At 45.0% G+C, this 72,089-nt stretch overlaps 2 long non-coding RNA genes across 2 annotated transcripts; both read left to right on the top strand.

The window, feature by feature from the left end:
- Positions 1–23,110: 23,110 nt before the first annotated feature.
- Positions 23,111–24,702, top strand: LOC142072066 (uncharacterized). Its single transcript, XR_012668332.1, has 3 exons — positions 23,111–23,260; positions 23,700–23,762; positions 24,193–24,702. It is a non-coding gene; the product is annotated as an uncharacterized LOC142072066 (long non-coding RNA).
- A 1,336-nt stretch (positions 24,703–26,038) lies between these two features.
- LOC142072067 (uncharacterized) lies at positions 26,039–48,121 on the top strand. Its single transcript, XR_012668333.1, has 3 exons — positions 26,039–26,664; positions 47,643–47,739; positions 47,994–48,121. It is a non-coding gene; the product is annotated as an uncharacterized LOC142072067 (long non-coding RNA).
- The last annotated feature ends 23,968 nt before the right edge of the window (positions 48,122–72,089 follow it).

Raw genomic sequence — 72,089 nt, forward strand, 5'->3', positions numbered from 1 at the left:
ACAGCTAGGAAATGTAATATTCTAAGTAATATCTCCATAAATTTTGCATCCACCACCCTGATCAGAAAACAACCACCACCACCATCCGGGGATAATTTTTCTTAATAAAGTTAGGAATTTCTGATGGCTAAAGAGCAAAACTTGTACCCAGTGGCCAGATTTTTCCTTTGCTTACCACAGTGCAATCCCATTGATAAGATTGGGTGTCCACGGGTGTACATGTAGTTCCTCAGACTGACAGCTGTTTAAGGAAGGAACAGGCTTTTTGTTGTGTGTTTGTATAGTGCCTAGCACAATGGGGTCCTGGTCCGTGACTGGGCTCTTAAGCACTATGCAATGATGCTGCTAATAACAAAGATGATGAGGGCAGAATCTGCCCTACTATACACTAATATGGCATGTTCGCTCTGCTGCCTAGTCTTTATGACTTCTATCGTACAAAAATAGCCGCCACCTCGCCACCAATCCCAGCTTTGTAAAGCTGATCCACCAAAGCACCTTTTTGGATATGAAATAAAGCATTTCATTGCTGGAAAATTGTGTTTTCATTTCAGTATCACTGGAGAAATAATGATTCCCCTCCCTTCTTTTTCCTTTGTTTCCCTCATCACCATAGTTTCTGAATTTCTTGCAGTGGTGTTTTCAGCAATGCCACTAACATCAGTTTTGTGTGTGCTTCAATTCATTCTCTCGTCCTTTCCGTGGGGGTTGGGGGACGACTTGTGTATGACATTTTGTAGTAAGTTTATTTTATTTAGATAAACATTTTAATGTCCACACTGACTAGAGAAGCCCAGTCAGAGGTGCACTTTGTGCTTGGAACAGAAGTTGGAGGGGTTTGTGATGGTCTTTAATTGCTGGGGGAGTTCATTCCACAGTGTAGGACCAGCCCTGAGAAAGCTGTCTCTCCTGCACAGATGAACTTTACTCTTAGAGTAGAAAGTTCCATTGTGCCAGAGGAGTGGAGCTGTAGACCAGACTCCTCATCTTGGAGTTGCAGGTGATCTTTTAGAAATCCTGGGCCATGTGCCAGGTAAATCTTACACCTCTGAAGGCGTTAAGCTTCAGGAAGATTCATAGCTCCTTATTCTTATTTGCAAAGCAGAGTAAACAGTCCTTGGTGTAAATGAGAAACTGGCTCATAAGGTTTAATAACAATTCAGAAGGAAGCAGGAGGTCACTGATAACACCCTAGGAGCACTACCAGAGTAGTGGATGTAATGGTCTAGGGGTCTGTAATTACCAGATGCACATAGCCATTGTTCCAGCATACAAAAGAGTGCATTCCGTTGCTAGTTGCCACATCATCTGCTGTGAAATGTGAGTGTAGCTTCTTCATTTATTCATCCTGCGATGGTGTAGAAAATAGCACCATTTCTTGGGTAGTTGGCGATGCTTTGAGCCAATAAAGATATGTAGCTTAAAAAAAGCCATTACTGTAGCTGTGCATTCACCCCATTCCTCATGGCATCGTTATTCTAAAGTCGGCATTAGTGTGTTCGGTTTTAGCGACCGCTAGCTCAGGATCACTCAAGTGTTGTAATGGGGAGGGGCAGGTGAGCTCATCTGTAAACAAATTGCACTGTTAATTGTTTTGTCAGACTAGTCACTGAAAAGAGTGGTTTTACATTTTTATCAAAGCTTTGCTGAAGCTGAGAATTCCTCTGTGCCAGTGTGAATTTAATTCCATAAAGAGCACGTCCTGTGAATCTCGTCACCTTCACCCGTAGGTATTACACTGCAAATGATTTGTCAAGACAGGTTTGCCTTTCCGCTGGTGAATGGCTAATCAGCTATATCTGATAAATCAGAATATGATCAATATGTTTTAGAATCTAAAACAAGTGGTGGTATCACAAGATACAGTAAAATATCTCTAACTGACAGCAACTTATGGCCAAGTTCATTCTGATTCTTGATTTTTAAATTTTGCTTATACCATTAAAAACCAAACAAACTAGACTTTCTCCAGCTATAGCTTTGTACACAATGTGCTAGCTCCTTCTGTGTACTTGAGCACACAGGCCCGGTTCTCTATTGTGCTGCACTTGTGCAGTCATTTTGCTCTCGTGCAAAGTACATTTTATACCATTTCCACTGCTGTAAATAACTGCACAAGTCGCAGAGTCACAGGAAGTCCGGGCCACAGGATGCTGTCCGGTCCCTATTGAACTCAATGGGAGATTTGCCATTGACTGCAGTGGGGCTGAACTGTGAAGGCTTGAATCTACACCATCCAAGTCAATGGGAAGTTTTCCATAATTGACCCACTTGCAGATATTCTTTCTTGGAGCATGCTTTACCTCATTGCTCACTGGGAAAACGTGAACCCTGATACACTCCGATATGATTTACTGTGCACTAGGACAGTCTGACAATGGAAAAGCTCAGAGGTCTAAAAAGTAGTTACAGAAATTATTCTGCTCTTTAGTTTCCTAAAAAAACTTAGAGGAGGATTCAATGGCAGCCAATTCCTGCCATCCCGACAGTCCTTTGTTTTCCAAATGCACCAAAACTTATTATGCATTATGATGTACACAATGGAGTTTATTAGCATATTCTCAAAACTATAACACAACATTTGGGCCTGGTCCCGCTTTATGCACTTTTTCTTGATCTGTCTACAGTGCTTGGTTTTTCTGTAGGTGGGTGGATAGATGTGTAAATATAGAACATCTTATAAGTTTTCTCTGCTCTCCTAATACTTGTGACAATATTTCAGTATTTTTGACAACCCCAGACCCAGAAACTGAAGTATCAGTTGTAGCTATTAAGCCTGAGTCTCCATCAAGACACCTTCACTCACGTGTGATATCAGAATGATCCTAAGTGTACATCTAAGGGACTATTCCCCGAAGAGAGATGAAACTAGTCTTACTCAGGGTGCATCTCTGGACAGAAGTGATTTATAAAATACAGGTCAGGGTCAATCAGAAATGTATGACAATACATAATATTGTGTTTATTGTAAGGCTTGACATGCAGTAAAGATTTCAGTCTTATGAAAGATTTCAGGGCACATTCCCTTTATGCTCGGGCAGCATAAAGGAAGCTGAAGCCCTGCTACAGGGGAAATTCTGAGTGTGAGTGGGGTTGGTTCTAAGTTGGGAGAGAACCAGCTCCTATACCCACCTCACATCCCCCAGCACAAGGAGTGTGCAAGGGCTGGTGGGGCTTTTGCTAAAGCATGCTGCATTTCTGCTATTGCCAGTTGGCACTTGGTCCCTAGGGAACCATTACCAGGAGGCATACGTTAGAGCAGCCTTAAGGCTGTTCTAACATTTCAGGTCTAGGGCAGAGAAACAAGGAGCCATAACCAGCTGCCGGACAGGCCTGTCAGTTTCCCAGCTTGATAGCACAAAGGAATGTTGAGACTCAAATATAAAGGGTTCAAGTCCAGGTTTTGGAGGGGAGTGTGCTCCATAGATAATAAATATACTTTGTCATGACAAAAAATGTAGGGCCATATTGTGGCCTCTAGTGTTGTGTGCAGAAGATAAAGCGATCCCGTGACTCCCAGCCCGAGAGACATAGAAAGGCAGAGTATTGTCTCCACTGCCCCTTTCTCCTGAAACCCTGGCAGCCCTTCTGTGGGGAGTCCAAAGTGTTCAGCATCCACACCTGTAGCTGTTCTGGGTTGGGGTGAGGCCAGAAGTGGGAGGCAGAGGCAGTATCGTGGCAGTGTGGAGACAGCAATGTAAGTGTGACAGCCTTCATTCCCAGATTGTTTGATGGGAAGGCTTTGGTGTAGATGAACATCCAGACTGTCTGAAACTCTGAGTCTGTAAAACATGGCAGGAAATTTCATAAAACAGGCTTTCTCGTGCCCCTCCCAGTTTCCATCAGGTACACAGCATGAACAGTGCAGATGGCAGGAAGAGAGGGTTAATCACAGCCTTTTCAAAGGTTTAAAAAAAAAAACGCTTGAGGAGAAGGCGAAGATCTGCATTTTGACCAGACAGGTTTGTTGTCCCTGCCCAGCAGTGATGCTAAAAAATGACAGTAACCCCCTAAGTTTGCATCGAGGCTCATGACAATAAGAGTGATCTCAGTTATGAATGTGACTCTCGTGATGGTGGTGATGTATATCATGGGAGCAGTCATAGTTATGATTTATTACTCCGGTAACCTAACCTTCTTCCAAACCTGCAGGCTAAATACCAACCTCAAGCCCTCCTAATGAAAGGTCGAGAAAGGATCAGCATTTTCTAAATCCAAGTCAAAACAACAACCACCACTCTGCTTCCTCTGGAAATAGCAGTTTCCATTATCTCCACTCAAAAAGCAGCATGTTTTTTCTTGGGATAGTCTTCATCTCCCCAAAGGAGACACAGAAGCTGTTTGTGATGAGTCACACCGTGTAGTTAGTGTTCAGTGCAAAATGCATGTAAGTGAAGGGTGTGCGGGGGGGGGGGGGGGGACGGAGGAGATATTGCCAACTTAATCATGCATCCAAATCAAATACTTGGCTCTGTTTCTTCAGATGATAGATCTCCTACACCCACTGATGAATGGCAGCAGAGTGATCCCTGTACTGAAAGAGGAGAGCAAAAGGCAAAGGGAAATTCCTCCATATTTGCATCAGTGGAATTCAACAGCATCTATTTGTCCTCTGTTATTACTGTCCAGACTGGCTGCAGAAAAAGTTCTGCAGAAAAAGACCTGGGGATTACAGTGGATGAGAAGCTGGATATGAATCAACAGTGTGCGCTTGTTGCCAAGAAGGCCAACGGCATATTGGGCTGCATTAGTAGGAACATTGCCAGCAGATCAAGGGAAGTGATTATTCCCCTCTATGCATCACTGGTGAGGCCACATCTGGAGTATTGTGTGCAGTTTTGGGACCCCCACTACAGAAAGGATGTGGACAAATCGGAGCGAGTCCAGCAGAGGGCAACAAAAATGATTAGGGGGCTGGGGCATATGACTTAGGAGGAGAGGCTGAGGGAACTGGGGTTATTTAGTCTGCAGAAGAGAAGAGTGAGGGAGGATTTGATAGCAGCCTTCAACTACCTGAAGAGGGGTTCCAAAGAAGATGGAGCTAGGTTGTTCTCAGTGGTGGCAGATGACAGAACAAGGAGCAATGGTCTCAAGTTGCAGTGGGGGAGGTCTATGTTGGCTATTAGAAAAAACTATTTCACTAGGAGGATGGTGAAGCACTGGAATGGGTTCCCTAGGGAGGTGGTGGAATCTGCATTCTTAGAGGTTTTTAAGGCACAGCTTGACAAAGCTCTGGCTGGGATGATTTAGTTGGGGTTGGTCCTGCTTTGAGCAGGGGGTTGGACTAGGTAACCTCCTGAGGTCCCTTCCAACCGTGGTATTCTATGATTCTATGAGAACTACACAATCCACTGACTGTCCCCGCTGCCCCAAGAAGAGCTTACAGAGATGGGAAAAGGGAGCGTGGGGTCTGAGACACAGTGAGGTCAGCGGAAAGACTCCAGTTGACTTTGGGATCAGGCTTTTAGATGGATCACACTCTTAAGAAGAAGGGATAGGTTCTGATTTTCCAAAGTGCTGAGCACCCACAAGTCCAGCTTCAAGTCAATGGCAGCTGCAGGTGCACAGCGCCTCAGAGAATGGGGCCCCAAAACCTGAAATGGAAACTAGCTACAGTGGATGCTGGTGATATGCCACCACACTTGTGTGCAGACAACACTGCTTCCATCTAGCTGGGGAGTATAATTCTGAGTTCAGCTGCTCCTTCCCCAGAGCACAATTCCTGTGTCCCGCTGCACTGCTCAGAGTGTATGACAGGTTAGCAGTGCAAGTAGGGGATGCGCTCAGGCAGGCAGAGGGGACACATGCTACCATTTGGATTAGCAGCCTAATGACTGCGCTTTCCTCACAGTGCACTGGAGAAGTGTTCAGCTTTTGGCATGGCTGTTAGCCTTATGGTGTGTGTATATCGCCCTCCCTCTGAGCTCTGCATTCCCCAGGGCATCTTTCTGGTGTCTCTGTGCCCTGGCCTCTGGGGGTTCCTCCATTACCACATCTCAACTGAGGCATCTGTCTCAAGTGTCTCTCTTCTCCCCATGGGCTTTCCCTACAGGGTCTCTTATCTTTCTTCTTCTCCCTGGTCCTTAACCACCAGGGTTCCTCTAGCCCCATCCTCTGAGATTCCCCCTTTCTCTGGTGCCTCTTCCCCTTTTTTGACCTCTATCCCCTACCCCCAGTCTGTGAAGTATTAAAACTTGGGGTCGGGGGGTGTCTCACGCTGCCTTATAAGACTGTAAACAGCAGAGTCGGCTATGATTGCCCTCTGCCAGCCCCTCCACCACCATGAAATACCCACAAGAGGGAGTAATGCGGGAACCCACAGAGGAAGCTGGAGGCAGCCAGTGGACTTTAGGCTGCTTTACCCAGCTGGAGACTGGACTGGGGCAGATCTGAATTGGGAATGCACAAGGGCTCCTTTTTGTCTCATCCCACCCTCAGCTGTTCTCAGTGTTGGCTGGACACAGCTGAACATCCGGTTTATGATGTCAGCTATTCAGGTGGGGATGATACCTTAACGAGCTCCTTCCCCCCTCTCCTGCACACAGCTGTTTGGCTTCCTAATGCCCGGGGTCAAGTTTCTCTTGCTACCTTCCCCCTAAAAAGCACTCGCAAGCAACAAAAAATGAAGTGTGCTTTTGGACACACTCTGGATCCTCACTCACATTTATTTTCTGGGGGCACAGTCAATAGGTAGACTTTGGTAAGATCCATCTTTCTGGTGGGTGATGCTACTGCCAGTTTCTCCCCCAGTTATTTATAAAGGGAATGAGTAGGCTCTAGCATGTCTAAAAACACAAAGGTGACTGGAGCTGAGGAATTTATTTTTCTGAGTATATTGCCGCCCACTCCAAACTACAAGATTTTTGTTGCTGTCTTTTGAAATTTCATTAATATCACAGCATCTCTCTGTAGTGGAAGTTGTAACAAACATCAATTTAATTTATATATATATAATATACAGTAATGTAACTGAATGGCAGGCGACTCTTAGCTATCTCCATTAATGTGTCTGTCCTTTTTTGCATGATTTTACAATGTGTTTCTACTTCCGTGGAGCCTGGCTCCCCAACTCTCTATCCTCAAGCCTCAATCTCAAGAATACCAGAATAATAAAGACCAGCAGTTATCATGGAGCCATCAAAAACCAGGGAACAGACCCCAGGAAGTATAAGGCCCATCTCATTCCCAGTCAGCAAGCTGTGGAGAAAAGATACTTCCACAAGAAGCTCTTCTGGGCAAGGGATTGCCTATTTCATAGAATCATAAAATTGTAGGACTTGAAGGGACCTTGAGAGGTCATCTAGTTCAGTGCCCTGCTCTCATGGCAGGACTAGGTATTCTCTAGACTGGTGGTTTTCAACCAGGGTTATGTGTACCCCTGGGGTTACGCAAAGGTCTGTCAGGGGTACATTAACTCATCTAGATATTTGCCTAGTTTTACAACAGGCTATATAAAAAGCACTAGCAAAGTCAGTAAAAAACTAAAATTTCATACAGACAGTGACTTGTTTATACTGCTCTATATACTATACACTGAAATGTAAGTACAATATTTATATTTCAAGTGATTTATTTTAGAAGTATATAGTAAAAATGAGAAAGTCAGCAATTTTTCAGTGATCGCAACACTTTTTTGTATTCTTATGTCTGATTTTGTAAACAAGTAGTTTTTAAGTCAGGAGAAACTTGGGTGTATGAAAGACAAATCGGATTCCTGAAAGGTATACAGTAGTCTGGAAAGGTTGAGAGCCACTGATCTAGACCATCCCTGACAGATGTTTGTGTAACTAACCTGCTCTCAAAAATCTCCAATGAAGGAGATTCTACAACCTCCGCAGGCAATTTATTCCAGTGCTTAACTATCATGACAGTTAAGAAATTTTTCCTAATGTCCAACCTAAATTGTCCTTGCTGCAGTTTAAGCCCATTGCTTCTTGTCCTATCCTCAGAGATTAAGGAGAACAATTTTTCTCCCTCTTCCTTGTAATAACCTTTTATGTTCTTGAAAACTTGTCTTCTCTTCTCCAGACTACACAAACCCATTTTTTTTCAATTTTCCCTCGTATTTTCAATTTTCAAGGTTTTCTAGACCTTGAATCATTTTTGTTGCTCTTCTCTGTACTTTCTCCAATTTCTCCACATCTTTCCTGAAATGTGGCTCCCAGTACTGGGCACAATACTCCAATTGAGGCCTAATCAGCACAGAGTAGAGTGGAAGAAATACTTCTTGCATCTTGCTTACAACACTCCTCCTAATACATCCCAGAATGATGTTTGCTTTTTCTGCAACAGTGTTACACTGTTGACTCATACTTAGCTTGTGATCCACTATGACCACCAGATCCCTTTCCACAGTACTCCTTCCTAGGCAGTCATTTCCCATTTTGTATGTGCGCAACTGGTTGTTCCTTTCTAAGTGAAGTACTTTGCATTTGTCCCTATAGAATTTCATCCTATTTACTTCAGACCATTTCTCCAGTTTGTCCAGATCATTTTGAATTTTAATCCTATCCTCCAAAGCACTTGCAAGCTCTCCCAGATTGGTATCATCCGCAAACTTTATAAGTGTACTCTCTATGCCATTATCTAAATCAGGGGTCAGCAACCTTTTCAGAAGTGGTGTGCTGAGTCTTCATTTATTCACTCTAATTTAAGATTTCGCCTGCCAGTAATACATTTTAACGTTTTAGAAGGTTTCTTTCTATAAGTCTATAATATATAACTAAATTATTGTTGTATGTAAAGTAAATAAGGTTTTTAAAATGTGTTAGGGGGCTTATTCCTTCACCCACTTACTTCCCTGGTCCTTCTCGCATGAACAGAGAGCAACAATACCCGAAGTCCAAAGGTGCAAACAATTCAATGTTTATTGGGGTGAACTTCCAGCAAGCATGATTCCAGTTTCCTTCCTTAGTATCCTCCTTCCCAGCTCTGACACCACAGAGCCTTACACCTGTGTCCCTGTTCCCATTCCTACCCTTAGCCAAACATGATTCCAACTTCCTTACTCCCATTCCCTGTTCCCATTTCCCCCTTTAGCAAAACATGATTCCAATTTTCTTACCCCCATTCCCTGTTCCCATCTCACACACCCACATGCCCACCCACACCCAGTCACTTCCTCATTGACTACAGATTATATAGTAAAACTTGAGTTCTGCTTAGCTATACCTTAACCAATCATTTTCCTGAAATTTAACTAACCAATCCTAACATATTGTAACATGATTATGTAACCAATTATATCCCACCACCTCAATTACTTTACACCCAGCAAAATTAATTATACAGCAGACAGGAACAATCACAGAACCAGACAGAGATTATACAGACAAACAACAGCAAAGTGGGAACTATAATGACAAAACAATACAGAAGTGAGGATTTCACATCCCACCTATTGATAAGTGAGTTCTTGCCAGACAGGATACTATCAAACTAAGTTTCCTTTTACATTTTCTAGGCACTTCCCTTCCTCTGGAGGTGATAGGAATACAATCCTGTCCTGATAGTGCCTAACAACCCAATAGCACCTTCTTTCAATGTGACTAGTTTGGAATGTGAGGATGTGACCGTTCGCTTCCCAGCTTATGGCTGCCTCTGCTGCTTAGCCAAAGGCCTGAGCCTAAGCACAGGGCCACAAACTGTCACAGTAAGAGAAGGCCCTTACACTGGCAGACAGTGGTTTTGATTCTTTCTTTTATACCTCTATCACTAGCCAAGTGATAAGAATACACCTAAATTCTTAGAGTATAGGCCTTTACAGACAGGCCTGAATATCTATATCCTAACAAAATGTTTAAGAAGCTTCATTTAAAATTAAATTAAAATGCAGAGCCCCCTGGACTGGTGGCCAGGACCTGGGCAGTGTGCGTGCCACTGAAAATCAGCTCGTGTGCCGCCTTTGGCACGCGTGCCATAGGTTGCCTACCCTGATCTAAATCATTGATGAAGATATTGAACAGAACCAGAACTGATCCCTGTGGGACCCAACTCAATATGTCCTTCCAGCTTCACTGTGAACCACTGATATCTTCTCTCTGGGAATGGTTTTCCAATCAGTTGTACACTCACCTTATAGTAGCTCCTTCTGGGTTGTATTTCCCTAGTTTGTTTATGGGAAAGTCATGCAAGACAGTATCAAAAGCCTAAGTCAAGATATATTACATCTACCACTTCCCCCCATCCACAAGGCTTGTTACCCTGTCAAGGAAAGCTACTAGATTGGTTTGACATGATTTGTTCTTGACAAATCCATGTTCACTCTTACTTATCACCTTATTATCTTCTAGGTGTCTGCAAATTGATTGCTTAATTATCTGCTCCATTACCTTTCTGGGTACTGAAGTTAAGCTGACTGGTCTGTAATTCCCAGGGTTGTCCTTATTTCCCTTTTTATACCTGGGCACTATATTTGCCTTTTCCAGTCATCCAGAATCTCTCCCATCTTCCATGACTTTTTGAAGATAATCATTAATGGCTCAGATATCTCCTCAGTCAGCTCCTTGAGTATTCTAGGGTGTATTTCATCAGGCCCTGGTGACTTGAAGATATCTAACTTGTATACGTAATTTTTAACTTGGTCTTTCCCTATTTTAGCCTCTGATACTACCTTATTTTCATTGGCATTCACTGTGTTAGACATCCAATTGTTGCTAACCTTTTTGGTGAAAACTGAAAAGAAAAAGTCATTTCGCACTTCCGCCATTTCCACATTTTCTATTGTTATTCTCCCCCCCCTCCCACCCTATTGAGTAACAGGCCTACCCTGTCCTTAGTCTTCCTCTTGCTTCTAACATATTTGTAGAAATTTTTTTTGTTATGTGTTTGGTGTAAAGACATGAATTGACAGACCCTGAGCAAGGCCCCTAGGCTCTACCACAGCACAAATAAATAACAGTGATGATTTAGGGTCCCAACCAACCAGGCCTGAAAGCCCTCAGCTCCCACTGAACTCAGTACCTTGCAGAATCAGGCCCTTCGAGGATGAAAGCCATGGTTCTGGGTAAAACACCACCTGTGAGAGGCTGCACAGCTGCTACTCCCACTGAAGTCAATGCCCCATATTCTGGGGCCCAACTCCCTTTCAGTCCTTACTCAGCCAACTCCCAATGGTTTCATCCACAGAGTAAGAAGTGAGCAAAGCCCTCGGGCTCTAACATGACAGCAGGCCATGTCCTGACCCTGGTGCAGCACTGTCCCTGAGTGTGTGTACAGCTCCATGGTCTGGGTGTTCTCACACCCACACTCTGCTACTCCATTTGGGAGGGGGAACCCTCAGCAGCAGCTGCAGACAGTCTTTGTGGGCACACAGCCCTGTCCTTTCCCCGCAGAGGCAGGTTCTGGGACTCAGTGCCCTCTGTGGCAGGGAATGATCCCGGGGAGGGAGTGCCTTTCTGATGGCTGTGTATGGGAAGTAGTGTCTGCCCCTGTCACAGCTGCCAAGTAGGCAGGAGAGCTAAGGAAATGCCCCTTCTTGGCCTGAGGCATGGGAACTGTCAGAGATTTGGTGTCAAGGACAGAGCCCCGCGCTACCCTGTTTCAATGGGGAATGGGCCTGGCTGGGGAACAGTGTAGCTTTTCTTGCCAAGCACCTCCATCCCCTCTATTCCCCTCTTTTAGCGTGTTGCAGAGGTGTCACTCTGCAGGGTTTCTGCAGCCGCAGGGCAGCAGTGGTCTCTGTGGGGCTTGGGCAGGGGACAGAGAGAAAGCATAAGAACTGTAGAGGCCAGCAGAGGGGATTTTGGTGGGAGCTGAGGGCACTAAGGACCTCAGAGTAGATGCCCAAAGTCTTGTGAGACTGGGCCTTAAATCTGCTCTTTACTGCTGATCAGTATCTTTTTATTTCCTCATGAGTTCCCCCTGTCCCCTCTGCCCCCTTGTTATTATGCCCGTGCGTGTTGAAAACCCGTATTGCCAACCCCCAGTATTCAAAAATTGAGTGAGGCACCAAAAACTCATGAGATCAGTTTTAAAATAATGAGATTTGTTTTTAAAAAAACCCTATACATCTTGTGTTCTTTTGATTTGCTTTTGGGTTTTTCATCCATTTGTAGCCTCACATGTTCAACCACAAGGATACAAACTTCCCCTTTTATTTTTAATGAAAGCCAAGTTTCTCTTACGAATCCAGGTGCTTTAAGAAGAAGGGAAAAAAACCCACAACCAAACACTGAGATGCTCACGTTCAATTTGTGAGAGCTAGCAACACTGGAATACTGATGAGCCAATTGTTTACAAACACAGGTGATAATATTAAGTCACACTCCCAATGTAAATCAAATACAAGAGATGCTTTCGGGGCATCAGAGTTGGGTTGGTGCTCTGACTGATGGGCAAGTTTTAATGTGCTCCCAAAGGCTGAGCAAAAAAGCTTTGTCTAATTCTGTCCTGGCATGTGATGTGCCCTCCCTGCCAAAAGAAATCAGGTTTTAGCTATGTGCAGAGACATTAGGTCATGATTTGGGGAGGTATCGGCCTGTACATCAGTGATGCGCTTGCTGCTCTAGTACTGCCTGCAGGACTGAGCACCTCCAGACCAGAAAAATGGTTGGCACAGTGGAAGGAGTTGAGAGAGCAGCAACAGAAATTATTCAAAGCGGTAAAGAGTCCTGTGGCACCTGATAGACTAACAGCATGATGCAGCCGACGAAGTGGGTATTCACCCATGAAAGCTCATGCTCCAATACGTCTGTTAGTCTATCAGGTGCCACAGGACTCTGCCGCTTTTACAGATCCAGATTAACATGGCTACCCCTCTGAGAAATGATTAAGAAAGTGATGAGGGATATAGATAGCTGTTAAACAGCTGAAGGATGAACAAACTGAAGCTGATTGTCTAAAATGGTACTTAAAGTTAGGCTCCTAAATCTTTATTTAGGTGCCCAAATAAAGGGCCCCATTTTGAAAAATGCTGAGCACTTCCACACCCAGATGAAGCTCATCGGAGCTGCTGGGTGCTCTGCACTTTTGAAATCTGGCGCCTTATTTAGGTGCCTTCCTGTGAATTTCGGAGCCTAACTTTAGGCTCCTATTTTTGAATCTTGACCTCAGGGCTATGTGGTGTGATTTGCATGCAACCTTTTGCCCTCCTGCTGCCCCTGGTGCAACACTAAGATTTGAGGTTGTAAATTCTTTAGGGCAGAGGCTGTCTGTTACTTTATGTCTGTACTGTGTCTAGCATAGCGGGGTCGCTACCTGCTTGTGGCTTCCAGGCTCTCCTGTAGAACAGCGAAAGGATAGAGTAGCTCAGGCAGCACAGGGTCTTTCAGGGCTTCTCAGCATGCACAGGGACCCATTAGCAGAGCACAGATTGTTCCTTCTGTTGTACCAAGCCCATTCTATGGGCCAAAATGCTGGTCCTGCCTCCTCTACACCCTTTTGCCTGCTTCTTGTCAAGGGACTGCTCTTATGTATTGCCCTTTTGAGGCCATGCAAAGAGACTCAATCCTCCGGCACACCCAGGCAAGGACAGTTCACAATCTATTTCTAAGTGGGGGGACAGGACTTGTTTAGGGTGTTTGGGGCCAAATGTGATTTCATGCACCCTTTTTCAAATTGTAATATTTGAGAAATATATTGCACTGTTGCCAACTCTGATCATTTTTATCATGAGTCTTGTGATACTTGGTATCGTTCTTGAAGACTTAGTTGCTGGAATTATGTGAATACATGAAAATCTCACCTTTCATTTTAAAAAAAGAAGTATGTTTTCTAGCCCTCAGAGTTGCAGAAAAGATCTCGAAAATAGACTCAAAAAACAGAAGGCAACTATAAAGCAGAAAAAAGGAATAGTCCTTTCATCGCAAATTGTGACATTTCAAAATTACTGTCTATTCCAAAAATCAGAACAAAAAGTCAAAATAGTAAAAATTTAAATGAAACAAAAACCTCTGAAAAGTTTTGCTTCAGACATGTTGATGTAGAAAACTCAACTTTTTTGCCTGAAACTAAATGATCTGACCTTTTGAAACCCATTTTTTGGTGTTGAATCACCTGATAGAAAAATTTGGTTTCAGTGAAATTTTTCACATTTTCCTGTGGGAAATATTGAGTTTGATTAAACCACATTTTCCAGTGAGAAGACATTTCCATTTTTAAAAATGTGCACTGGCCCTGGCAAAAGGAACCCAAGTCTCATGATTTTAAAGCAGTCTCATGATTTTGGGGAGGGCCCGCCTTTTGATTGGTGAATGCTTGGGGTTGGCAGCACTGTTTGCATTTCTGAAATAAGTTTTGATTAGGCAATTGAGAACTGAATGCTCACGCTGCACAAGAGGGCCGAGGTAAAGTTTCATGGACATCATTAACTGTCAGGTCCTGATTTTTGGATGCTTAATCATGCAACCTAAATGTTCTGTTCATGTAGTTTTTCCCATGGAATATACTAAATATATTGTTATTCATTTCAGTAGCACCCTTCTACATCAGAGCCACACTGCACATACACATAGTGAGGGACACCCCACGCCCTGAAGAATTGACAGGTCAAATAGACTGGCAAAGGGTGAAAGGGCATAACAGAGGCAGAGTGGTGAAGTGATATTTTTAAGAGGGGGAAAAAAGGGAAAATCATAAAAGGGAACTTCACTTTCCATGACGGTGAAGCTTTGCTGGCTCGCAATATTATGCAAATACAGTAACAGGTTTATATTCAGTACTCCTGAATTACTTCACTAGTGCAATACTCCTGTGCAATGGGAGTACACACAAGAACAAAGTTACACCTGGGCAGTTTGCTTGGCTAGGTCTCAGAGGAGCTCAGCAGCTGGGGAAATCACCAGGAGCTCATAAATTGCCTTAGAACTAGCATCCCTCCAACGCACCTTACAAAGCAAGCATGCAGGAGGCCTTCCTCAAACCCTGTCACATAGAATCATAGAATATCAGGGTTGGAAGGGACCCCTGAAGGTCATCTAGTCCAACCCCCTGCTCGAAGCAGGACCAATTCCCAGTTAAATCATCCCAGCCAGGGCTTTGTCAAGCCTGACCTTAAAAACCTCTAAGGAAGGAGATTCTACCACCTCCCTAGGTAACGCATTCCAGTGTTTCACCACCCTCTTAGTGAAAAAGTTTTTCCTAATATCCAATCTAAACCTCCCCCACTGCAACTTGAGACCATTACTCCTCGTTCTGTCATCTGCTACCATTGAGAACAGTCTAGAGCCATCCTCTTTGGAACCCCCTTTCAGGTAGTTGAAAGCAGCTATCAAATCCCCCCTCATTCTTCTCTTCTGCAGACTAAACAATCCCAGCTCCCTCAGCCTCTCCTCATAAGTCATGTGTTCTAGACCCCTAATCATTTTTGTTGCCCTTCGCTGGACTCTCTCCAATTTATCCACATCCTTCTTGTAGTGTGGGGCCCAGAACTGGACACAGTACTCCAGATGAGGCCTCACCAATGTCGAATAGAGGGGAACGATCACGTCCCTCAATCTGCTCGCTATGCCCCTACTTATACATCCCAAAATGCCATTGGCCTTCTTGGCAACAAGGGCACACTGCTGACTCATATCCAGCTTCTCGTCCACTGTCACCCCTAGGTCCTTTTCCGCAGAACTGCTGCCTAGCCATTCGGCCCCTAGTCTGTAGCGGTGCATGGGATTCTTCCATCCTAAGTGCAGGACCCTGCACTTATCCTTATTGAACCTCATCAGATTTCTTTTGGCCCAATCCTCCAATTTGTCTAGGTCACTCTGTATCCTATCCCTCCCCTCCAGCGTATCTACCACTCCTCCCAGTTTAGTATCATCTGCAAATTTGCTGAGAGTGCAATCCACACCATCCTCCAGATCATTTATGAAGATATTAAACAAAACCGGCCCCAGGACCGACCCTTGGGGCACTCCACTTGACACCGGCTGCCAACTAGACATGGAGCCATTGATCACTACCCGTTGAGCCCGACAATCTAGCCAGCTTTCTACCCACCTTATAGTGCATTCATCCAGCCCATACTTCCTTAACTTGCTGACAAGAATACTGTGGGAGACCGTGTCAAAAGCTTTGCTAAAGTCAAGAAACAATACATCCACTGCTTTCCCTTCATCCACAGAACCAGTAATCTCATCATAGAAGGCGATTAGAGTAGTCAGGCATGACCTTCCCTTGGTGAATCCATGCTGGCTGTTCCTGATCACTTTCCTCTCATGCAAGTGCATCAGGATTGATTCTTTGAGGACCTGCTCCATGATTTTTCCAGGGACTGAGGTGAGGCTGACTGGCCTGTAGTTCCCAGGATCCTCCTTCTTCCCTTTTTTAAAGATTGACACTACATTAGCCTTTTTCCAGTCATCCGGGACTTCCCCGGTTCGCCACGAGTTTTCAAAGATAATGGCCAATGGCTCTGCAATCACAGCCGCCAATTCCTTCAGCACTCTCGGATGCAACTCGTCCGGCCCCATGGACTTGTGCACGTCCAGCTTTTCTAAATAGTCCCTAACCACCTCTATCTCCACAGAGGGCTGGCCATCTCTTCCCCATTTTGTGATGCCCAGCGCAGCAGTCTGGGAGCTGACCTTGTTTGTGAAGACAGAGGCAAAAAAAGCATTGAGCACATTAGCTTTTTCCACATCCTCTGTCACTAGGTTGCCTCCCTCATTCAGTAAGGGGCCCACACTTTCCTTGGCTTTCTTCTTGTTGCCAACATACCTGAAGAAACCCTTCTTGTTACTCTTGACATCTCTCGCTAGCTGCAGCTCCAGGTGCGATTTGGCCCTCCTGATATCATTCCTACATGCCCGAGCAATATTTTTATATTCTTCCCTAGTCATATGTCCAACCTTCCACTTCTTGTAAGCTTCTTTTTTATGTTTAAGATCCGCTAGGATTTCACCATTAAGCCAAGCTGGTCGCCTGCCATATTTACTATTCTTTCGACTCATTGGGATGGTTTGTCCCTGTAACCTCAACAGGGATTCCTTGAAATACAGCCAGCTCTCCTGGACTCCTTTCCCCTTCAAGTTAGTCCCCCAGGGGATCCTGGCCATCCATTCCCTGAGGGAGTCGAAGTCTGCTTTCCTGAAGTCCAGGGTCCGTATCCTGCTGCTTACCTTTCTTCCCTGCGTCAGGATCCTGAACTCAACCAACTCATGGTCACTGCCTCCCAGATTCCCATCCACTTTTGCTTCCCCCACTAATTCTACCCGGTTTGTGAGCAGCAGGTCAAGAAAAGCGCCCCCCCCCCCAGTTGGCTCCTCTAGCACTTGCGCCAGGAAATTGTCCCCTACGCTTTCCAAAAACTTCCTGGATTGTCTATGCACCGCTGTATTGCTCTCCCAGCAGATATCAGGAAAATTAAAGTCACCCATGAGAATCAGGGCATGCGATGTAGTAGCTTCCGTGAGCTGCCGGAAGAAAGCCTCATCTTCCTCATCCCCCTGGTCCGGTGGTCTATAGCAGACTCCCACCTCTACATCACTCTTGTTGCACACACTTCTAAACTTAATCCAGAGACACTCAGGTTTTTCTACAGTTTCGTACCGGAGCTCTGAGCAGTCATACTGCTCCCTTACATACAGTGCTACTCCCCCACCTTTTCTGCCCTGCCTGTCCTTCCTGAACAGTTTATAACCATCCATGACAGTACTCCAGTCATGTGAGTTATCCCACCAAGTCTCTGTTATTCCAATCACGTCATAGTTCCTTGACATCACCAGGACCTCCAGTTCTCCCTGCTTGTTTCCAAGGCTTTGTGCATTTGTATATAAGCACTTGAGATAACCTGTTGATCGCCCCTCATTCTCAGTATGAGGCAGGAGCCCTCCCCTCACAGACATTCCTGCCTGAGCTTCCTCCCGGTATCCCGCTTTCCCACTTACCTCAGGGCTTTGGTCTCCTTCCCCCGGTGAACCTAGTTTAAAGCCCTCCTCACTAGGTTAGCCAGCCTACTGGCAAAGATGCTCTTCCCTCTCTTCGTAAGATGGAGCCCGTCTCTGCCCAGCACTCCTCCTTCATGGAACACCATCCCATGGTCAAAGAATCCAAAGCGTTCTCTCTGACACCACCTGCGTAGCCATTCGTTGACTTCCACGATTCGACGGTCCCTACCCAGGCCTTTTCCTTCCACGGGGAGGATGGACGAGAACACCACTTGCGCCTCAAACTCCTTTATCCTTCTTCCCAGAGCCACGTAGTCCGCAGTGATCCGCTCAAGGTCATTCTTGGCAGTATCATTGGTGCCCACGTGGAGAAGCAGGAAGGGGTAGCGATCCGAGGGCTTGATGAGTCTCGGCAGTCTCTCCGTCACATCGCGAATCTTAGCCCCTGGCAAGCAGCAGACTTCTCGGTTTTCCCGGTCAGGGCGGCAGATAGATGACTCAGTCCCCTGGAGGAGAGAGTCCCCGACCACCACCACCCGCCTTCTCCATCTTTTACATCTTTACACTACAGCTGTTGTGGCTTACAGATTTTTCAATCTGGAGTTAAGGCATGCCCTGCCGGCACATGGAGCAAACCTGTAACAAGTTTAGTGACCATAAATCTACTGCACATGCTCTGTGTCTGACTATCAAAGGCTTGCAACGTTACCAAAACCAATTCCCTCCAGAACAATGAAAGGCCCTATTTCTCAAAGCAGGCTTCTTCCAGGCCAAATTTCACCTTCCAAGTGCCAACTATTTTGGCTGGAGGCTGTTCAAAGAAGGTTCCGTTCATTTTTGATAACAGGAATTGCATTTTATTCATTGTTCTCACAGGCAAAAGTGACTAAACTGCTTTAGTTCAGACTTCCATAAAAAAAAATTACCTGAGGGCAGAATCAAGCATGAGAAATGTTAGCCAACACAAAGCTTTTCCATCAGTGTGCCTGGTAGAATTGACTAGAGCTTGAGGCTGAAGTGGTTATAAAACAGGAACTCCCTTACCTACATGCATAGAGTTTATCAACCCAGGACATGATTAGAGACAGTTTGCAAATCAGACCCATTCAACCACACAGAATACAAGACATTTGCATAAGTGGGAAACAAAGAGGGTAGTTCTGGGCCTGTAAGTGTATCACATTCCTGCTCTCTCACTGGATTGAAGGATGCTTGAATGTTTTCTTAGCATTCTTGAATTGATTAGTATTTTCAAAATGATTCTGTTTGTGATTATTTCTGCTGTTTGTTTGTTTGTAGACCCAGTATGTCGCTACTTTTCATGCTTTAATACATCATTTTTGGGTGGAGGAGGGAGATTAAATTACATATTATAATGGGTAGTCTCTTGGATAGCAATCAGCTTTAAGATATTAATATGGGGAGAAGCTTAACATTAGTACCTTGGCCACAGAGTCCCTCTACTTGTAGTTAATAAATGAGTCATGCAGGTATGCTTTTTTTTTTAAGTGTTATTTCTGAAATTAGACATTTTCCCTATCACATGCACTGAACTTCCCAGAAGCCACATGTCTAGTCTGGGTGCATGAGGTTTGTGCTATTCAGTATCAGTTAAAAACCTGACTTCCAGAAGCAGAAATCTGGATGAAGAATATGGTTTATTATCAGTATTTCCACAAGGGATGTGTGAATCAAATTTGCCAACTAGCATAATGGTATAGCCAAATACTAGTTCTATGTATTGAGGTGTCTATAGCTCTGATATCCACCAACTCATTTCATATGGGCTGCAAAATGATTTTTTGTTATGTGGACTGGATTTGACCTGCTGACGTGAGGCACTGCTCCCCATGGCCAAGCCCATGAGCCATCTATTCCCCTTCCTCCAGTCAAGTTAAGTCTCATCCTGCGGTTTACTTTGTTTCTATGTATTCTGAATTTGACATTAGGTTTGGCCATTTGCTTTTCTGACTTCTAGAATGATTCTTCATAACTGCTAATAACCACCACGGGTCAGACCCTCAGCTGGTGTAAATCTACCAAGCTCCACTGATTTCAATGGAGCTAGGCCGATTTACTCTGGCTAAGTAGATCCCAAGATTCTCTACATGGCGGTCTGCACCACTTGTCACCACCATGATGAGTATCAAGAGTAGTATGCTTTTGTTCTTCTGTGAAAAGTTTGGATATTATAATGAAATACTGATACACTCATTTCCTGACCGTGGACTGTAGTGTCTGAAAGTTTAGTCGAAGGTTATTTGACACAGCTCATTTGACAATAGAGACATTTATTTTATATACAAAAACAACAAGGAGTCCGGTGGCACCATAAAGACTAACAGATTTATTTGGGCATAAGCTTTCGTGGGTAAACAACCCACTTCTTCAGATACATGGAGTGAAAATTACAGATGCAGGTATTATTATACTGACACATGAAGAGAAGGGCGTGTCAAGGTTCCTCCCCCACTCTGAACTCTAGGGTACAGATGTGGGGACCTGCATGAAAAACCTCCTAAGCTTATCTTTACCAGCTTAGGTCAAAACTTCCCCAAGGTACAAAATATTCCACCCGTTGTCCTTGGACTGGCCGCTACCACCACCAAACTAATACTGGTTACTGGGGAAGAGCTGTTTGGACGCGTCCTTCCCCCCAAAATACTTCCCAAAACCTTGCACCCCACTTCCTGGACAAGGTTTGGTAAAAAGCCTCACCAATTTGCCTAGGTGACTACAGACCCAGATCCTTGGATCTTAAGAACAATGAACAATCCTCCCAACACTTGCACCCCCCCTTTCCTGGGAAATGTTGGATAAAAAGCCTCACCAATTTGCATAGGTGACCACAGACCCAAACCCTTGGATCTGAGAACAATGAAAAAGCATTCAGTTTTCTTACAAGAAGACTTTTAATAAAAATAGAAGTAAATAGAAATAAAGAAATTCCCCCTGTAAAATCAGGATGGTAGATATCTTATAGGGTAATTAGATTCAAAAACATAGAGAACCCCTCTAGGCAAAACCTTAAGTTACAAAAAAGATACACAGACAGAAATAGTTATTCTATTCAGCACAATTCTTTTCTCAGCCATTTAAAGAAATCATAATCTAACACATACCTAGCTAGATTACTTACTAAAAGTTCTAAGACTCCATTCCTGGTCTATCCCCGGCAGAAACCAGTATAAGACAGACACACAGACCCTTTGTTTCTCTCCCTCCTCCCAGCTTTTGAAAGTATCTTGTCTCCTCATTGGTCATTTTGGTCAGGTGCCAGCGAGGTTACCTTTAGCTTCTTAACCCTTTACAAGTGAGAGGAGCTTTCCCCTGGCCAGAAGGGATTTCAAAGGGGTTTACCCTTCCCTTTATATTTATGACAGGGCGTTACCTCACAAGTGGAGAACCAGTGTTGACAGGGCAGATTCAGTCAGGGTGGATGTGGTCCACTCCCAATAATTGATGAGGAGGCCTCGATACCAAGAGAGGGGAAGTTGCTTTTGCAGTGAGCCAGCCACTCCCAGTCCCTATTCAAGCCCAAATTAATGGTGTTTAATTTGCAAATGAATTGTAGCTCTGCAGTTTCTCTTTTAAGTCTGTTTTTGAAGGTTTTTTTGTTGCAGGATTGCTACTTTTAAATCTGTTATAGAATGTCCAGGAAGATTGAAGTGTTCTCCTACTGGCTTTTGTATGTTACCATTCCTGATGTCTGATTTGTGTCCATTTATTCTTTTACATAGAGACTGTCAAGTTTGGCCAATGTACATGGCAGAGGGGCTTTGCTGGCACATGATGGCGTATATCACATTAGTAGATGTGCAGGTGAACGAGCCCCGGATGGTGTGGCTCATGTGATTGGGTCCTCTGATGGTGTCGCTAGAGTAGATATGGGGACAGAGTAGACAACGGGGTTTGTTACAGGGATGGGTTCCTGGGTTAGTGTTTCTGTGGTGTGGTGTGTAGTTGCTGGTGAGTATTTGCTTCAGGTTGGGGGGCTGTCTGTAAGCGAGGACTGGCCTGTCTCCCAAGGTCTGTGAGAGTGAGGGATCATTTTTCAGGATAGGTTGTAGATTGTTGTAGATTTTATATAGTCCCTGAGCAAACAAAACATTAAATTTTGTGCCTTCTGAAGCTCTAACTGCCACTTGCTGCTCATAGAGGGTGGTAGGTGAACCTCAAAACTCTGTGTTGTTCAATTTAGATAAGTAACCAGAAGCAAACCAAAAACAGAGATGTGGAAATATATTCCCCTTGTAATTTAGGTCCTGAACTGGAATTTTCCATTGCTCTCAATCGGAAGTGCTGGATGCTGAAAGCTTTTGCAAATCTGGGCACTTATTTAGATGGCTAAATAGGAACTGCTGGGTGCTTAGGAAACACTTAAGGAAGTCATCAGGGATGTCAATCCAACAGCAGAAGGATTCACACTTGATTTAACCTGACACCAGATGACCTGACCTTTTTTGTATTCACCCCAAACTTTCTACAGCTCTATTACGCTAGCCCACGTGTGAACCAGATGGACAAAATGTTTAATTCAAGTCTTAGGGACATACACTTGTACTTAACATGTTGAGAAAGTTGCTTTTGTCGCCAAATATACAACGTTTTTGCTGTATAAACTGCCACTGTATAGCCTAAGAACATTTATAATTAATTGTAACCTCCCTGAAGAGCAGGAACAGGTGTGCTCAGACACAGACTTGCAACGAGCAGGTATAAATTCTCTGTCCCATAGCTAGTATAAACAGGCCTTTGCAAAAGGACTGCTGTCTGCCTTCATCACTAAAATGGTGAGCAAACTTAGAAGTTAATTCATTGGTTGTGCTAAGTTTCAGCTTGGGTGAATCTGTGTTGCGCTGCTGAAGTCAATAGAACCATGCTGGTTTAGGATGCTGGAGCACTTGCCCTCCATCTTCTACTTTGGAATGATTGTTTTTTAAGCTTGTTCAGCTTGGCCAAGATAAGCATGCAGAAAGAAACTATCCTGTGCACATGCGGTCATTGTATTCCATGGCTCAGTTTTACATAATTTATTTCAGCAGAGTTACTGTTGATTTGCATTAGCCTAATTAGGTATTTCCTCTACATTTATGCTTCTTTTCTTTGCAGTACATTTGTATAATGAAAAAAATCCCTTAAAAAAAAAAAGCTGGAAGTAAAGATAGCCAGGTAAATTTAATTGCAATACTATGTCATAAAGGAATTTGTGCTAGACATACTGTTTTGATGAATACGTGTACTGTACTTTTCCATTTGATATTAACCTAATGTCTTATAGATTCCAAGGCCAAAAGGGACCATTGTGATCATCTAATCTGGTTTCCTGTATAACACAGGCCATAGAACTTCCTCAAAGTAATTTCTAGAGCAGAACTTTAAGAAAAAACAGCCCATCTCTTTAAAAATTGACAGTGATTGAGAATCCACCACTACCTATGGTAAGTTGTTCCAGACCAGAATGAAAAGGTGTAACAAGCATGGATTTTGGAAAGGAAAATCATGTCTCACTAATCTATTAGAGTTCTTTGAACATATCAAAAAAGTAATGGATGAAGTTGACATAATTTATTTAGACTTTCTCTTGAACAGATCCTTCTGATTCTAGGAAATGCAATAATCTGTATCAAACCTGCTCATCATATATTGATGAAGTGGTTAAAGCCACTTTGTATTTCCTGAGCAGAAAAGAGAGTTCAGCATTTACATGTGGCTTCTAGTAGTGTCCTCATTAAACATTCATGTCATTTTCTTTTCTTTTCCATACTTGTCTAATAACTATACCATTAAAGTCATTAAGCTGCAAGACTTGAGTTGTTTAAGTGCTATAAGATATGCCCAGCAAATTGTTGGCTCCTGAGATATTGGTTTTCTGTCTAGATTGCTGGTATTTTCACCGTCCCTTGAAACTCCAAATCGAATAATCTCTGCAGCAGAAGAAAGGTAATTGAGACATAAGGCACAGCTCTGTCCTGCAGGGAATAAACAAACAAAAGATAGATATGCTTACAATAGCATTCTACAAAGATAGCAGCGCTCTGTTTTACAAAAAGCTGTTCTTCTTGATAGAATCAGAAAACCACCTCAGCTAGAATGGCGGGCAGACGGGGGAGAACAGATCTTGTTGCTTTCCATATAAGTGACACAAAGGACATTGCTCTGGTTTAACGGAAAGGCATAAGCAGCTAGCCTAGTAGACAGAACTGGCCCCTGGGATCTATGAAACCCATGGTCACTGATCCTTCCTGAGTTTGGGGATTCAAGAAATGTCAAGGCTAATCTCAATATTTACGATGTGTGGAAAAGTCTGTTTCTAGCCCTGTTAGTCGCACAGCTTTAAAGATTGTGATTGTTGTTTATTATTTATTTACAGTAATGCCTGCTGTATGTGAAGCACTTCCTAGACATTCAGGAAGGGATGGGCCCTGCTCCGAGGAGTCCACAATTTAAGGACTGACCGGTTGCCACAGTTTAGGGGAAGAGGACAATCACTGCTTAAATTGAGCCGGGAAGTAAGCTGCCACATGTCCAGGGTTTCCCAGAGTCATCCCTGGGGAATCTGTATGGGTGCTCAGCACGCACTGCCAGCTGGCCAGTTTTGGGGGCTCAGGATCATCCTGGACATCTCGGAGGTGGCAGCCCTACTGGGAAGTAAAATTTCAAAATAGCGAAGTGGGTCCCTGAGGGGTGCATGTTTTTTGTACTGCATTGGGGGAAAAACCCCTACTATTGGCTGCTGCCCTCACTTGCATGCCTCCTGGGGAAGAAAAACCAATCAGACTGCTGCAGGAAGCTCAAGGCATCTCTGCTTGCTCCTGTCCATTTCCCCCACCCCAAACTCCGTGAGCAACAGGATGGCTCCTTGGCTCCTCCCTTTCCCTCCCTGAAACATGTGACCTGGGAAGGGGTGGGAGAGGGGACTCCACTGCAGCCCCCTCCAGGCCTGGGATAGTGGGGCAAAGTACCCCAGGTGCTGCAGAAGGAGCAGAGGGGAGGCAGAACAGGTGGGGGATAGAATTGATATGGGACTTGGGGGTTAAGGGCTGAATTAATTGTTGGGCAGGGGATGAGGGAGTGGTGAGATACCCCGCTCATTTTTCAGACCCCTTTAAGAACCAGAGACAATAAGCAATGTATGTATAAGTCAACTCAGCGCACTGTAAGCAGTCTGGCAGAAGTGGGGCTTTGAGAGAGAGTTCAACGTGGACAGAGAAGAAGCCTTGCAGGTGAGCTAAGGAGGGGCCGTACCATGCTTTGGGGACTTGTGGGGACAATGGGGAACCAGTGGATGGATTCAAAGAGAAGAGTGGTGTGACCAATTCAGCTGGCAAGGAGGATGACATGAGTGACCGCATTTTGTGACAGGAGAAAGTGTCTGCTTTTGGGAGGCTAGAAAAGAGGATACTGCAGTAGTTGAAGCAGAGCTTAATGCCTGAACAAGAGATGTCTATCTGAACAAACCACTAGCTAGGGTTGAAAGTTTGCAACCGTGACATGTCGTAAATACACTGGGGTATTGGTTGTCTCCTTGAGTAGCCTAGGGCTGGCCACTGAGGCCTTTGAAGTCCAAGGCCCTGAATCTCCCAATTAACTCATAGCTGTGACAGGGATGCCACTCAGGCAGTTGGCGGTCTGCCTGCCACTGTGCTGGCACTTCTGGCAGGCAGCCAGTGCAACCATGAAAGAAGGCCATTCAGCAGTGTGAGAGGCACAGGAATCAGTGGATTTAGCGTGATAGAAGGAACTCCTGGATTCTCCCACCTCTGCCACTGACTCCTCCTTCAACTCGGTCGATCTGACAGATAAGGTCAGATAAGAATCCTTGCCGCTTATAAGTTAACATGGATCTAGAAGAGCTACTCTAGCTTATCCAGAAGTTGTGGATTTGATGTAGGAAACACTGGGTGAAATCCTCTGGCCTGCGCTAGGCAGGGGTCCAGACTTGATGGTCCCTACTGGTCTTAAAATCTATCCATATGTGAATCCCAGGCCACTTATTGTTTGTATTCTCTGGAGTCTTCACGATTAGATGAGAAAGCTGTCAGTTCTTCTCAGTGGTGTCCATTCTGGTCATAATCTTGAGCCTCTTTCTGGGTGTTCTTTATGTGAAGTGGATTGCATAGTTCCTTGTCACTGCTTGTGTACGGTGTGCAACTGTGCATAGTTAGGCAACTCAATGCCCACATGTGGATTATGACTTGTTATTCTTGTCACCTGGCAGGTATTGTGGAGAGAACACAGCTGATGGAAGGCGTGACATTCTATATGTTGTGGGAGCATCCTGGAACCCATGTTACTCATTTTTATATAATCCCGATCTTACCTTACAAGGCATGCTTTATATGTATCAGGGGAAAGCGTATGAACTGCTGAAAGTCATTTCTCTACCCATGTATGTGTATCATTCATGCATATGAAGTTATTAGAATTGTGTTGTATGGTGGTCACTAAAACATGCTGTAAATTGGGGAATCAGCCGGATATTAGCTCCCCAGAGGCAACAGCAACGAAAGTAACCAACGCCCAGGCGGGGTGTCAAACAACCCATCACCAGCCATTGTCCAGCAAGGGAGCTACAATGCAATGACTCACCTATATGAGGCCACACCAGGGGAATTGCTCAACCTTGCCGGGAGACTCAGCATTGCCCCAGACATGCTTGGACTTGTGTTTTCCAAGTACATGGACTAAGGGTATAAAACAGATAGAGTGGCCATATGCTTGGCCCCTTCTCCTATGCTTCAAGCAACTAGGACACTGAGAAGAAGACAAGACTCCAATCAAGGAGATTGGCCCATATTTCAAGGGTGAAATCTGTATACTAAGGACTGCAATATCCAGTGGGGTGAGAAAAACTGCTTAATCTTGTTGTTGCCCAGTCTAATAGGGTTGAGAGTTTAGATTGTGTGCTTATATTTTATTTCTTTTGGTAACTAACTCTGACTTTTTGCCTATCACTCGATATCACTTAAAAACTACCTTTTATAGTCCATACATTTGTTTTACTGTTATCTTTACCAGTGAGTTGGTATGAAGTGTGTGGCAAACCTGCTCGGGTTTGACACAGGCTGGTGTATGTGCACTTTCCATTGATGAAGTGGTGAACCAATTAATAAATCTGCATTGCTCATCTTGAGCAGTGCAAGACGGTATATTCTGAGGTACAGTGCTGGGAGCTGGGGGGTTTGGGCTGGTGCCTTTCTCTTTGTGATTCATGAGTGTCTCTGGGAGTATTCATGCAATCTAGCTGGGTGTGGGGCTAGTGATCACAGCACCTGGAGGGGTTGCTGATGGTCACCAGCAAAGCATTGTGAGAGACAGCCCAGGCTGGAGAGAGTTCAGGGTGCACAGTGGTCCCACAGTCCCGGGCTGCACCCCGGGGGAATTCCATCACAGAAGGAACCCAGTTCGTTCCTGCATTGCTCTTACTACAGAGACTATAGGCTTGCTGCCTTTTTCAGTCTGTTACGTTTCTAGGTGCCTATTGATAGTAAGCCTAGGAAATAGCTCAGCAGTTTACAAGCAGGGTTTTGTTCCAAACCCCTTTCCTCCAAGGCTGTGCCTGTGCAGTGTGGTTTGTGAAGCATTCCCATTTCTATGAGCCCATGCCTTTGCGTTTCACCGTCCTGGTATCCATTCTCAGGGGTGGCTCCCTGGAAAGTAGTGTATCCCTCAAGAGCACCTTATAAAACCACCACTTATACAATTCCTTCATTGTTGTATCTTATATAGGAAGGGCTACTCTCCTTAGGCTTTAGGAATGCATGCTCTTTTCTTGCATCCCCAGGATGCTATAGGTTTCTCAACTGCTCTGCTGCCCGCTGACCAACTAGATCCCTTTCTGGTATAATAATCCTCTTGCTTCAAAGCAAAAAGGAGCTGTCTTCCCCAATCAGATAGGATCAGGCTCTTGGAAAGACCTCAGACTGATTAGCTGTCATTAAACATATGCTAAGAAGGAGCAGCTGCAACTTTTAACAGCTTTTAACAGATGTCAGCTACCCATCCCTGCAGACTTCTGGCTTGGATTGCACAAACAGAATCTCCTTCCTTAGAAGTTTTTAAGGTCAGGCTTGACAAAGCCCTGGCTGGGATGATTTAATTGGGGATTGGTCCTGCTTTGAGCAGGGGGTTGGACTAGATGACCTCCTGAGGTCCCTTCCAACCCTGATATTCTATGATACTGCACAAGAACTGGAAGCTGCTTCATGGGTGAAATTTGGCTCAGTGCAGGAAACCTGTGCAAGGCTCCTTGCATCATGCTGGTGCTTCCACTCTCCTCAGCAGTGAGATCAACACTTATCCTGAAGGGGTAGGGAGCTGGGCAATGAACTTTTATTTCTTCTTCCTCCAGGAGGAAAAGGTGCCTGTGGTGGCAGGTGGGGATGGTTTTTCTCCCTCTCTAGTGCCTCTCCACTAGGGTAAGTGTGCAGGCTAGGGGCAGGACAGCTGTGGAGACTGGTCAGCATTTAGCAGGTGAGAGGACATTAGGTTTATAGAAGTGATTTTTTCCCTCTTTCAGCGCAAAATCCCATGGGTCTTACTCAGTTTTTACTCCATCACAAATCCCATTGACTTAAATGAGGGGTTTGCCTGGGTAAACGCTCGAGGCCCAATTCAGTGCTCAATGGGAGAATTTCCATTGACATCAGTGGGTGCTGGAGCAGGCCCTCGGTGAGGGTTTTGATTAGACAGTAGTAAGAGCAGGAAACTGTGCTCTCAGGGTTCTGGAAAATCAAACCCACCTTTACGAGGTACTTCCCTTTTACCACTACATCAGACACCTGGTGTGAGGAGTGTATGGCTTGTGTAATTGCTATCTTTAGCCAAATGCTGAATCAGTAGCAAATGTATTCTGCCAAAGCTGAATTACAAGCCAGCATGGATAGAACAATAAATGATACAGACATATGTATTATACTCAATCGTTTATTGCAGCAAAATGTTTGTAATAAATATCAAGAACTCTGCAATCTCCTAAAATCAGAAAGCAGAACATATCAGACATGACTTTACTTGCTGAATTTCGTTAGTAAATACTATTGACGCCAGACCCTTGATGAAGAAGCACTACAGAGAAAACCTCTGTGTTTGGTTAAAGAGATGTATAAAAATCCCTAGATATCGTTAAAGGTTGTAATTTCCATTTTCTATCACAATACTTTGGCAATTACTGATATTCAGCAAAGAATTACTTTTTTCTTCATTTTTTAGAACATAACATAAGAACAGCCACACTGGGCCAGACCCAAGGTCCATCTAGCCCAGTATCCTGTCTTCCAGCAGGGGCCAATGCCAGGTGCCCAGAGGGAATGAACAGAACAGGCAATCATCCAGTGATCCATCCCCCATCACCAGCTTCTGGCGAACAGAGGCTAGGAACACCATCCCTGCCCAGCCTGTCGACTAGCCATTGATAGACCTATCCTCCATGAATTTATCTAGTTCTTTTTTGAAATTGAATTAACGCAACCTGCAACATTTAAGGACCTTGTGCTGAAAGCTCTCTTTCACATGCTGGTTACCTAGAGGGTTAAGATAATAAGTGTACTTGAGGACATTCATTTCAGTCTTGTTCAAGCAAAATTTGTTGCTAGTGACAAAATCTTCATCTGAAAATAGAGATTGAAAATAATAATGGGATTTTCAGAGGCACGCTGCTCTGCTTAATGAATCTGTAAGCTCAGGGGTTGTACCATATGACTGGAGAATTGCTAACATAGTTCCTATTTTTAAGAAAGGGAAAAAAAAAGTAATCCAGGTAACTACAGTCCTGTTAGTTTGACATCCGTAGTATGCAAGGTCTTGGAAAAAATTTTGAAGGAGAAAGTAGTTAAGGACATTGAGGTCAATGGTAAATGGGACAAAATACAACATGGTTTTACAAAAAGGTAGATCATGCCAAACCAACCTGATCTTCTTCGAGAAAGTAACAGATTTTTTAGACAAAGGAAATGTAGTGGATCTAATTTACCTAGCTTTCAGTAAGGCGTTTGATACGGTGCCACATGGGGAATTATTAGTTAAATTCGAAAAGATGTGGATCAATATGAAAATTGAAAGGTGAATAAGGAATTGGTTAAAAGGGAGACTACAGCGGGTCATCCTGAAAAGTGAACTGTCAGGCTGGAGGGAGATTACCAGTGGAGTTCCTCAGGGATCGGTTTTGGGACCAATCTTATTTAATTTTTTTATGACTGACCTCAGCACAGAAAGTGGGAGTGCGCTAATAAAGTTTGCGGATGATACAAAGCTGGGGGGTATTGCCAATTTAGAGAAGGACCGGGATATCATACAGGAGGATCTGGATGACCTTGTAAACTGGAGTAATAGTAATAGGATGAAATTTAATAGTGAGACGTGTAAGGTCATGCATTTAGGAATTAATAACAAGAATTTTAGTTATAAGCTGGGGACGCATCAATTAGAAGTAATGGAGAAGGAGAAGGACCTTGGAGTATTGGTTGACCACAGGATGACTATGAGCCGCCAATGTGATATGGCCGTGAAAAAAGCTAATGTGGTCTTGGGATGCATCTATTTCCAGTAGAGATAAGGAGGTGATAGTACCGTTATACAAGGCACTGGTGAGACCTCATCTGGAATACTGTGTGCAGTTCTGGTCTCCCATGTTTAAGAAGGATGCATTCAAACTGGAACAGGTACAGAGAAGGGCTACTAGGGTGATCTGAGGAATGGAAAACCTGTTTTATGAAAGGAGACTCAAGGAGCTTGGCTCGTTTAGTCTAACCAAAAGAAGGTTGAGGGTAGATATGATTGCTCTCTCTAAATATGTCAGAGGGATAAATCCAGAGAGGGAGAGGAATTATTTAAGCTCAGTACCAGTGTGGACACAAGAACAAATGGATATAAACTGGCCATCGGGAAGTTTAGACTTGAAATTAAACAAAGGATTCTAACCATCAGAGGAGTGAATAGCCTTCCAATGGAAGCAGTGGCGGCAAAAGACCTATCTGGCTTCAAGATTAAACTCGATAAGTTTATGGAGGAGATGGTATGATGGGATAACATGATTTTGGCAATTAATTGATCTTTAACTATTCATGGTAAATAGGCCCAATGGCCTGTGATGGGATGTTAGATGGGGTGGGATCTGAGTAACAACAGAGAATTCTTTCCTGGGTGTCTGGCTGGTAAGTCTTGCCCACATGCTTAGGGTTCAGCTGATCGCCATATTTGGGGTCGGGAAGGAATTTTCCTCCAGGATAGATTGGAAGAGGCCCTGGGGGTTTTTCGCCTTCCTCTGTAGCATGGGGCATGGGTCACTTGCTGGAGGATTCTCTGCACCTTGAAGTCTTTAAACCACGATTTGAGGACTTCAATAGTTCAGACATAGGTGAGAGGTTTATTGCAGGAGAGGGTGGGTGAGATTCTGTGGCCTGCGTTGTGCAGCAGGTCAGATTAGACTATCATAATGGTCCCTTCCGACCTTAATATCTATGAATCTATGCTCCCATTGACGTCTAGAGTTTTAACATTAATGGGAGCCGGGGTGAAAGTAAGGGGATATGGGCCGGTACGGCATACCGGTAAAAGGTAGCCGCCAATACCGGCCCATACCGCTGACTTTTAAGCGCTGCCCCTTTTGCGCCCCCGCTCAGCTGCCCTGCCGGGTCCCTTCCAGCAGGGCCGCCAATGGTGGGGGCACAAAAGGGGCAGCGATGATCCAGCAGGGCTGCCGATGGGGGGCGCAAAAAGGGCAGATGGGCTGGCTGGGGGATGCTGACCCCAGCCCAGCCCCGCCCCTTCCGCCCAAGGCCACGCCCTTCTGGGGGGGCCAGAACGGCCCCGTACCGGTAAGAGCTGCATTTTACTTTCACCCCTGATGGGAGCAGACTTAGGCCAATACTGAACACTTCTGAAAATCTTGCCCTGTGGGCACATCTCCACTCGGAGGCTGCTGCAGTTTCTGGGCCGCTCCTGAGCGGGATGTGATATCAGGGAGAGGGTGCACAAGGAAGGCTCAGTTGAAAGTTCTGGCACAAATGGCAACGGGGGAGAAGGAGAGGGTGCTGCTGAGAGGACTAGACTTTGCCATTTTTGATAGCACATGAGGAAGAGCAAAGAAAAAGCAGCTCAGCCAGCCATGTTTCCGGTAGTGGAGTGGTGCCTCCTTCTAATGGTGTTGCTTCAATGAGACAACCGTGAAAAACTATTTGCCTGAAACCGAGGTTCATAATTTTGGCCAGAATTCAACCAAATACCTATTCCTTGCACGTGAAACTTCAGTACAGTCCTAAATAGCTCTTCAGGGCATAAGGCAACATTGAATCCTACGGCTTTCATTACATTGAGGTATAATATTTGCAGATTGTTGTAGCCCTGTCAGTCCCAGGATATTCGAGAGACAAGGTGGGTAAGGTGATTATCTTTTATTGGACCAACTTCTGTTGGTGAAAGAGACAAGCTTTCGAGACACACAGAGCTCTTCTTCTGGGCTGGGAAAGGTTTCTCAGGCTATGTCTACACTTAAAGTGCTACAGCCCCATAGCCTTAGTGCTACAGCTTTACACTTCTGTGTAGACACTCAGGTATACTTAACTCTGCCGCTCAGGGGTACGGATTTTTCACACACCTGACTGACGTAGTTAAACTGACCTAAGTGTAGACCAGGCCTCAGAGAGGTGGATTAACTATGTTGATGGACAAAACCCCTTGCATCGATTGTGGAAAGCATCTATGCTATGGTGCTGCCGTGGCACTGCACGAGCACTATAGTGTAGACATACCCAGATGGCCAAAGGAAAGGCTCTTACCTCCTGCTCTTGTGACCTCTTCCTCACCAACAGATGAGTTTTGCTTTATCCTCTCTCCAACATTATCTCAATTTAGGACCACTAGGGTGCTCAGGCTATATTGATTGGTAGAACTTTGCAGGGGGGAGACACCTATGAATTAGTATGATTTTTAACATGGCTTTCAGTGTGTGTAATGCTGAAATCCACATAGCAGGTGCTCCCAGAGCAGTCAGCCCCAGGTGTGCATAGCTTCTGGAATTAGGGATTTTGCCTCCTCCCTGCAACAAGCCGAGGATATTTTTCTCAGCATGCTGCCTTAAAGTGCAAAAGGGGTAAGAAGCACTTTCTTGCCACTTACAAACTGCTCAATATATTTGACATGAACATTTCTATTTAAAATCAGCTTCTGGCAGCCCCCATGCAGCTAAAAAGTGCTATCATTTGTGGCACTGGGAATACAAGGTCAAAGCCTGTATAGCAGCTTCTGCCCTGCTCTCCAGAAGAGCAATATACTGCACCACAAGAGGAAACAGCAGCATTTGGGTGAGCCTGAGAAGAGCCAGCTCACCTCTTGGACCCCAAAACTGTGGAAGCCTCCTTGAAACTCACTGCAGTAAGCAGTGTAGTTATATTGGAAAGGAACACCCACCTCTGTGACAAAGTACTAAGAGGGATGGCTACTCAATGAAATGACAATACTGTTTTTCTACAGATCTTATTTTTCATAGTACCAAAACTGAATTTCGTGGCAGCCAACCGCTGACACCTGAGAAATTGTTGATGAAGGTGAGTTACATCCATCCATCCACTTATGTGGTGTTCCTCAGTGTGGTAGCTGAGTTTGGGGTGCTCAGAGCACTTTGGATGTAGCTATGGGTCTGGCTCAAAGAGTCTAAAAATAAATCCAAATAAATTACCTGCCTGGTTTTTGTTAGACTGCCAGTAAATTAGGTAGCTTTTAAACAATAGCCTACACATTCCTAACAGTTCTCTTTCAGGTTGCTTTTATAAACAACAAGCAAAACTATCATAATTCTCTCCTTCACTTTTATGAAATTACTGCAGTGTGCAAACACCGTTGTCTGCATGAAATTAGGAGGATTACATCTAACTAGAGTAAAACAGGAATTCACACATTTTGCCCTGTGCCCAGATCATATCCAGTGCACTTCGTAATTGTGTACCGGTAATAAAACTCTGAAAAGCTTCCTCTCTAGGTGTAGTAATTTTATGTGAAGTTAACTGAGGCACTGGAAGGAAAGTGGGCTTCTCAGAGATCAATTTTATTCGTCTTAAGAAGTAGCTGACTTTGTAAGGCCGCAGTTCAGCAAGGAGCTTCAGCATATGCCCCACTTGGAGCATGTGACTAATCCCACTGAAATCAAAGGGACTACTCACGTGCTTCAAGTTAAGCATGTGTTTAAATAACTCGCCAAATCCGGGGCCTCAGTGATCACCATTTGCAAACTCTGAAAATATTGAATAATACCAGACCCAGGAGTGACTACTGCGGGTCCCCACTAGATACACTTTCCCAGCTTAGCAGCAAACTGTTGATAACTGCACATCTGTTAAAAATACGCCAGTGGAGAGCCGGGGAATTATACAAGAGCGTGTTGTACCAAAATACAAGGAAAAAGAGGTGAGAAAATCATTAAAGACAGAATTATAAAGCATCCAGATAAGCATATTACAACTGGGTTAGTTATGCCTTTGTGACCTGTTAGAATTCTTTGAAAGAGTTAACAAACTAGTGGATACAGAGAAAGTGGTGCTGATAATTTACTTAGAATTTCAAAAGGCTTTTGAGCCAGAAATGCTGGTAACAATGGGGTGAGAGGTTAAGGCTTGTTGGGGATTAAAAACTGGTTAAGAGATAGGAAGTAAAAAGTAGCAATGAATGGCCAATTTTCAGCATGGAAAGAAGTTAATAGTGAGTTGCCCCAGGTGTTTCTCAACATATTTAATAATGACCTAAAAGATGGGATGAATAGTTGGGTGGCAAAATTTCCGGATGCTACAAAATGATTTAAATTAGTCAAGCCAAGAGAGGATTATGAGGAACCCCAGAAGGACTTAACAAAACTGATTATTGGGCAACAGAATGGCAGCTGAAATTCAATTTAGATAAGTGCATGGTAAATTGGTAATGCACAGTGAAAGGAACAATATAAAGTACTTGAACACATTGATGGGTTCTGAATTAGTTGTAAATCCTGAAGGGGAACAGTTCTAGGCATCATTGTGGACAACCCAATATGCAGAGGCAGAGAAAAATGAATGAGATGTCAGAGTATGTTCACAATACAATGGAGAATAATCTGAAAATATAATTCAATAACAGAAATTGCAGGCATGTCCTCACCTTGAATCTTTCGTTCAGGTTTGAACTCCTCCTTCCATCAAAAACATAGAAAAGAGAGAAAAGGTTGGCAGACAAAGGCAATGAAAATTATTCAAGACAAGGGACAAAAGGAGGGATCCCCCAGAAGGAGAGATGTAAAGGCTGATGACTACTTAAAGTTCGGAAAGTGGAGCAACAGAACATGATAGAAGTACGGTAAATAAAATAACACATACTGCGTCTGTCCGCTCTTATTCCGCTTAGATGAAACCCTGACTCCACTGAATTCAATGGCAAGACTCCACTGACTTCAGTGGAGCAAGGATTTCACCCTTTGTCTCTGTACAAGAACAAGGATGTATCGACGAAACTAAAAGTCTCTTTAAATTCAAACTCCCATCTTCTTCCTCTGCCTAACATGTTATAGTGAATGAATGATTTTAAAGTGAATTAATGTATCCAAAATATAGCTGAAATAGGAACACCTAGAAAAAGCAAATATTTATAAATATCTTAACAAAAATACTTAACAGTAACTATTTATTTTTCCTCTTCTCCCCTTCTCTGCTTTGATGTAAAATCTGGCGCAGTTCCCTATTCCGACCAAGAGGAGGCACGAACACTTTTACCCTTGATTTGTCAACTCATTTATAATCATCCTTTCATTTCTCCCAGCTAGTGATACTAACAATATTTTATGTATTATTTATTATCAATGTTTGCATTTAGGGTTGCTACGAGAGAAAAGTGCATTCATTTGCATTAAATAAAATTAGTCCATCTTGAACTGAACCTGGGCTTTTTATGAAATTCAGAAAGGGTAAGCTAACGTTTTTGAAATACTCCTCTGCAGTTCCTGGTTTTAGCCATAAGCAGAGGTCAAACAGATACACTCTAGTTTTCTGCAAGCTTTGAGGAACATCCAAAATTTCTATAAAATTGGAAAAATACCATAGTTTACTGTCAGACTGGGGGCCATAGGCACTGGGATTAAAGAGGATTTAATAGAATCGGAGTTCATGAAGTGGGGTTGCTTCTCTTACTATTGATCAGAAACAAAAATACTCACATGCTTTGGGAAAAAGTGCTTTTGCACTATTTAAGTAGCCTATCAGAAAACAAGAAGTACTAAAAATCTTTCAAGAAAGTCTTATTCCCTGAGATTTCTGTCTGCAAAGACATCTAGATATGTCCTATTGCAGGACATATTAGTAAAGCATCTGAATGTTTGGGTTTTTCTCTGATACCCCTTCCCCAAGCTGCGTGAGCTTTATCGATCACTGTTTACACTCAGGGCCTGATGTTCAGAGGTAGTGAGCACCTGCAGCCTGCATCCCTTGGAGTTGTCGGTGCTCAGCACTATATGGATATGCTTCAAGTGAAATCTTCCTTTAAATAAGCAAAAGAACTTTAAACAAGGGAAGGTGCTTTTCTTTGTTCTGAGTCACACCAGGCAACCTCACATAATCGTGCACATTTAATACATTCCCTTTTCCTGTTCTTGTACAACTGGGTAGTAACTACCATAGGTACTAAACGCTTCTATCATTGAAGACAAAGAATTACTAGTGGATAGCATGATTCATCTCTGTCATCACTGGTAAATATATGAGAGAGAAAAATACAAACCCACAAAATCAAATGTCCTAACCCACAAAAAAATCAATATTAAAATAGATGCAGTCTGGGCAAAGTTCTCTAAAAGGATAGGACAGCACTTTAAAAATAGAAAGTGGATAGTCTGGTTTTTGTTGTTTACTGTAATGGCAGGAAACAGTTGTGCTTTGCTTTTTTAAAAAAATAAGTAAAACATGCAAGATAAAAGCAGCTCATCTTTGGATTAAGCCTGGCTCAATGACTTCCTCTGTGGCCAACTCATTTGGAACTTTTCCTTTTCGCTGCTGTTGCTGGAGTCCGAGTCATGAACATATCCGGATTTAGCCTGTGTGTCCAAAAGGAACAACTAGGCAACCAGACTGCAGTCAGCAACCACTGAAAACTGTAGTGGTAGTTGGAGTTGGCAGGGATTCGATGATCAGACAGCATGGGCAGGGAAAGGCAGGTGAATAATGCACGGGGCTAGGAAATGAAGGTTCTGTTCACAGCTAAGTCACTGACCTATGGTGGGTAAAACACTCTTTGTTTCCCCTCCTGTCTTGTCTATTTAGACTATTAGCTGTATGGGTCAGGGACTGCCTCTTATGCTGTGTGTGTACAGTACCACCACAGTGAGACCTCTAGGCACTCCTGTAATAGAAATGATTGAGCCAGGAGGTCGAAAAGATCAAACATACAATGAAAACTGTCTTAATGCCACCTAAGGGAGTGGCAAGAATCAGTCACCTCAGGGACATCATGATGCTCTGGAGAGGGCATTGGACTGTCAGTCAGGAGAGTTGTGCTCTACCCCGTCTCTGCCATGAACTTCCTGTGAGACCTTTCGCCACTCTGTGTGTTTGCTTCGCCACGTGTGTAGTGGGGATAATAATACTTTCTCCACCTGGATAAAGTACTTTGGGATATTTGGACCGAAAGTATTATGTAGTACCAGAATAAAGATAAAATCAAAGGTAACTTGTATGGGAAATGTTGACAATCCTATAAAAATGGTGCCCTAAGACAGGGGTAACATGATGGAGGTTGTGCTTAGTGCTGTACGGTTAAACAGTAAAGGTGCCCAGAGAGGTAATGTTTTTTCCTGAACTATGTTGCTGACAGAATTAATTTTGAAGTGATATCCGAAATAAACCCAAACCTATAACTACCCCTACCTTCCAGTGTTATGAATCTTCTGCTTTCTGATTGGTTGCAGTATCCCCAGTGGGATACTCAGAATCATCATAGAATATCAGGGTTGGAAGGGACGTCAGCAGGTCATCTAGTCCAATGCCCTGCTCAAAGCAGGACCAATCCCCAACTAAATCATCCCAGCCAGGGCTTTGTCAAGCCTGACCTTAAAAACTTCAAAGGAAGGAGATTCCACCACCTCCCTGGGTAACGCATTCCAGTGCTTCACCACCCTCCTAGTGAAAAAGGTTTTCCTAATATCCAACCTAAACCTCCCCCACTGCAACTTGAGACCATTACTCCTCGTTCTGTCATCTGCTACCACCTAGAACAGTCTAGATCCATCCTCTTTGGAACCCCCTTTCAGGTAGTTGAAAGCAGCTATCAAATCCCCCCTCATTCTTCTCTTCCGCAGACTAAACAATCCCAGTTCCCTCAGCCTCTCCTCATAAGTCATGTGTTCCAGTCCCCCTAATCATTTTTGTTGCCCTCCGCTGGACTCTTTCCAATTTATCCACATCCTTCTTGTAGTGTGGGGCCCAAAACCGGACACAGTACTCCAGATGAGGCCTCACCAATGTCGAATAGAGGGGAAAGATCACGTCCCTCGATCTGCTGGCAATGCCCCTACTTATACAGCCCAAAATGCCATTGGCCTTCTTGGCAACAAGGGCACATTGTTGACTCATATCCAGCTTTTTGTCCACTGTAACCCCTAGGTCCTTTTCTGCAGAACTGCTACCTAGCCATTTGGTCCCTAGTCTGTAGCTGTGCATTGGGTTCTTCCATCCTAAGTGCGGGACTCTGCACTTGTCCTTGTTGAACCTCATCAGATTCCTTTTGGCGCAATACTCTAATTTGTCTAGGTCCCTCTGAATCCTATCCCTACCCTCCAGCGTATCTACCTCTCTTCCAAGTTTAGTGTCATCTGCAAACTTGCTGAGGGTGCAATCCACACCATCCTCCAGATCATTTATGAAGATATTGAACAAAACCGGCCCCAGGACCGACCCTTGCGGCACTCCACTTGATACCGGCTGCCAACTAGACATGGAGCCATTGATAACTACCCGTTGAGCCCGACAATCTAGCCAGCTTTCTACCCACCTTATAGTGCATTCGTCCAGCCCATACTTCCTTAACTTGCTGACAAGAATACTGTGGGAGACCGTGTCAAAAGCTTTGCTAAAGTCAAGCAATAACACGCCCACTGCTTTCCCCTCATCCACAGAGCCAGTTATCTCGTCATAGGAGGCAATTAGATTAGTCAGGCATGACTTGCCCTTGGTGAATCCATGCTGACTGTTCCTGATCACTTTCCTCTCCTCTAAGTGCTTCAGAATTGATTCCTTGAGGACCTGCTCCATGATTTTTCCAGGGACTGAGGTGAGGCTGACTGGCCTGTAGTTCCCAGGATCCTCCTTCTTCCCTTTTTTGAAGATGGGCACTACATTAGCCTTTTTCCAGTCGTCCGAGATTTCCCCCAATCGCCATGAGTTTTCAAAGATAATGGCCAATGACTCTGCAATCACATCTGCCAACTCCTTTAGCACTCTCGGATGTGGCGCATCTGGCCCCGTGGACTTGTGCTCGTCCAGCTTTTCTAAATAGTCCTGAACCACTTCTTTCTCCATAGAGGGCTGGTCACCTCCTCCCCATGCTGTGCTGCCCAGTGCAATAGTCTGGGAGCTGACCTTGTTCGTGAAAACAGAGGCAAAAAAAGCATTGAGTACATTAGCTTTTTCCACATCCTCTGTCACTAGGTTGCCTCCCTCATTCAGTAAGGGACCCACACTTTCCTTGACTTTCTTCTTGTTGCCAACATACCTGAAGAAACCCTTCTTGTTACTCTTAACATCTCTTGCAAGCTGCAACTCCAGGTGTGATTTGGCCTTCCTGATTTCACTCCTGCATGCCTGAGCAATATTTTTATACTCCTCCCTGGTCATTTGTCCAATCTTCCACTTCTTGTAAGCTTCTTTTTTGTGTTTAAGATCAGCAAGGATTTCACTGTTAAGCCAAGCTCGTTGCCTGCCATATTTACTATTCTTTCAACACATCAGGATGGTTTGTCCCTGTAACCTCAACAGGGATTCCTTGAAATACAGCCAGCTCTCCTGAACTCCTTTCCCCGTCATGTTATTCTCCCAGGGGATCTTGCCCATCAGTTCCCTGAGGGAGTCAGAGTCTGCTTTTCTGAAGTCCAGGGTCCGTATTCTGCTGCTCTCCTTTCTTCCCTGTGTCTGGATCCTGAACTCGACCATCTTGTGGTCACTGCCTCCCAGGTTCCCATCCACTTTTGCTTCCCCTACTAATTCTTCCCGGTTTGTGAGCAGCAGGTCAAGAAGAGCTCTGCCCCTAGTTGGTTCCTCCAGCGCTTGCACCAGGAAATTGTCCCCTACACTTTCCAAAAACTACCTACTACCTCACCATGGCTGCTATGAGGCAGCTGTCTCATCTTTAGTGTCCTCACATCCACAAGGAATTTTTGTTCTTAGTTTTGGCCATGTCTTCTCCATGGAAATCTGTGTGTTTAATGTGTCATGAAAGTATTCTTTCAGGCACACAGTTCTCTTGATATCCCACAATGCATAGTGCACAGTATCCCACGGTGACCTTGCAACATCCTATTGAATGTATCGCTAGTGACCTGCCCACCAACTTTATCTATCCAGCCTGTCTTCCTGCCTTTCTCTGGTTTAGGCATGTAGTATGTACCCTCATTGTAGCACTGAGGTACTCGCAACAAAATTAATGATGCATTGAAACTGTCCACGATGAACTCTATTCTTCTCCATTCTTTGCTTCTGCCACTGTTGTTTAGAATCCTTTGCTTCCCCCTTTACTTCTTTTCCGTCCTCTTCTTCCTCATTATCCTCAGTCCATAGGAAATACTGCAGGTCATTCTTCAGCCTTTGTTATTGAGAGAAGGCTTTGGAGATGAGCTCTGAAAGTGATCCACCTACAGCTCATTCCAATTTGATTCCATTAGTGGAGTGTGATGGGGTATCCCCTGCACACTAGCATGCAAGGGGGTTAATAGAACCCTAAGGCAGCTGCGCAGGAAGCAGCCAATAGGAGAAAGGCTGCAAGAAGCAGCCAATCAGGACCCAGAGGTAGTGAGTTGCTGCCTGGAGCTCTAGGAGGGAGGACTGGGTTCCTAACAGGTGGATGGAAGCTAGCCCCAGGGACAGAGCAGTTGCTGGCAGGGAGCGAGGGGAAGCTCCTGGCTGGCTGCTAGGATTGACATGCTGAGGCCCTGAGGTAAGGGCGAAGAAGCTGCTGAGGGAAGTGGTCCAGTGAAATGTACTGAGAAGCTGGAGGGGATGCAGCATGTGGCTGTCACCTACAGGGTCCCTGGGTGGGGACCCAGAGTAGTGGGGGGCCCAAGTTTCTCCCCCTTCCCCCCCCCCCCGCCCCACCACAGTTGCCAGTGGGGAAGTGGCAGGACATTTGGACGGCTGTATTAAACCCTGGAATGGGGGAGCACAGATGGTAACACAGCTGGAGGGCCATGTCATGAAGAGGATGCCACGGTCCCTGGAGTGATGTGGGTCAGAGAGCAGGTGTATTGGTGGGCGAGGCACCATTGGGATAGGGCATACTGACCTATGCAACAAATTCCCAAGATGGCCAGTAGGAGGTGCCAGCGCGGTGAGTGGAGTCCCATCACATAGGGATAATCCATCAAAATTATTCTAGCCCCTGCTCGTAAGAGTTTTACCTGCCGCTGTCAGCCGCAGCGTCCCCACTGAGTAAAGCGACGGGCCGTGGATGGGGAGATGGTCTTTGAGAGAGCCTTAGAAATCAGAACTAGGATCTTCATGGAGCAGCAGATGTCCTCCCCACCATGAAGCTTGATTATTATAATTCCCTCCCAGAAGGGCTTCTCCACTACTGCTATTTAGGGACTGATCTAAAGCCCATTAAAATTAATGGGAGTCTTTCTACTGATCAGGCTCCTAGTGCAGAACCCATAGGGGTTCATAGGACTGATCATCTGTGATGGTATCAAAGCTGTCCCGTATTCTTTATACTCGCTGTCCATGGAGCAGCAGACTGATTTTTAAGACCATCCTGCTGTTTTTTTAAAGCTTAGAATAACACTGGTCCTGGCTGTGTTTGAGACCCCTTTCTTGAATCGTGGTGGTTGTCTGCACTCTGATATGACCTGACACCCAGGAATTCTCTACTGCACACTATGTTGACAGGAGATGGCACTTTTGCGGTGGCAACTCTCCATGTGTGGAACTCTCCGTCCCTGCATAGCTGGATAACTTCTTAGATGTGTCTTTAATATTAGGTCCCCCTCCTGGAATTGCTTCTTCGTGGGTAGACCTCTGTGCTCATGTGGAGCCCGACTGATGGTTATAAACTGTTCAGGAAGGACAGGCAGGGCAGAAAAGGTGGGGGAGTAGCACTGTATGTAAGGGAGCAGTATGACTGCTCAGAGCTCCGGTACGAAACTGCAGAAAAACCTGAGTGTCTCTGGATTAAGTTTAGAAGTGTGTGCAACAAGAGTGATGTAGTGGTGGGAGTCTGCTATAGACCACCGGACCAGAGGGATGAGGTAGATGAGGCTTTCTTCCGGCAGCTCACGGAAGCTACTAGATCGCATGCCCTGATTCTCATGGGTGACTTTAATTTTCCTGATATCTGCTGGGAGAGCAATACAGCGGTGCATAGACAATCCAGGAAGTTTTTGGAAAGCGTAGGGGACAATTTCCTGGCGCAAGTGCTAGAGGAGCCAACTAGGGGGGGCGCTTTTCTTGACCTGCTGCTCACAAACCGGGTAGAATTAGTGGGGGAAGCAAAAGTGGATGGGAATCTGGGAGGCAGTGACCATGAGTTGGTTGAGTTCAGGATCCTGACACAGGGAAGAAAGGTAAGCAGCAGAATACGGACCCTGGACTTCAGGAAAGCAGACTTCGACTCCCTCAGGGAACGGATGGCCAGGATCCCCTGGGGGACTAACTTGAAGGGGAAAGGAGTCCAGGAGAGCTGGCTGTATTTCAAGGAATCCCTGTTGAGGTTACAGGGACAAACCATCCCGATGAGTCGAAAGAATAGTAAATATGGCAGGCGACCAGCTTGGCTTAATGGTGAAATCTTAGCGGATCTTAAACATAAAAAAGAAGCTTACAAGAAGTGGAAGGTTGGACATATGACCAGGGAAGAGTATAAAAATATTGCTCGGGCATGTAGGAATGTTATCAGGAGGGCCAAATCGCACCTGGAGCTGCAGCTAGCCAGAGATGTCAAGAGTAACAAGAAGGGTTTCTTCAGGTATGTTGGCAACAAGAAGAAAGCCAAGGAATGTGTGGGCCCCTTACTGAATGAGGGAGGCAAACTAGTGACAGAGGATGTGGAAAAAGCTAATGTACTCAATGATTTTTTTGCCTCTGTTTTCACGAACAAGGTCAGCCCCCAGACTGCTACGCTGGGCATCACAAAATGGGGAAGAGATGGCCAGCCCTCTGTGGAGATAGAGGTGGTTAGGGACTATTTAGAAAAGCTGGACGTGCACAAGTCCATGGGGCCGGACGAGTTGCATCCGAGAGTGCTGAAGGAATTGGCGGCTGTGATTGCAGAGCCATTGGCCATTATCTTTGAAAACTTGTGGCGAACCGGGGAAGTCCCGGATGACTGGAAAAAGGCTAATGTAGTGCCAATCTTTAAAAAAGGGAAGAAGGAGGATCCTGGGAACTACAGGCCAGTCAGCCTCACTTCAGTCCCTGGAAAAATCATGGAGCAGGTCCTCAAAGAATCAATCCTGAAGCACTTGCATGAGAGGAAAGTGATCAGGAACAGCCAGCATGGATTCACCAAGGGAAGGTCATGCCTGACTAATCTAATCGCCTTTTATGATGAGATTACTGGTTCTGTGGATGAAGGGAAAGCAGTGGATGTATTGTTTCTTGACTTTAGCAAAGCTTTTGACACGGTCTCCCACAGTATTCTTGTCAGCAAGTTAAGGAAGTATGGGCTGGATGAATGCACTACAAGGTGGGTAGAAAGCTGGCTAGATTGTCGGGCTCAACGGGTAGTGATCAATGGCTCCATATCTAGTTGGCAGCCGGTATCAAGTGGAGTACCCCAAGGGTCGGTCCTGGGGCCGGTTTTGTTCAATATCTTCTTAAATGATCTGGAGGATGGTGTGGATTGCACTCTCAGCAAATTTGCGGATGATACTAAACTGGGAGGAGTGGTAGATACGCTGGAGGGGAGGGATAGGATACAGAAAGACCTAGACAAATTGGAGGATTGGGCCAAAAGAAATCTGATGAGGTTCAATAAGGATAAGTGCAGGGTCCTGCACTTAGGACGGAAGAACCCAATGCACAGCTACAGACTAGGGACCGAATGGCTAGGCAGCAGTTCTGCGGAAAAGGACCTAGGGGTGACAGTGGATGAGAAGCTGGATATGAGTCAGCAGTGTGCCCTTGTTGCCAAGAAGGCCAATGGCATTTTGGGATGTATAAGTAGGGGCATAGCGAGCAGATCGAGGGACGTGATCGTTCCCCTCTATTCGACATTGGTGAGGCCTCATCTGGAGTACTGTGTCCAGTTTTGGGCCCCACACTTCAAGAAGGATGTGGATAAATTGGAGAGAGTCCAGCGAAGGGCAACAAAAATGATTAGGGGTCTAGAACACATGAGTTATGAGGAGAGGCTGAGGGAGCTGGGATTGTTTAGCCTGCAGAAGAGAAGAATGAGGGGGGATTTGATAGCTGCTTTCAACTACCTGAAAGGGGGTTCCAAAGAGGATGGCTCTAGACTGTTCTCAATGGTAGCAGATGACAGAACGAGGAGTAATGGTCTCAAGTTGCAGTGGGGGAGGTTTAGATTGGATATTAGGAAAAACTTTTTCACTAAGAGGGTGGTGAAACACTGGAATGCGTTACCTAGGGAGGTGGTAGAATCTCCTTCCTTAGAGGTTTTTAAGGTCAGGCTTGACAAAGCCCTGGCTGGGATGATTTAACTGGGAATTGGTCCTGCTTTGAGCAGGGGGTTGGACTAGATGACCTTCTGGGGTCCCTTCCAACCCTGATATTCTATGATTCTATGATTCTATGACGCCAACAGGCCCTGTGCCTTTCCTGGTCTCTGTGCAGGATCAGAACCATCATCTGTCCCTATATAAGACTCTTTCCCTCTTAAATGATGATGGTTATTTGTATTACAGTAGTTCCTAGAGGCACTGTACGCACACACACTGAGACAGAGACAGTCCCTTTCCTGAAGAGCTTGCCGTCTTAGTAGACCAGGCATGTGAAGGGTGGGAGCAAGGAAGAATCACAGCATCTTTGTGTACAGGTGGGAAACTGACACACACGGGGATTGAGGCCCAGATTCTCAAAGGTATTTAGGCTCCTAGCTGCTATTGAAATGGAATTTAGGACCCTAGATACTTCTGATTGACTAGACCTAAGTGACTCGCCCCAAGTAACACACAGGGAGTCCGTGACAGAGCCAGGGGCAGAACCCAGACCTCATGGGTTCCAGTCTCATGCCTTACCCTCCCGCTCCTCAGCCTTTCACAATGACTTCTGAAAGGGTTGGGCTTTTTTTTCTTAATTTTTCATTTTTTAAACTGTATTTTACACTGTTGTGCAGAACTCTGAGCATACCAATAGGGATGTGGCGCTAGATAATTATAATTTATCATTATGATTATTAATAGATTAATAGCTTCTTTTCACTTTGGTTTCCTAGGACCTTTTAAAGAATGCTAACAAAGTGACCCAGGTGCTGGGATTTATTCTAGCAGGATCCGGGCCAAAGGTTCTTTGTTACTTGTGTTGGGAAAACTTAAAATAGGTAATAAATAAGTGCAAGGTGGAAGGGGTTTTGCTTTGACAATGGTCAGTAATTGCTTCACAAATAGAGGCTTCAGCCTTGCCCCAGCTTTCCTCTTTGATGGTCAAGGCCAGTTTTGGAACACTAGCTTGCAATCTGTGGCTCAAGTGCTGGAAATAAGCAAATCGGCTGAGCACACTTAGGGAAATGTACAGAAAAGGGAATTCTCAGCCACACTATGTGGTAGTTACTGTGCCACCAGCCATGAAGAGCATTAGAGGGAGAACTGGCCTATGCCCACGACACTTCCTCTGCATGGGGGCTTTAGTCTTTTAGAGCCATGCATCTGTCCTAACCCCCAACATTTCCACTCCACCCTTTTGTGTCCCAGTGCAGGAATCTGTTCTTTGGCATTCGGGGGTGGTCTTCAAAGAACAGTGATCACTTAAAAGATGTAAAACTGGCAGAGCCTTCCACAAGGTTTGATCTTCGTTCCCTATCTAACACCGCACATTTCAGTTCTATAACTCAGTGCCTTCTCCTCTCTTCTCAGCTGCTTGCCACTCTTTCTGAACTAATTAAATGCAAACAGTCCTTTCAATGGTGCTACAGAAATGAGTCATCTCCCTGAAGGAGCAAACCATTACCAGAACTAGTTAGTGCAGACCAAAACGTCTTTAAGTTTAATGCAAAAGACATTTTAATTAACAGCTATCATGACATTTACAAGCAATTATTATACAGACCCCTGCTCCTCCTTGTGACAATGAATACCTCCAGACTACAATATGGTCATTGACCTCATTGAATAGGTCATGGGAAGGTAGTGAAAGCTCTCTACTGCCCCCGGCAAATGACTAGCTCTACAAGGAACACTGTGCTAAATGCATAGCAGTCATCATAGGCAATTCACTTCGGTGCTGAGAAACTGTATCTTTGTCATGTTAAATAACCTTTGTCAAAACACAAGACTGATGCTCTAGAAATCTGTTATCAATTTGGACATAGGCTACTAACGGGGTGAAAGTAATTTAAAGGACTTATTGGTATGCCAGAGTCCTGAGCAGGGGGCGTGGCCTTAACTGGAAGAGGTGGGGCCTTTAATACCCAGGCCCTTTAGATCAAGATTTAAAGGCCTTGGGGCTGCGCAGCTGGAAGCCCCGGGCCCTTTAAATCACCCCCAGAGCTACCAGCTGCAGAGGTGGCTGGGAGCCCTGGGTCTCAGGGGTGATTTAAAGGGCTCGGGGCTCCAGCCGCCGCTACCACAGCGGAGCTCTGGGCCCTTTAAATCGCCGATGGACTTCCAGGAGTTCCCGGCTGCTGCCGCAATCCCAGGCTTGGATGGAGATTTAAAGGGCCTGGTGCTCCACTGCAGTAGCAGTGGCTGGAAGCCCCTGGCCCTTTAAATCACCCCAGAGCCCTGCCGCTGCTACCCCGAGGCTCCAGCAGCGGGGCTTGGGCAGCGCTTTAAAGGGCCCGGGCCACTGTGGGGAGCCCTGGGCTCTTTAAATCACCGCCGGAGCCCTGCTGCCACTACCCCGGGGCGCCAGCAGCAGGGCTCAGGAGGCGATTTAAAGGGCCCAGGGCTCCGGCTGTTGCAGGGAGCCCTGGGCCCTTTAAATTGCTAGCCTGGGGAAGCCGGTCCTGTCCGGCCTTGCGTGGTGCACCGGCTCTTGCTGGTTCGACGTACCGGCTTACTTTCACCTCTGGCTACTAATAAAGTGAATGTACCATTTTTGTTGTTTAATCTTTGAGGCCGAGAACCTTGTAAGTGAATCTCTGTTCTCTGTGAAAAAGAAATAGGCTGTTGGGAAAATGATGAATTCAGTGTAGAGTGCTTGCTTCTGAGCTGATTGAGGGTTATTGGTGCTTCTTTTTGCCTGCCTGCCTGCCTACAGTGCTAGATTGAGTTGCAAAGTTCAAGTGCAGATAAACACTGTTTTGGAAGCTTGAAATGAGGAATCTCTTGTGCACTTGTAAGGATCCTAGCTCCCTCTGGGTCAGATAGTTCATGCATGTTTTCTGAGGTTCCAAATAAATTACACTACCAGTATTTTGTAGTGTATTTCTTAGCAGTTATTTAATTCCATTGTCTGGGTGACTTGAACTAGTACAGCTGTGCTGTTCTTTCAGGTATCCAGCTCAGACTGCAGATTGCCTGCTCATGCCAGCTGACGGAGCGTTCACAGTTCAACTCCCAGGAGTGCCCCTAGAGTGAATTATATGACAGGTACAACATTAATCTACACAGTGAGAAAGGCATGGAGGAAGGAACACAGGAGCTTTCAACTGGTTCCTATAATTCAGACCACTTTTTTGGAATTTACACTGGGCCCTGAGGGGCTATGCACTGGCTTTCTAGAAATGTCCATAGGGTCAATGCTGCAGAATGACCAGCAGTTGGGCGACTTCTGATTTTGCCAAACCTAGCCTAGAAGTCTTGACTTAATGTGCCATCTCTGTTCTTCTCTTCTCTTCCTATAGTCTTTGCATGACTGTCAGCAATGAAGAAGAGGGAAGTAGAGATAGACAGAAGACACACTGTTGGCAATGGAAGACCAATTTCTAATGCTTTGATGAGTGAAAAGTGGGGGAAAGATATTTGGAGCAGGAGCTGGATAGGAGGCTATTTCCAACTGGTATTTAAGAGGAACAACAGGAAAGCGTTACATAGGAGCCAAGAGACAAGAAAATGTATTTCATTATGGAACGTACATGTGGAGTCTTAGACAAGTTGAAAGTTTCTCTTTAAAGGGTGGTTATGATAAAAAAAGATAGTCCTCTTTGGTTTCCATATTTATTCTACATCAGTAACTTCTGCATCAATATTTCAAGTTAAAACTAGATTATTCTAACTGCTAACACTGCATAGCTCAGCCCAATGTGTGAAAAATCAAATTGTCTTATGTACGTAATCAACAACAATAGCTATGTTGGTCTCAGAGTTTAAGTAGCAGCTATCCTGATGATCAATAAGGCATAACAGGATATCATTTTGTGCATCCACAGCTATATTGGCTCTGCTTTGCTGACAGTAAAGATTCATGGGGTTTTGGCTATTGTTTTATTAATCAGAAAACACACGGGGAGCCGATTTGTGCAGTAATCCTGCCGGCTGGCAGACACTGGTGGAGAGTTTCAAAGCCAGTAAGGGGACTTAGTCACACAACTCCTATTGAAATGAATGGGAGTTATGTGGCTAAATCCCCTGGGAGTATGTCTACACTGCAACAGAAGTCTGGGGTCTGTGGGACTCGAGCCTGCAGGCTTGGTGTTTGTAAGCCAGGCTTGAGCATCCACACCGAATGTTAACCCTCAGGTTAGAATTTCTGGTTCCAGATCTTACACCCATACTCAGGCATTTCCGCACTATGCAGACCTGAGTCAAACCAGCCTATCCCAGGCTTCCCAGTACCCAGCTGTCATCGCTCTAGCCCTTTGTTAGTGGGGTACCATGTCCATCCTGCAGCACTTCGCAGGAAGTTGTTGCAGCCCACCAATACATCCAGCATGTTCCCAGAAATATGGAGGAGTCACCCTTTGAAGAAAGTGTCTTGCTTGGGCTTTCATTCCCATTTCAGGAAACGGGCAGAGCATCCATGAGACCCTGGCAGACATTTCGGCAGCATTTTCTGAACTACCGAAGGCGCATGTCGGGGGGAGGAGGGAGGATGATACAGACATGGCAGATTTTAATGGGCTGATGCTGCTCATGACTCTCAGTATAGCTGCTGCTCTTTCCTATGCAGACCAGTGCTTCTAGAGCAGGGCCACAGGCACAGACTGGTGGGATCATATCATCATCTGGAGCTGGAACAATGACCAGGTGGCCAGGAAACAGCCCCTCCTCTTTAAAGCCCCGTTAATTTTTGAAATTCCATTTCCTGGTTGCCCGGCTTGGAGAGCTCACCTAGCAACTCAAGAGCATGCCTGGCAACTGATCATGCCAACTCCACTCTGCAGACGTGCTCCTGCCTGGAGAGGACAGGGGGTGTTGGCTCTCCTGGGTCTGTGGGGAGAAGAGGTTGTGCTGTGAACACACCATTCTGATCCAGCCGTAGAAACATTGACATCTACAAGCAGATTGCTTAGGGCATGGAGGACAAGGGCTACAAGAGGCACCAGCCACAGTGCTTCTTGAAAGGCAAGGAGATGCAGCAGAGGTACCAAAAGGCTCCACTCTGGGACGGAGCCATAGACCTGCCACTTTTACAAAGAACTGTATGCCATTCTCCACAGAGATTCCACCACTACAGCAATACACACTACTCTGTCTCACTATTAAAATGGTCTTTCAAAGCCTCCCTGAGCTGTATAGCTCTGCATTGAGCTCTTTTTGTAGCTCGGGTATCTGACTGTTCAAAATCAGCAGACAGCAGCACCATCCCAGCAGAAACTTTTCCCACTTTGCTTCACAGATATTATGTAGAATACAGCAGCCAGCTGTAACCATTGGAGTATTTTTTCGCTGAGGGCCAATCTCGTGGGTAGACCACACCACCAGTCAAATGACTAAAGGCACATTCAGCTCTCATTCTGCACCTGCTCAGCCTGTAGGTGAAGCACTCCTTGGTGCTTTCAAGGTGGCCAATGTACAGCTTCATCAGCCATGGGAGCAAGGGGTAGGCTGGGTCTCCCAGGATCACTGTTGTCATTTCAACATTGCCAATGCTAATCCGCCAGCCAGGAAGAAAAGTCCTTGCTTGCAGCTTTCTCAACAGGCCTGTGTACTTAAAGATGCAAGTGACATGCACCTTCCTGACTAGCCTACTTTAATGTCAGTAAAGTGTCCCCTATGATCCACTAGTGCTTGCATAACTATAGAAAAGTAGCTCTTTCTGTTGATGTACTCAGTGGCAAGTTGGTCTGGTGCCAAAATGGGGATATGCATGCCGTCTATCATTCCACTGCAGTTTAGGGCAAGCTCTGCACACAGATCCAAGAATGTGGCCTTGTACAGCTGAAAATTCTGCAGCCACTGCTTGTCATCCCGAACCTGAAAGACCATGCGATACCCCCAGTCAGTGCTTGTTTCTCAGGCCCAGAACCAGTGCTCCACCATCTGAAGCTGCTCTGGGAACACTGCCAACAACCTTGAATTGTTTCTTTTTATGTCCCACAGCAATCTAGCCTCCAAGGAATCATCCTGTTCCCCACAGCTCCTCTTGCAGCTCTGCAGATACTGCAGGATCAGGCAGCCCATGGCTTGCAATGCTCATCACAATAGTACAGCGCTGCGCAGGATCCATGCTTCTGTCTGGGTTGGCAAACAGGGAGGGACACATGGGTTTGTGCAGGTGATTTTGAAAAGAGGCATAAAACATTATGGGATGCACAACACTGCATTATGGGACCTTGAACCCGTGCTCCCAGTCACCCTGCGTGACTCGTTTTGGTCCCATGAGGCACTGTAAAACCTTCCCAAAACACCCTGCACTACATGGCGGCGAGTTGCACAGTGGGATTGCTACCCATGATGCACTGCTCTCTGCATTGACACAAGTGCTCCTGGAGAGGATGCACACTGCTGATACAAGGAGTGTAGTGTGGACACGCACAAGAGATGTAATAACTCTGGCAGCTGGATGCCAACGTAACTTAGGTCAACATAATTCTATAATATAGACATGGCCCCAGCTGTAGCCTGTAGATGCTGCATCCTCCCTGCATTAGTAGCTTCAACCCACCCTTTCAATGGGCCAGCTACCTCAAGGGTAAAGCATCACTTAACTTGAGCTACAGATTTTTGCTGTGGATGGGAGTCAGGTTTAGCGCCAACACTCAAGTTATATCTCAAGCTAGTCCTGCAGTGAAGACAAGCCCAAAGAGTATAGGTCTGGCACTGATGTAAAAAAAATTGCATGTCTGTGAACTACCGCTAGTACCTCTCCAAAAACAAAACCGTTTGCACAATATATTGTATATCGACTTCTCGATATACAATTAGGGAGAGGGATAGCTCAGGGGTTTGAGCATTGGCCTACTAAACCCAGGGTTGTGAGTTCAATCCTTGAGGGGGCCATTTAGGGATTGGGGCAAAAATTGGGGATTGGTCCTGCTTTGAGCAGGGGGTTGGACTAGATGACCCCCTGAGGTCCCTTCCAACCCTGATATTCTATGATTCTTGTCATTCCAATTCCCTTTTACATAATCACAATTTAGGTCTGGAAATCTGACAAAGCATGAAGCTGAATACAGGTTTAAATGAACAAGTGAAACTTTATTAAACCCTGTTCAGTGCTCTGTCTTTATGGCTGAGTTGCTTCTAGCCTAACGCACCATGTTCCCTGTTCCACTCGTGTCCTGTTAATAACAGTCCCTCCAGGGAGCCTAGACCCTCTGACGCCAGTTCCAGCACTGATCATGATACAGGAGCAACCTGGCCCATTCTGGATGGCTGACTGCTGGATCGTGCATGCTCCTAAACCAGTCAGGTCACTCTTCCTAACTCTTGGCCTCTAAGGTGCACTCTCTGTGCAGGCCCCATGTCTGTCACTCTTCCTGAGGCTGTGCGGCTCTATAGCCTAGCAACCTAAGACCCCAGCACAGGTGCTCCAGCCCTCCTGAGCCCCTAGTTGCTTATAAATGTTCCCACGGAGCTCCACCTCACTGTGGGCGCTCTGAGCTTCTTCATTAACCGCTTTAGGGACAGTGTGGCAGGCAAGAAAGTAACACTGGTTTAGCAAAGGAATTTCTTAACCATAGTTGCTTTTACGCTTAAATCGGGAGGCCACTCGTCTGGATTTAAACCAGACAGTCCTCTCGTTGGGTGGTTTTGTTCCCCTTGGTCACGCTGACTGTTTAGAAACTGGGCAGCTTCAGGATGCTCTATGAACACCAGAACATATCATCAAATGTGAATGATTTCCTTCTCATCGATAACTGTGGCAGTTGTTGGGTAATTCAGCTCAGGGCCATTAATCGTGCTGGTGGGGTTTTCAAAGCTGTCTGGAGGATTTGGGTGCCCAATTTCCATTCATTTTAAATGGAAACTGGGTATCCAGGTGCCTTACAGTGATTGAAAATCTCCAGCTGTGCTTGTAAGCTTTTGGAACCTGTGTTGTTGCAAGGAATGCTGCTGTCACTGGGGCCAGCTCCTACAGTGCTTTCGCCCATTAGTCATCTTTTCTCACACAGGTTTCAGAGTAATAGCCGTGTTAATCTGTATTCGCAAAAAGAAAAGGAGGACTTGTGGCACCTTAGAGACTAACCAATTTATCTGAGCATAAGCTTTCGTGATCTACAGCTCACTTCATTGGATGCATACTGTGGAAACTGCAGAAGACATTATATACACAGAGACCATGAAACAATACCTCCTCCCACCCCACTCTCCTGCTGGTAATAGCTTATCTAAAGTGATCACTCTCCTTACAATGTGTATGATAATCAAGTTGGGCCATTTCCAGCACAAATCCAGGTTTTCTCACCTCCTCCCCCCCCCCTTTTTTTTTTTTCCCAAAAACCACACACACAAACTCACTCTCCTGCTGGTAATAGCTTATCCAAAGTGACCACTCTCCTTACAATGTGCATGATAATCAAGGTGAGCCATTTCCAGCACAAATCCAGGTTTTCTCACCCCCCACCCCCATACACACACAATCTCACTCTCTTGCTGGTAATAGTTCATCCAAAGTGACCACTCTCCTTACAATGTGTATGATAATCAAGGTGGGCCATTTCCAGCATAAATCCAAGTTTAACCAGAACGTCGGGGGGGGGGGGGAAACGAGGAAATAGGCTACCTTGCATAATGACTTAGCCACTCCCAGTCTCTATTTAATCCTAAATTAATAGTATCCAATTTGCAAATGAATTCCAATTCAGCAGTTTCTCGCTGGAGTCTGGATTTGAAGTTTTTTTGTTTTAAGATAGCGACCTTCATGTCTGTAATTGCGTGACCAGAGAGATTGAAGTTTTCTCCCACTGGTTTATGAATGTTATAATTTTTGACATCTGATTTGTGTCCATTTATTCTTTTACGTAGAGACTGTCCAGTTTGACCAATGTACATGGCAGAGGGGCATTGCTGGCACATGATGGCATATATCACATTGGTAGATGTGCAGGTGAACGAGCCTCTGATAGTGTGGCTGATGTTATTAGGCCCTGTGATGGTGTCCCCTGAATAGATATGTGGGCACAGTTGGCAACGGGCTTTGTTGCAAGGATAGGTTCCTGGGTTAGTGGTTCTGTTGTGTGGTATGTGGTTGTTGGTGAGTATTTGCTTCAAGTTGGGGGGCTGTCTGTAGGCAAGGACTGGCCTGTCTCCCAAGATTTGTGAGAGTGTTGGGTCATCCTTCAGGATAGATTGTAGATCCTTAATAATGCGTTGGAGGGGTTTTAGTTGGGGGCTGAAGGTGACGGCTAGTGGCGTTCTGTTATTTTCTTTGTTAGGCCTGTCCTGTAGTAGGTGACTTCTGGGAACGCTTCTGGCTCTATCAATCTGTTTCTTCACTTCCGCAGGTGGGTATTGTAGTTGTAAGAATGCTTGATAGAGATCTTGTAGGTGTTTGTCTCTGTCTGAGGGGTTGGAGCAAATGCGGTTGTATCGCAGAGCTTGGCTGTAGACAATGGATCGTGTGGTGTGGTCAGGGTGAAAGCTGGAGGCATGTAGGTAGGAATAGCGGTCAGTAGGTTTCCGGTATAGGGTGGTGTTTATGTGACCATTGTTTATTAGCACTGTAGTGTCCAGAAAGTGGATCTCTTGTGTGGACTGGACTGAGGTTGATGGTGGGATGGAAATTGTTGAAATCATGGTGGAAATGGCCCACCTTGATTATCATACACATTGTAAGGAGAGTGGTCAGTTTGGATGAGCTATTACCAGCAGGAGAGTGAGTTTTTCTGTGTGTGTGTGGGGGGGGGGGGGGGGTGAGAAAACCTGGATTTGTGCTGGAAATGGCCCACCTTGATTATCATGCACATTGTAGGGAGAGTGGTCACTTTGGATGGGCTATTACCAGCAGAAGAGTGAGGTTGGGGGGGGGGGGGGCGGAGGGTGAGAAAACCTGGATTTGTGCTGGAAATGGCCCAACTTGATTATCATACACATTGTAAGGAGAGTGATCACTTTAGATAAGCTATTACCAGCAGGAGAGTGGGGTGGGAGGAGGTATTGTTTCATGGTCTCTGTGTATATAATGTCTTCTGCAGTTTCCACAGTATGCATCCGATGAAGTGAGCTGTAGCTCACGAAAGCTTATGCTCAAATAAATTGGTTAGTCTCTAAGGTCCCACAAGTACTCCTTTTCTCTTTTCTCACACAGTCTCCTTGAAGACATTGGGACAATTTGCATGAGTCAAGGTTATTCATGTGAGTAATGATCTCAAATAAGGTTCCAGAATTATGTATAAATGGCTCTGTATCACAATTGTGTTGCAGCAGCATCAGATCAGTAGCTGTTTCAAAAGCGTTGGATTACTCAGAATATCAGCAACCTAGGTTTCAGCCAAGTGCCTAAGAAACTCAGCTAGCTGGATTCTGCCTTCCCAGATTGCATCTGATGTTTTCCAATGTCCAAGTCTTCTCTGTAATTCTCCCAGAAAAGAAGCCTCCCTTTCTCAGCAGCCGTTTATCTCTCGGGAAGGTTTTTTAAAGCCCATTTCTGGCAGCATCTTCTGAATACGTGAGAGTGCAGCAGGAAAGACCAGCTTTGTAAAAGTTGAGCCTGGGCTCCCTTTTGTATTTCATGGTCACACTTCCAGGTGAGTTCCTAAAAATGGGTCCGTGCTGGAACATCGCGCCTTGCAAAAGGCCATAGCACAGGCGACATACATCGCAAATGCATCTCCTCAACCTTTTTAAAAATTGTTCAAGCAAAAAAGAAATAACTATATATTTTTTAATGTGTATGATAAATAGTTCCAGGTGTGTTTCTGCACTCTGCTCAAAAATAGCTTCATTTTAAAAAGATTTAATCCAGACGATGATTAGTTTAATCTTTAACAAGTGTAAATGGGTCTCACACTTTTGGATTACTGTAAACAATTTGGCCATCCCCATGTTCCCTCTGCTTTTCTGCAGTTTGTAATTGGTTTGGTAAGAGTACAACCAAATATATCCAAATATAAAAAGGAGATTAAAATATTCAGTCAGATACTGGTGACTCAGGTAAACTGGAGCTGTAGCCTATGATCTCTGTAGGAGAGAGTTTATATAGTCTTGTAGACTCTGCAGGAGCAAGTTCTTTTACTGAAGCTTTTATAAATTCTGGAGGCTAACCAAGAGTTATGGCTAACCAGAGTTTGGCTAATTAAGGTTTAAGTGCACATTTATTGTAGAATCATAGAATATCAGGGTTGGAAGGGACCTCAGGAGGTCATCTAGTCCAACCCCCTGCTCAAAGCAGGACCAACACCAACTAAATTGGGGACTATTTTTATCTTACCCTCTACAGCTTGCTTTCATGCAGCAGTTACACAGGCGTCTTCCATAACATTTTAGAATTTATCTGTATTTGTCTTTTTATTTGATTAATTTAAAAATGTATTTGAGCCTCCCACTTAAATCAGTCTTATAACTGAAAAGTGAGATCATTTTTGACCCTTGCAGACTGATATTCCAGAATGTTAAACTGGTTTCCATTCTGCATTAGTGATGGTGTAACAGGCAGATGAAAAGCATTACTGTTTAATGTAGTGCTTTAACTGTTTGCATAGGTATATATGTTGTTCTTCAAATTCTTACACTAGTTGGATTCTTGAGTAGTTTCCAGCACCCACACTATTTGCCAGTTTTTCAAAAGTATTCACTACCCAACAGCTGTTGTTTTCAGTGAGTGCTGTTAGGTCCTGGGTGCTTTTGAAAATCTGGCCCATATTAGCTGTTGGCATCTGCAAGGTTGTTCTCACTTCCTTTTTACTGAATTCCTCTTCTGTCCCGTTCCCCACACCCTCCATCTCCCTTCTCAGGACCTGACTGCCAGGCCAGAATGTTGATCATCGCTTCTTCATCTCTTCCGTGTCCCCTCCTCTGCCTACTTCTCCAGGTGCACTGCAGCTATGGCACTCATTAAAGGACTTGATTTTCTCCCATGAGACATGCCTTGCTGCTGCGCTCACCAGTGTTTTATGGGTTACTGTCAAGTTTGCATTTAAAGGTGAAATCAGGAGATGATTAATGCTCCCAATTTAGGTTTTTAAATATAAATTTAACTTGGGAGCAGCTCAGCTACCCCTAAGCTATTGTTGAGCACGGTGCCTGCCAAACTGAAAACCAATATTGGCATTTCCCCATGACGCTCATCTGCCATGGACAGCTGAGTGGGAGCAGGCAAACCTCAAAAGAAACTGCTGCATTCCCTCCTTTGATCCAGTTGCTGCTCTCAGCAGCTCTTGGTGGGCAGCTACCAAAGTTTGCTTTCCCTTAAAAAGCATATTGGAAGCATTTATACAGCACTTGATTTAGCTCCATGTGCAATTAAAATTTTCAAAAGACCCCAGAAGAGGGATTCCTTTGTACTGGATGGCAATAATGTGTTCTGTGAGTCAGTGTAATGGATCAAGCACAGGAATGGGAGACCTGGGTTTTAGTTCCAGCTCTGCCACTGATTCCCTGTGGGACCATGGGCAAGTCACTTCACCTCTCTGTGCCTCTGTTTTCCCCTCTCATCTTTTGTCTATGTAGACTGTAAGCTCAGCAAGGCAAGGATTGTCTCTCACTGTGTTTGTACACACAGAGGCCCTGATCATGAGTGGCACCTCCCTGTGCTACCATATGACTAATAATTTGTTCCTTTGCCATACTAAGGGCCACAGACCCATCACAATGGCTACTTGGCCCACTTGCAGCCCTGGGATGGAACCAGTCTCGTCGGTCAGGGCAGCAGGGGAAGGCCCTGCCTCATGACGTTCCCTGAAGGTTTTGCTGCCTCCCCAGCAGTTGAGCCAGACCTTGCAGAGGCAGAGCTTTTCTGAGGGAAACGCCAAACTTGATTTCAAATTTCTACCTAAGGTTCTGGCCCGGGAATGTCTCTCTAATTCCCATCCGGGTCCGCGGGCTTCATTGGCCTTCTGGAGAGCCCATTCTTCAGCTCCACTTCCCTTTCTGAGTCATCTGCAGCGGCTGCAGACAGAGTGCAGTGTCCCTTACACCCTAGTCTGGGCGGGGTCGCCTCTGCCTCCCCGCTCCCAGCGCAGGGAAGGAGCCAGGTAGGACTGAAAAAGGACTGGCTCTGGGTCAAGCGGCCTCACATCTCCTCCGGGTAGTAAAGCTGGATGGAAGATCACTCCTGAGTCCCTATGGTCCACACCAGCAGCCATGCCTCTGACTGTGGAGCTCAGCTGTCTCCGCACCCTCTGCTTCTCTCCCTGCAGGCTGTGGATGGAGGCCACCGGACAAAGCATGGATGCTGCCAAGGCCCGAGAGTGCGGTAAGGGGCCTTCAGACCCAGCTTCCTCCCTCTGCCTTCACTGCTCCTTCTGTTAAGCATCAAAGCCAGTCTTTAGAAGCACGGACAGTCTCAGGACAGAGTAGCCATATTTCTTGTGGCCAAAGAACCATCAATACATACAGTCACCTAAAATTCTACCTCTTGGTCATGCGTTCTTTAGCCAATGCCATTTTTTCACTCAAATCTTTGCCGTACCTTAGTACCCAAAGGATGACGGAAGATCTGGGTATGTTCTTTTGAATGTCCCAATTTAAAGGTAAAAAATCCATTACAATCTACATACCACACAGACTATGCTGACAGCTTGTGCCACACGCTCTCAAAGAAACTGCGGAACCACCTGATCAACATCCTCTACAGCAAACAGGGAAAGATTAAGAAAGAGCTCTCAAAAATGGATACTCTCATCAAAAACCAACCTTCCACACAAACTTCCTCATGGCTGGACTTTACAAAAACTACACAAGCCATTTACAACACGCACTTTACTTCGCTACAAAAGAAAAAGGACACTAAACTATCTACACTACTACATGCCACAAGGGGCCACAACAGTGGTTCCCTTAACCCACCCAGCAATATTGTTAATCTATCCAATTATACTCTTAGGACAGATGCTTCTGCTGGGCTATCTCAGGGGCTCTCCTTCTGCCCCTCCACCCCCACAAACATGATACAGTTCTGTGGTGACCTAGAATCCTATTTTCGACGTCTCCGACTCAAGAAATATTTCCAACACACCTCTGAACAACATACTAACCCACAGAGACCTTCCTACCAAGACTACAAAAAGAAGGATTCTGGGTGGACTCCTCCTGAAGGTCGAAACAACAGACTGGACTTCTACACAGAGTGCTTCCGCCGACGTGCACGGGCTGAAATTGTGGGAAAGCAGCATCACTTGCCCCATAACCGTGCAGAACACAATGCCATCCACAGCCTCAGAAACAACTCTGACATCATAATCAAAAAGGCTGACAAAGGAGGTGCTGTTGTCATCATGAATAGGTCAGAATATGAACAAGAGGCTGCTAGGCAGCTCTCCAACACCACTTTCTACAAGTCATTACCCTCTGATCCTAAGAGTTACCTAAAGAAACTACACCATTTGCTCAAGAAACTCCCTGAAAAAGCACAAGAACAAATCCGCACAGACACACCCCTGAAACCCCGACCAGGGGTATTCTATCTGCTACCCAAAATCCATAAACCTGGAAATCCTGGACGCCCCATCATCTCAGGCATTGGCACCCTGACAGCAGGATTGTCTGGCTATGTAGACTCCGTCCTCAGGCCCTATGCTACCAGCACTCCCAGCTATCTTCGAGACACCACTGACTTCCTGAGGAAACCACAATCCATCGGTGATCTTCCTGAAAACACCATCCTGGCCACTATGGATGTAGAAGCCCTCTACACCAACATTCCACACAAAGATGGACTACAAGCCATCAGGAACAGTATCTCCAATAATGTCACGGCAAACCTGGTGGCTGAACTTTGTGACTTTGTCCTCACCCATAACTATTTCACATTTGGGGACAATGTATACCTTCAAATCAGTGGCACTGCTATGGGTACCCGAATGGCCCCACAGTATGCCAACATTTTTATGGATGACTTAGAACAACGCTTCCTCAACTCTTGTCCCCTAATGCCCCTACTCCACTTGCGCTACATTGATGACATCTTCATCATCTGGACCCATGGAAAAGAAGCCCTTGAGGAATTCCACCATGATTTCAACAATTTCCATCCTACCGTCAACCTCAGCCTGGACCAGTCCACACAAAAGATCCACTTTCTGGACACTATAGTGCTAATAAGCGATGGTCACATAAACACCACCCTATACCGGAAACCTACCGACCGCTATGCCCACTTACATGCCTCCAGCTTTCATCCAGACCACACCACACGATTCATTGTCTACAGCCAAGCTCTACGATACAACCGCATTTGCTCCAACCCCTCAGACAGAGACAAACACTGACAAGATCTTTATCAAGCGTTCTTACAACTACAATACCCACCTGCTGAAGTGAAGAAACAGATTGACAGAACCAGAAGAGTCCCCAGAAGTTACCTACTACAGGACAGGCCCAACAAAGAAAATAACAGAACACCACTAGCCATCACTTTCAGCCCCCCTCTCCAACGCATCATCAAAGATCTACAACCTATCCTGAAATACGACCCATCACTCTCACAGATCTTGGGAGACAGGCCAGTCCTTGCTTACAGACAGCCCCCGAACCTGAAACAAATACTCACCAGCAACCACACACCACACAACAGAACCACTAACCCAGGAACCTATCCTTGCAACAAAGCCCGTTGCCAACTGTGTCCACATATCTATTCAGGGGACACCATCATAGGGCCTAATCACATCAGCCACACTATCAGAGGCTTAAAGAAAAGGAGTACTTGTGGAACCTTAGAGACTAACCAATTTATTTGAGCATAAGCTTTCGTGAGCTACAGCTCACTTCATCGGATGCATACTGTGGACACAGTATGCATCCGATGAAGTGAGCTGTAGCTCACGAAAGCTTATGCTCAAATAAATTTGTTAGTCTCTAAGGTGCCACAAGTACTCCTTTTCTTTTTGTGAATACAGACTAACACGGCTGTTACTCTGATATCAGAGGCTTGTTCACCTGCACATCTACCAATGTAATATATGCCATCATGTGCCAGCAATGCCCCTCTGCCATGTACATTGGCCAAACTGGACAGTCCTACGTAAAACAATAAATGGACACAAATCAGACGTCAAGAATTATAACATTCAGAAACCAGTTGGAGAACACTTCAATCTCTTTGGTCACTCGACTACAGACCTAAAAGTGGCAATTCTTCAACAAAAAAACTTCAAAAACAGACTCCGACGAGAGACTGCTGAATTGGAATTAATTTGCAAACTGGACACCATTACATTAGGCTTGACTAAAGACTGGGAGTGGATGGGTCATTACACAAAGTAAAACTATTTCCCCATGTTTTATTTCCCCCCTCCTCCCCCCGTTCCTCAGATGTTCTTGTCAAGTGGTGGAAATGGCCCACCTTGATTATAGCTACAAAAGTTTCCCCCACCCCCGCTCTCCTGCTGGTAATAGCTCACCTTACCTGATCACTCTTGTTGCAGTGTGTATGGTAACACCCATTGTTTCATGTTCTCTGTGTATATAAATCTCCCCACTGTATTTTCCACTGAATGCATCCGATGAAGTGAGCTGTAGCTCACGAAAGCTTATGCTCAAATAAATTTGTTAGTCTCTAAGGTGCCACAAGTCCGCCTTTTCCTTTTGCAGATACAGACTAACACGGCTGCTACTCTGAAACCAATTTAAAGGATGATCCTGCTTCCACTATGGAGGCACGCTGCTGTGAAAATCTCATTGTGACAGACTTTTGGAACATAGCATGCTGAAGAATAGGAAAATGTATCTGTGCTTTCTTACCTGGAAATGGTACTTCTTACTTCGAAGTGAGCTGTAGCTCACGAAAGCTTATGCCCAAATAAATTGGTTAGTCTCTAAGGTGCCACAAGGCCTCCTCGCTGTTTTTGCTGAATTAATTTAGAGATCAAGTATTTTGATTTCAGACTTTTTCAGGTTGTTCTAACATCCTTCTTTTTTTTTCTTTTGTGTGGGTAAATGAATAAGTTACGATTAGTTTTACAGTTAGACTCAGAGGCCCCAGATGAGGTCAGGGCCCCCATTGTGCTCAGCACTGTACGTATACATAGCAAGACACTGGCCAGGTCTACTCTAGAAAATTAGATCGGTTTAACTACTTTGGTCAGCAGTATGAAAAATCCATACCCCTAAGTGGCGTAGTTAAGCCAACCTAAGTACCTATGTAGACCTAGCTACTGCCTCTCGGATAGGTGAGTCTCCCATCATGTTAGGCTGTGTTGCTATAACAGTTTAAGTGTAGATGGGACAGACAAAAGGTAGAAGTAAGGAAGGACTATTTCCCCACCCATAAAATAGGGGTACAGAGGCACAGAGGGCCTCATCTAAAGGCTGTTGAAGTTGATAGAAAAACTCCCATTGACCTCAGTGGGATTTGAATCAGATTATGAACAAATTATGCTTTTAAAAATGTATACATGTCACTTGGAGACGGACATATTAGCAATAAATCAGTAGACTGATAGATATCCACAGGGAACCATGCTCAGCTATAGGTATAGATGCATAGATTCTAAGGGCAGAAGGGACTATTATGATCACTTAGTCTGACTCCTGCATAGCACAGGCCAGTGAACTTCAGCAAATGGTTCCTATGTGAAGCCCATGACTTCTGGTTGTGCTAGAGCACGTTTTACAGAGATGTCTGATCTTGATTTAAAGAAACACCAGACTACACATAAGGCTTTAAAAGGAACAGTCTGTTTGTCTAACTTAGGTTCGTGTATAGCGTTTCCCTCTGGAATCTAAGGCTCTGATCCTGCACCATGAAAGTCAATGGGATCTTTTCCATTGATGTCTGTGACATAGGATCATCCCTAACTGCCACAGTTGTAATCTAACGAACAACTCTTGCAAGTCTCTTTCTCTAAACAGGTAGTTTGGAAAATCAGCTGCTATTTTAACCCTGGACTCCTGCAGTTTAGAACTGTCACTCTGGAGTTTAGCTATGCCACTTAGGAGTTCTGCAGCTTAAACCCCAATAACAGATTTGAAAATTTAAGACATATTGTCTTTGTTTCCTTTTTCTACCAGCATCTCCCAGTCTCCTCTTTGGGTTTTGAAAATTCTCTCCAACCGCTAAGGCCCCACAAGGCAGGTGGAGATGGAAAGGAGCACAGCTTCCGTCCCTGTGGTAGAGGAGCATCCCTCTCAGAGGCGGATGCATTCTTATCATCTCTGCAGAAGCATTTGGCTGGATGGAAGCATAAACAAATAACCATTTCAGACTTTGCATATATTGTTCTTCAATTCCTAAGTGCCAGCATTAGTGGCTAGTCTTCCATTTTTAATGAAGAAGAGTCTCAGTAATTGCTTCCAAGTGTAAGATCTGTGTTCATCTGAGACACTGTATTGATTAAATCACACTAGAGTGCAGTACAATCGGAAATAGATAGGTTAAGCATCCTGCATCTGATAAGATATCCATTAATGTTAAGGTATTGTCCTTAAATTTCTTGTACTGTATTAAACTACTGTTCATCTTCTGTTCCTAAGCCCCTTATTAAACCTTGCAGAAAATAAACAACAGTGTAATCCCTGGGAATCCCTTCTTTATGGTAATGGTTGTATTTATGTCATGCACCAATATTACTGAATACCTAACAAGTTACAGTATTATAATTGTGCATTGTAAGCCCCATATAGCTTTCTGACAATATCAATAACATCTTGTAGGTAGTCCTTAAGAGAAAGTAATGACACATGTTTTATCAAGTGTATTATTAGGTTGTAGAGTATTTGTATTTGGTGAGTTACGATATAAATTACCACCAAATACTATGTGCCAATTTATCACAGTTCAGTAAAGGATGCATATTAGCATGCGGAAAAGGACCTAGGGGTGACAGTGGATGAGAAGCTGGATATGAGTCAGCAGTGTGCCCTTGTTGCCAAGAAGGCCAATGGCATTTTGGGATGTATAAGTAGGAGCATAGCGATCAGATCGAGGGACATGATCGTTCCCCTCTATTCGACATTGGTGAGGCCTCATCTGGAGTACTGTGTCCAGTTTTGGGCCCCACACTACAAGAAGGATGTGGATAAATTGGAGAGAGTCCAGCGAAGGGCAACAAAAATGATTAGGGGTCTAGAACACATGACTTATGAGGAGAGGCTGAGGGAACTGGGATTGTTTAGTCTGCAGAAGAGAAGAATGAGGGGGGATTTGATAGCTGCTTTCAACTACCTGAAAGGGGGTTCCAAAGAGGATGGCTCTAGACTGTTCTCAATGGTAGCAGATGACAGAACGAGGAGTAATGGTCTCAAGTTGCAGTGGGGGAGGTTTAGATTGGATATTAGGAAAAACTTTTTCACTAAGAGGGTGGTGAAACACTGGAATGCGTTACCTAGGGAGGTGGTAGAATCTCCTTCCTTAGAGGTTTTTAAGGTCAGGCTTGACAAAGCCCTGGCTGGGATGATTTAACTGGGAATTGGTCCTGCTTCGAGCAGGGGGTTGGACTAGATGACCTTCTGGGGTCCCTTCCAACCCTGATATTCTATGATTCTATGCTCAGTCCTCCACAAGACATAGAAATGTTTTGAAGCTGAGAAGGTAAACATCAAACTACTTCACTCACAGTCATAGGGTATGAAAAGGTAGCTATTTACTGTACTTCCCTTGAGTGATGGCTTTAAGCACATACTGTTATCTTCTTACTGTGCAGGGAATTACACCCGTGACTTCCAATAATGCTAACAGAAGCTAAGCACATCTTTCGCTGTGTGAGATGATGGGATTATACACCTAAGTTTGTATTTCTCCAGTTGAGTGGAACCACTGCGAGCACTCAAAATATCCTCCTCTATTTCATGCACCTAGTCACAGCTTAACCGCATCACCCCAGAGAGTTGTGCTGGAATTCATCAGCCAGGGTTTCAGAAATGGGGCCTACAGTCAGACTCCCAGGGGTGTAAAGTCCAGAAGAGGACAGCAGCTGGCCGTCTCAGTTCAGCTGGTGTGCTCAGCACTTTTGAAAATCACCTACCTAGGGGCTTAACTACAGACTTTGGAACCTAACCTTAGTCCCCCTTTTTCTAACAGCTCAGCGACTGCTCCTAATGCTACTTGCTGTGCACTCCTCGTCCATAAGGCAGAGGAAAAACAGGGACATTTCTTGGCCACGCTGCCTCTGTGGTTTCAGACATTTGCACACTCTTCCCTGTGCTGCTCTAACTAGGGATTTTGATTTCCTTCTTCTCTTTCCTCACCTGTCAACTCATAGGAGCTCTGCTGATGGTGGATCATCATTCAGAAATCAGGTCCGCAGGCCTAGACTTTAAAATGTCGTCGTCTTCTGGTACTGCTGAGTCCAGGTCTCTTTCTTTGTATCCATAATTAACAATGTCCCATCTCTTGCCTTTGATGGCTTCTTAATGGCAACCTGTCTGGCTTTTCCCACCGGACCAGGAGAGCTCATCATTCTTCGAAGGCAGATCCTATCATAAGATTCTACTAGGACACAGTCTGTCTCTCTGGTAGCACTCCAGCTGCAACAGGACTTCAAAGGGAAACCACTGCCTCTCCCTGCAGCTGTGGTGCTGAAAAATGCTGGAGAAGCAGCTGGGCTACAGTTTATAGTGAAAAGGGGGGAGGGAGGACAAGGAAGGGAGAAGAAGGAAGCCAAAGTGGGAGGGGTCAGATAGAGAAAGGAAAGGGAGAGAAGAAAAAGTAGACGTCCCTCGTCATTGTCCCATCTGCATGCTTACTCTCGGTCTAACCAATCATACTCATACAGTCCCAATCACTATAGTGTCTAGGTTATGTAATGCCATACAGTGAGAGAGGCATAAGACTGAAGACTTGGCTCTGGTTTTCTTCACCTGGGTTTGGTCACTTGTTTGTTTGTCTGTGTCCTTTTGCTGTTGCGAGTAGGCCTTGGAGTGGGCGCTGGGCTCTGAAGAGAGTCAGATGATAGCACAGTTTGATCTTTAGCACTTTCTGGCTTGTCTGCCTGTTGCAAAGGCTGAAGGGATCTCTGGGTTTCATTTTTATAATGGAACATGAGAACTGAAAATGGTGGTGAGGCAAAACCACAGCTGAAAGTGCAAGCAAGGCTCCGAGGGTAGGAGATGGATTCAGCTGCTCCAGGAAATCTCAAAATCAGAAGGTAAAATTTTTAATTTACAATAGCATAGAAAGGGGGTACTTCTAAACCACTTTTCCTTTGCGTCTGTTCTTCCTGCTGGGAAATGCTCTGCACAGTGGGAGGATTTCACTTTGTCCACTCAGCCCCACTTCTGTCAGAGTGAATATGCCAGCGCTGTTGGCTTGGCTGTTCTTTCCATAACCACGGCTCTGACAACTAGACTGTTCTCAGAGCCAGGAACAGATCCAGGAATCCTGATGCTCAGCACTTCCACAGCTCTTCCAAACACTTGTGTAGCATCATGTCCCCCTCCAGACTGAGCGTAACAGTGTGCTTCTGCTACCACTTCCTTTAGCTCACATGGAAGAGCCCTCTACTCCAGCTCTGAAGAACCCTGCTGACCACCCATGTGGGGAAGAAATAATGTGCACAATAGCATACTGTTGCAGCATTCTGATGGGGCGATGCATGGGGGAAGCCTCCCTTGCTGATAAAGAGTGGACTTCATTCACTAGGGCTGTCAGAGCAACACCATTCATTAGCGCTAAACCTGCAAAACTAACATGCAAATTGTTTTGAGTATGCAAATTAATGCAATGAATAATTTGCACAAAGTGTCACACCTGGTGTCAGGGTTCCTTCCCCACTCTGAACTCTAGCGTACAGATGTGGGGACCCGCATGAAAGACCCCCTAAGCTTATTCTTACCAGTTTAGGTTAAAAACTTCCCCAAGGTACAAACTTTGCCTTGTCCTTGAACAGTATGCTGCCAGCATCCAGCGTTTTAAACAAAGAACAAGGAAAGAGACCCCTTGGAGACGTCTTCCCCCCAAAATATCCTCCCAAGCCCTACACCCCACCTTTCCTGGGGAGACTTGAGAATAATCTCCTAACCAATTGGTATGAAATCATCAAAGACTCAAACCCCTGGATCTTGGAACAATGGAAAAATCAGTCAGAAAAATCAGTCTATCTTAAAAGAAGAGTTTTATTAAAAAAAAGAAAGGTAAAAATCATCCCTGTAAAATCAGGATGGAAAATACTTTACAGGGTATTCAGATTCAAAACACAGAGGATCCCCCTCTGGGCAAAACCTTAAAGTTACAGAAAACAGGAATAAACCTCCCTCTTTTCACACGGAAAATTCACATAAAACAAAAGATAAACTAATCTGCCTTGCCTGGCTTACCTATACTGGTTGCAATATTGGAGACTTGGATTAGGATGGGTTGGAGAAGATGGATTTCTGTCTGGCCTCTCTCAGTCCCAAGAGAGAACAACCACGTAAACAAAGAGCACAAAACAAAAGCCTTCCCCCTTCCCCAAGACATGAAAGTATCTTGTCCCCTTATTGGTCCTTTAGGTCAGGTGCCAGCCAGGTTAGCTGAGCTTCTTAACCCTTTACAGGTAACAGGATGTTGCCTCTGGCCAGGAGGGATTTTATAGCACTGTATACAGAAAGGTGGTTACCCTTCCCTTTATATCTATGACACCTGGAGTTGCACCAAACTTGGCAAGGAAAGTGAAGGAAGCCTAAAAATATGTAGGTCTAAATAATTACAGCATTCTAAGTTTTCATTGCTGACCCTAACCAGACAGCCAAACCATCTGTGCTTTCCCCATATTTATTTCAGATAATTGCCATCTATTAATATCTTCTCTCCCCATAAAGGTCTTTTCCTCTAGGAGGAACAACAAAAGTTCTGCTTGGTTAATACGGTTTTCCAGCTAGCTGTGTTTCATGGAATCAACTGATTTTCCTGGAGATGGAACCTGCTTTACATGACAGAACCAATGAAGCTGGAAATGTACCCCCAAGTGTGTGTTATTTATGGAACTAGAGGAACAGTTTTGTTACAGGTTTCAGAGTAGCAGCCATGTTAGTCTGTATCCGCAAAAAGAAAAGGAGGACTTGTGGCACCTTAGAGACTAACAAATTTATTTGAGCATAAGCTTTCATGAGCTACGGCTCACTTCATCTCACGAAAGCTTATGCTCAAATAGTTTTGTTACAGTCTCTAATTAGGAGAAAGCTCAGGTCTTCTCTACTGCAGGAATTTCTAATCAACAATGAAGATCACACTCTCAACAGCCTCAGTAGAGCAAAGGAGTTATCCAATTTTTCCATTCTGCTGACCAGTTCCTAAAAGGAGAGGGCTCTTATTTTGATATCCATGGTATCTCATGGACCAGTCTGCTGTCCCATCACTCCAATCTGCACCTCCTCAAGTTTCATTTTTCTCTTCATCTGGAAAGACTCTATGGGCCCAGATCACAATCTGAGAACCACTGCCATTTAACAGCACATAATTGTGATCTAGCGCCACCTAGCCAACTTCCTATGCAACTCACCTCACCATTTATTTCCCCTATGAAATACTGCATGTACTTCTCTTAGCAGAACCTTCATGCAGATGGCAAAGGCATAAATATAGTTAATAAGAATGAGTTTCTAATATTAAAGCACTACAGAGAAACAAACAGCACATGAATAGAGCGGAGCAGCCATAGAGTTCAGGCACATTTATAGTCTCTTGTCACAACAATCTCTGGATAATAAAAGTGCACTTCTTGTTCTAATTCTACAGTAATTTGCCACAACTTTATTTCATTGGAGCACACCTGCAGATGATAAGGACACCTCATAGCGTAGTTCATCAAGAGGTTCATGAGTCTTGATCGTCAGTTCCTAACGTACAGATGCAAAGTGCATAACATTTCATATGTTCCTGTAGGAAAAAGTGCAGGTCCCTTCAGTTCCATTGTGTGAACTGGAGTTGCTAAACGTTGATTAGCCATTGTTTACAAATGCATGTTTATGATCTCATACACAAGACTACACTGGAGTTCTGGTAACTTAGCCCAGATAAAACCTGTACATTGTTTTGTTATGCCTTGCTTTTGTTGAACACATGCTGCTGCTCAGAATTGTATTCCACCTTTTAAAATCAGACTTGTGCTTTTGGAGGATGTCACCATTTAGCCTGGCCTGCACACTCCTCCAGTGCAGCAATTTTGTGGGAGGCATTTGCATTGTTTCCTGTCAGGTTGTTCAACACTTCTACAAGAAGGGCCAAGCATAGCTAAGGCTTTCCCATCTAAGGCAGGATTCTGCACACAGTTCTTCATAATTCAGTTCAAATATTCTATTTCCCTGTTGTCCTGAAAACACTAAAGAGAAAAATGTCTGTGCTTAATACTTTTCTCCCACAGAAATTCTGATTCTGTGGCTATGAACTGAGGTCCATGATAAGAGATTGTCTATTGGTTTTCCATCATGACTGAAAATTGTTACCAAGAACTTGGTTACTATTGTACAAGCAACCTAGGAACTAAAGGCTACTTCTAGTCATTTGCTGAAGTGATCAATTATAGTAACAGCATAACAGTGGTGCAACTTCAATAGCATAACAATGATGGTGCTACTTCAGAAGTTCTTGCCATGGGCTAGATTGTGACACCAGGGTGAGTGGCACCTTATTCATCAAGTAGTCCCATTGATTTCAGTTAGAATACTGGAGACGTAAGGTGTTACTCTGTGTCACAAGGGTATCACAATGTGATTCTATATCAGAAAAAAAATTCCCCTGCAGAGCAAGGTAAGAATACTGGAGGCAACAGTGTTATTTATATAATAGGTATTGTTATGTATCTGGCACGTAACACAAGATTTTCTATTATTTTTAACTTGTGAATCCATTCCTGGCCGTCACTGGGAAGATACACCTTTGCTTGCTTCAGACAGGTCCCGGATAAGTTTCATAAGTAGTGTGTGTCAGGGAGATCTGGTCTGGAGTTCAGTCATATCTGAGCCCCTGACTGAGGGTGTGATCTTCATTTGTTGAAAGAGGGGTGTAACAATGCTGGTTCTGGTGGGACCCAACTGAGAGTGCCAGTTCAGGACAAATTGCTTCAAGCAGGGCAGTTACAGCCCAAGGCTGGGGTTTCTATGCACACCAAGGCAAACCAGACCAAACCAGCCAGACAGAGAAAATTTTGGTTTTACCCCATTGGCTAACCACAAGTCACACAAGCAATTCCCTTAGACACTCCAGTTTCCCAGTATCACCACCAGTGCCACTCGTTATGGGGACAAATGGTTATGAAAACCAATACCCCAGTAAAAGAAAAATGGTTCTCCTGATCCCAAAGGACCAAGCCCCAGACCCAGGTTAATATACAAATCAGATCTTACCCACAAATCACGCTGTTGCCAATCCTTTAGAATCTAAAATCTAAAGGTTTATTCACAAAAGGAAAAAGATATAGATGAGAGTTAGAATTGGTTAAATGGAATCAATGACATACAGTAACAGCAAAGTTCTTAGTTCAGGCTTGTAGCAGTGATAGAATAAACTGCAGGTTCAAATCAAGTCTCTGGAGAACATCCACAGCTGGGATGGGTCATCAGTCCTCTGTGTAGAGCTTCCGTCTGTAGCAAAGTCCCTCCAGAGGTATGAAGCAGGATTGAAGACAAGATGGAGGAGCTGCAGCAGCTTTTTATAGTCTCTTGCCATGTGGTCTCAGCTTTCTTTGTCCCAAAGACAAGCGGTCTATCACATGGCCTGGAAAAACCTCAGAGTTCTGTCCATTGTCATGTCCCTGCATACCTTGCTGAGTCACAAGGTGTGTCTGCCTTCTCTCAATGGGTCAGTTGTATAGCTGATGGTCCTTAATGGGCCATCAAGCAGACTAGGCAGAGCTAATGCCAAACTGTCTGGGGTGTCACCCAGAAGCATAGCACAAGTTTGAAATATAGACAGTATAGAGCCAATACTTATAACTTTAAATACAAAAATGATACATGCATACAGATAGCATAATCATATTCAGCAAACCATAATCTTGTTTTAGACACCTTATTTGATCCCTTCTATACAAGATTTGGTGCCACTACAGGACTTTGGTTGCAACAATGATCTATATGGTCCCAGTTTATGTCAATAACGTCACAGGGGGTTAGTCCGGTTGCTGCTGCTAACTCTTGAGGAAGCAACCGCACTCAAGAATATATTCCTCCTACAGAGTATGGTGAGGAGACTGGAACTATTCCTTTGAGATGTGCTACTCTCCCCTAGCCCCACTCACCCCTTGTCACCTGAAAAGTAGACTACTACAATGTGTTCTAGATGGGGGTTCACCTCAAGGCCACCCAGAAACAAAAGTTAATGCAGAATATAAGATAACTGTCCATTTTGCCCTAGTGCTCCATGAGCTACTCCGCTGCCCGTGAGCTTCCAGGCAGGGTTCAAGTTGAGTCCTACCATGATCGAGCTCTAGTTACGTCTTTAAGACGGCTTGGCTGGTGTTCCGTCTATGTCTGTCACTCGTGATCTTACTCGTCTATGTCTGTCACTCGCCAGCTGTTGGCGACCACGTGATCGCTGGCCAAGTAGCAGGACTCCTTTGCAAATGCACTTCGCAATTTGTTGGTCTTCCACCCTATGTCCGAACCAAGAAAGCTGCCAAAACCAGACCAGTGCTGATGGAGGTGGTTGTAGGGTTCAACTATGAATATCTTCCATTGCTGGTCTTGTCCTGCCTCTGAATATGGAGCAGCTGATGAAGACAACGAAAATCAACTGCCCCCGCAGTGCCTGACACTGCTGATGAGCTGTGCGCATGTGGTGGGGTGGAGGTCATCTCGGTGCACCCCCTTTCAGTCAGGCATGGCACTAGGGGTGAGCCCTGTCTCACTTCCCTTCACAAGTCCAGACAGACCTTTGATTTAAAAAGAGCACCCCCTTTTCCCAGGGTCTCATTTGTTAACAAAAGCCATAAACCCAAGTAGGAGGCTCGTCTTTCCCATGCCCTAAACCATCTCTGTTCCTGGAAACCCTTCCCAGTTCCTTCTCTGGGTTACTCCTTTCCATCCTTCCTTAAGCAGCAGCCCCAGCTCTCCTCTCTGGAGTGAGTTGTGTTTCAGGGTATGGCTACACAGCAATAAAACCCTGCGGCATCGAGTCTCGGAGCCCAGAACAGCTGACTTGGGCTTATAGAGCTAGCAGTGCAGCTATTCAGGCTTGGGCTGGAGCCCAGGCTCAAAGACCCACACCGTTCACAGGGCCTCAGAGCCTGGGCTCCAGCCTGAGGCCAACCACTTGCACGGCTGTTTTTAGCCCTGTGGCCCAGCCCCACAAGCCTGAGTCAGTTGAGACTTGGTGCTGCAGGTCTTTTATTGCAGTGTAGACATATCCTTAGCGAGCTGTGAGGCCTTGGCCAGCTTGTCACTCAGCTGGCCCCTTTTCCTTAATCAGGGTGCTCAGCAGGCAGCCTTTCCTTGCTGGTATCTCCTGGTGTCCGTGACAGAGGAGGCAGCATTTATGCTGGTCCCATTCTCCCACCTCATCCCCATTTGGCTGGGGGAGCGGGGAGCCATATTCTGGCCTGTCT

Source organism: Caretta caretta, chromosome 5, assembly GCF_965140235.1.
Source record: "Caretta caretta isolate rCarCar2 chromosome 5, rCarCar1.hap1, whole genome shotgun sequence".
Lineage (NCBI taxonomy): Eukaryota > Metazoa > Chordata > Testudines > Cheloniidae > Caretta > Caretta caretta.